We start from the raw sequence: 72089 nt of genomic DNA, 5'->3' as shown, positions 1-72089 counted from the left end.
ATATCTGTGTAGTCGAGACCTGAAATTTGTGCGTTTAAAACTTTTTTACACAGACATGCTGGTTCAAGTGGAGTGCAAGGGAATCCTGAAATGGGTAAGTGTACCCATGAAGGATGACAGCTATGATTACCTCCAATTCATCCAAGAAGGTAAGTAAAGGGGCAGCCCACTGATTTTTCACGTCACATCTATTATTGCATGCTAATCTGAGTATTTTACCGACTATAAACCGCAAATTGTATAAACCTCATTACAGTTTTTTATGTTATCATCCGGTTTATATCGTCATATCGCAGAGCCCTATAAGTAGCACATTACTAACTACCAGGTGCCTAATAGTCCAGTCACATACAAATGCATTTCCATATACAGGCTGCACCGGGCCGCAGACATTTTACTAAATCACTGTATTAACTGTGGCTAATAGTCCGGAAATTACAGTAAAGGTTTTGGCTCTCAGTTTCAGCTAAGTTTAACTTGCCAAATGGAACTGATGTGGACCTGAAGGACTCCTCAGGAGTCGATGTGGCTGATGATATTTTTGATGAGCTAGTGAGATCTGCTGCAGTGTCTTTCAAGGTGTTAACTGGGGGCTCTGGTAAGACACAGAAACACCCCTCTCATTGCACTTACATGTAGGGCATTTAACCAAAGCTTTTATTCAAAGTTATTTACAATTAGTTTGTCAGTAGGAAGAGAAACAACAATATATCACTATTGGTATACTGCATAAGTTGAGAGCAAATCTTCCAGATCGGCCACTTTGGTGATGTGGCTTTACTTAAGTTAAATATTATGCAACTGAATCTCTCCCCTTCTTGTCCCCTTAGCTGAGATGGAGGTGTCTGAGGCCTCCTTTTGCTCAGATGAGGGGTCATTCTCATCTATTGAGTCTGTGAGTTCAGGATCCACTGTAATTACAGAGTGCTCCAAAGCACGGAGAAGGCAACTGGTAGAAGGACCACCTGACAGTAAGGTGGCAAAAGATGTGAGTTGTTCAGGTTGTTGGTAGAATGTCAAACCAATTTCAAAATGCATTGTAGGTTTACATCTGACCTCTATTGCAGATGGTTTATGTAGCGCTTCATCAAAAACCAGGGGGTGAAGACATATTTAAAGAGTACAACAAAACCAAAGGCAAGATGTTAACAAGAAACTTGTTAACATCTTGGTGGCGGATATGATCGAGAGTCATGGGTAAGTGACCAATAAATTGTAGTCTACTTCAGTAACTGAAATACTTGTTAAAATATCCATCCTCTGTTCTTAACCTTTTACACTGACCATGTTAAACGTATTTTAAGTACATTTCACTAATCTAATCTTTGTCATGTTAGGAGGGTCCCAACAGTCAATGTCCGCATTACCTATGCCCTGGGAATAGTCACCCTTTTCCCCTATTTGAAGGATAAGGCTTCACCAACTGGTTATGTGAGTATTACATAGCAGGAACCCCTCATTTACTCTAATGTATTCATGTATAGAGACAATACTTATTTTAAGGTCTTGCTACAGCTTTGATGGATATTAATATTCACAATGTGTCTTGTCTCCTTCTTTTCTGACAGGAACATTACTATGATCCTCACAGTGGCCAGGGTTACCTGGCCTACAGATTGAAGACGGTTCAGCGCAAAAGTTAGTGTCTACAAGAGGAGCTCCAAGTCTGTTTATCAAGATGGCCCTAAGACCTTGCTCGAGACATCAACATCTGAGCAGCTGTCAGGTGATGAATGCAGAGAAGCGATGTCCGTAATAAAGCATTCAGCGGACCGCCCAGTTGTCAAGGAGAAAATGAAGGCGACATTCAAGCACCGTCAGAAAATGCTACATGATCCAGACCAGTCTTCACTCATCCTAGATGACTTCCCCCGATTCTTGGATACACCAGGCTTGGTAGGAAAAATAGAGACTAGATTGTTATACTTATTATTAGATCATGTTTTGACATGTTTTTTTGTGTGTTAGATTGACCAAGACTTCACAATGCTCTTTGGAGAAGACATCTCAGGCAAGTTTATCGCAAAGTGGCCAATCTTCTACAAACCGAGGATTCTCACTGTCTGCAAAGGCCTTCACACTGGTACTCCTGTGGATGACCTTCTGTCTGAGGAATCAAATGATTATGGTAAGTGTACACAAATGTTTGTGTTCACCAGTATTCAATGCGCCTATGAGCTATGACTGTGTATACTCATAGGATGTGGGCGTTTGTCATTCTAATTCACTAGGATGGGACAGTGACTTGGCAGCTATACTCGTCCACATCCTGCCTCCAACTGCAAAAGGAAAAAGACATGGGAAAATCAGTGCCACTGAAGCTGTTGACCATGTGGTCAAGTTCATGAAGGTATATAGTATAGACATAGATGATGAATGTTGCTTCGCCTCTTACATCACTTGATAGACCTATGATTTGTCATTTTTTTGGTCAGCTGTGTGTATCTCACCCCCTCAAAGCTATTGAAAGAAAACGCCTCTTAGTGAGGGATGGGTCGAAAATGGGATGTTTCATCTTATTTTATTCATCATTGCATTTTCTAAATGTGTTTTACGGTTGTAATCTGGTCTTCAACATGCAATGTGTATCTCATTTAGAGGTGTTTAACACCTGACCAGCTAAAGGAAGGTGGAAAATATTTTTCTCTTCGGTGTGAACAAAACACAGTTTCTAATTTCCCTCCCATTCTCTTAGGTGGGGACAAGCATGGTGACCTTCCTTGAAAAGGTTGGATCAGCACAGCCCTTCCTCCTCTGCGTTGGAGAAAAGAAGAATAGTATCCAGACATTTACGTCATCCTTGACCAGAAGGCCATTCCCTGCATGGCGCAGACAACTGTAGCTGCCTTCGATGAACTGTTTAAGGCGCACTTTGTGTTTGCTGTATCCTATGATGAGGCCTTTACATTTACATTTAGTCTTTTTTTTTTTTTATAGTGTTGGTGCAGTGTTGATTTTTAACAATTTTGAGTCAACTAAAATTGTGTGTTAGCTTTTTAACACTTTTAAAAGTGTTACTTTAACACGGTACAGTGTGGATGCATATATACTCTTTTCTGGTGTTAAAATGAACACTGTGGGTGTTAATTTAACAGTAGCGATTTTGCTGTGTACAATTTCCCCAGAAATTGTACCCTCTCTAGTTCTTATTCTTATATATATTTTATTTTATATTTAAATTGTTTTATTCTTAGATTGTTTAGTTATTAGGAATAGTTAAACTTCTGTACATTTACTTAATTTAAGATTCGTATATGTTTAGTGTTTGCACCTCCCTGCCACAGTAAATTCCATGTTTGTATAACATACATGGCGAATAAACCGAATTCTGATTCTGAACCAGTAAAGGAATACACCACCGTTTTATGGAAATTGGAAGAAAAAAATGATAACTTACCGTTAAGAAGTTGGGTTGTCTTCGTTCTCCCAGACGAATACTTTTTGGTAATTGCGGTAATTAATTAAGTCCTGGAACATCGAAGCCAAAGTGGCTGAATACTCGTCACAAAATGAAAACGAGATGTTGTTTTTGGCAACTAACATTGCCATTTTCAGTTCAGCCTGGAGCACTTGGTCTTGTTCGATCTGTCCCTTGGTGATAAAACTCGATATTGCCTGAGTGCCCTTTTGTGCCTCGGCAGCACGGACATGTTTCTGAGACTTTACGTGTTGACTGACGTCATTCTTACCGCCGTGCCCTATGTTGAAATCAACACGACAAGCTTTGCAAAAAGCATGACTATTATCCAGGTGACTGTTGGATATGGATTCAAACTCTTTTGTCCAACAAGACTTAAAGTACACAAATATTTAACATTCTTCGGTGGTACACCTGCTTCTGCCATTTTTTTGTCACCTTGAAATATCAACTTTGCGCGGCAATAGTGAAGGATTTAATTTTCCAATATGTAATGATGGTATTCAATGACACAAGTCTGTGTTCTAGAAAGAGTGGTCTGGATTCGCAGAGGTCCGATAATATCAGCTTTAATGCAGCAGTTGGAAATCAACAAATACTGAGCTCTGGGGTTGTCTACGTTTTTCCTACCCACAACAGAGTTTGGGTTGGTTCACGAAGTCCAACTGGCTATCTGTCCCTGCCCCAGCATATATTATACAGTGCAGTAAAACAATAAAACACAAGAAGAGGGTTGAGCTTGTGCTCCTGTGCAGCAGGGAGCTGTTCTTGCCTTCAGCCTTTTTTCCACACTCTGTGGTCGAAACTCGTCTGGATTGTTCCTCTTTCTCCGCCCGCACCCCTGACTCCCCCCGCCCTGTGTGAGACACACTGTTTAAGCCTGAGCACACCTCCAAGTTCACAAGACAGAACCCCAATAAGCACAATGCATAACTTTAATAAGCACAATATATTCTTTAATAGCCTGCGCAGAAAGATCAACTGCGCAATAGAATGTAGGTTGTCAGATTGACAAATTGGTTGAAAAATGGTATAGTGTGTTTATTGTGTACACACTATATGCGTTGGAATGCGTTGATCCATCAAGTTTGACGGATCCCCATTCAAAGTTAATGATAAGTGGCTCAGACACCTCGCAAATCCTCTCAGACGTATTTTTCAGTTACAATAATGGGGTTTTTACATTGTACAGTGTGTTCTCGGTAACTTTCTAAAAATCGAAGCCAAAAAAAGTAAAACAAACAACTTTTTGGTACAAACACAACCATCTATTCTACAGAGTTTGGTCTGCCATCTTTTTTTTGGGAACTTCGCGCTCTTGAGACGTGACTATAAACGTGCTCTGATTGGCTAGAGCCTGTGCTGTCGTATTTGTATGAAAGGCAATTTGATTGGCTGATGCTTGCGTTGCCTCTCATGATTGCGTTGCCTCTCATGATTGCGTTTCATACATAATCTGGCAAATTTAGAACATTGGACACACATTTTGATTTGATTATGAAATAAAATACATTTGTACTTTGTAAAATACGGGAGATTACCGGGAGAAATGACCAAACGGGAGGACGGCGGGAGATGGATCAGAAAACGTGAGAAACACGGGAAAAACGGGAGAGTTGGCAGCTCTGGGCAGGATACTGGCCACCACAAACTGGAGAGGTAGACTGGACAGAAAACGTAAACTTAAAAACATTCTTCACAAACACAATACCATAGACCTGTAGGCATAGACAGTCATATCATAGATTGTAATACTTGTAATACTACATTTCACCACTGTGACAAGTGAGCAAGGGTATTGATGAAGTACAGTTGGTTTTCTTCAGAATGTTTAATGTGTGGATATACCGAGACAAACATCTGGTTCTTGTTGCATCTCCATGTCACCTTCCTGGAGCTGTTCAGAGGCAGATTCCTGGCAATGCATGAGAGATTCAGTACACAAACTGTATCAAATAAAATGATGTTGATATCTAGCTGTTTCAAGTTTAGGTGGAGGGTTAAGGGTTGAATTAAATACTTACATGTCTACAAGTTTCAATGTGGATGACAAGCAATGGAAGGGGCATAGCTATCCCTCAACTCTTGCAGCATGACTTGGGCATTTTGCTGAACTGTGCAGCATGAGGAGGAAGAGGTGCAGTATCTAATTTCTCCTGAAGAGGGACAATATACAGTAGTTGTTTCCCATTGCTTGAGCTCAACTTGAGCGACTGTGTAACCTTCAGCGCCTTGGGCCACCACAGAAAGGGTCCTTTGTCCAGTACCACCTTTAACAGAAAATACATGATATATCATTTAGAAAAGTAAAAGATACATGACAGCTTTTTAAGAGGAAGATATTAAATTACTTAACACTTTTCTGCCAGTGTGTATTTTGAAGACTTTGGCTTTGTCCCAACACCCAGACTTATGAACATGCACTCAAGACCTCATGGTACAGAGTGTGGACGACTGTCCCATTTATGAAAATGCCCAAACGCAGGTGAGTTAAATGCATCCTTCGTATTTAACACCTTTATTCTTTCCCCCTGCACAAACATATGGTTTGTTGTATATTAATAAACCCTGAATACAGCAATACTCCATACCTGTCGCTTTATATAGCAGCCAACCACCTGTTAGTTCCCTCATTGTGGGGTATTTGTCATTGAGGACTGGTAATCTAGATCCATAAAATTATTAAATTAGTATTCTTTGTAATGCACCCTCTGCCTCATTTTCACAGTTTTGGACATACCCAAACTATTCTATTAAGAGGTGATTGTGCTCCTAAATTAGAATTATTACTTTTGCAGACATCTCTCACATAAGGTGTTGATATAGTAGGAACCCCTTGGACCATGTACATTTAACAAAATATATATTTTGGCACCATTGTGCCAAAAACATTTTGAGACATCCCAACATGCACTAACTCATTTCAGGGAAGTTACTGCGGACACCCCCACCTCTTCAACGTTTGAGCTGAAATACAGACATTTAATACCTCTTCGTGATCAGCATTCTCAATAATGCTGATCGAACGCCTTCCAAGTCCTGCCTGCAGAAGATTTGTCTCAGTTTTCAGAGTTTTAATAGCGCTCTCGGGCAACAGACAAATGGTTAACTGACACTGTTTGCCAGCAGGAGTAATGAGACTGGGGCTTGGAAAAGGCCTCTTTCCTCTACTCTTCCTCCCTTGGTAGAATGCTGGAAATTACCTAAAAAATCAATTAAAACGGGCTGTATAAAATAATAAAATTATCCAAACATACAAAAATCATCCTAAAAAGGTCAAAAACGATTTAAAGGTAGAAATTCAGTTGAATTACAGTGATAACTTATTAGGGATGGTAAGATTGCATCGGTGCATCGGCGCATCGGCATAAAAGCTCACGATGCGATTGCCCGGATCTAAAAAGTGTGCATCGAAATGTGTATCGGATTGTCCTCAGTGATGGAGATGCACATCCCTATAGCTTATGTATTGGTGAGGGTCTGTAGCATTAGGGTGTGCAAACCCTTCAACATTACTAACATTGGATTGTTCTAACCCTGGACACACTGTACGTATCACTATCATACCTTTGCATATCTCTCTGTACAGAATTTGGGTCTGGTATTGAGGACGCCTGCTGTTGGGCTGGTATCTGGAGGCGCACTGGTAGCTGGAGCATAAAGAGTACTTATTTTCCACTGCAACAGTAACTTATACACAATATTGGATTTAACTATATACCTAACAAAACCAGCAGTACACCCAGGCCAGCTGACAGTCTTGCCTGGGCCCGGGACGAGAATCTTAGATGGCCCCCCCCGCGCCCAGATCTCTCCTTTTCCCTTGCTCTTCCTTTCCTCTGCTCCAGTTCCTTCACGTTATGTGCCACTCATTACGTCTATTTTACCGATTTTATTTGACCGAATTCTGCATTAGCAAAACACAAAAAAGTGGCTTTGTCTCAAGATGTTAACTCTTCTCTTACTTCCGGCACTTTTCCCTCTGCCTTCAAACAGGCCAGAGTTAGCCCTATACTCAAAAAACCCTCCCTTAACCCAACCGTCCTCCAGAACTACAGACCGGTATCACTACTACCCTTCTTTTCTAAAACAATTGAACGTGCTGTATCTAACCAACTGTCAAACTTTCTCTCTCAGAACAACCTGCTTGACCCCAACCAATCTGGCTTCAAGACTGGCCACTCCACAGAAACTGCCCTCCTGTCAGTCACCACTGCCCTCCAGTCTGCCAGAGCGGCTTCGAGGTCATCCGTCATCATTCTGCTGGACCTTTCTGCAGCATTTGATACGGTTAACCATCAAATCCTGCTGGCCAGAATTTCTGAGATGGGCATTACTGGCACTGCACTTCAGTGGATCTCATCCTACCTGTCGGGAAGATCCTACCAGGTCTCCTGGGGAGGCAAAGTGTCAGGCCCCCGCCAGCTCTCCACTGGTGTCCCACAGGGCTCTGTCCTTGGACCCCTCCTCTTCTCCCAATCATCACCTCCCATGGCTTCTCCTACCACTGCTATGCTGACGACACGCAGCTGTACCTGTCCCCCCGACTGATCCGGGGATCTCAGCTAGGATCGAGGCCTACCTCACAGACATCTCCGCCTGGATGACCGAGCACCACCTCCAGCGGCCCGTCTGGTCTTCAATCTACCCAGACGCTCCCATGTTACCCTGCTCCTCATCTCCCTCCACTGGCTTCCCATCACGGCCCTTATCAGATTCAAGACTCTGGTACTGACCTTCCGAGCGGTGAACGGGACTACACCCGACTACATCAAGTCTCTCCTCCAGCCTTACACTCCCCCTCTGCCACCTACGGTCTTCTTCTGACAACCGTCTGGTGGTCCCACCGCTCAAGAGCGCCCGGTCCCAACACAAACTCTTCTCCTGTCTGGCCCCCCAATGGTGGAATCAACTCCCCACCTCCATCAGGGACACTGACTGTCTCCCCACCTTCAAGAAAAGGTTCAAGACGCACTTGTTCCGGGAGTACAACGGCACTTAGGAATGCTTGGCTGGACCTGATGTTTGTTTCCTCCAGGATCACAATGACTCGTATAGAGAGACTTGTTGCTCTTGTTGGTTAGTTGTAACAGATTTTAAATTCTTGTACTCGCTGTGAAATATTTTTACTGTTGATTGTTTTTCTACAGGTACACTCTTGCACTTTTTGAGTTTCATGTTGTTTAATTGTAACTTGTTTAACTGCATGCTATTATGGTTCTTCCCTTTGGCACTTATTTGGTTTTTCACAATGTATGCTTCATGTTTTGGCTGCTCACAATGTTTGGGGCTATCTCGTTGTTATGATCAGTGACCTCTTGTGTATAGCTCTCTCTTGGAAGTTGCTTTGGATAAAAGCGTCTGCTAAATGCATAAATGTAAATGTAAGATCTCTACAGACCGTGCAGCTAATTTAATGCTCAACACTTGAATGGGGGCTTATTACTTGAAAGAGGAATTATTTACTGTGGCGTCTCCGTTACTTTATCAGGGCTTGGAAATACTGTGACTTGCTAAAGTAGGCAAATGGTTAGTAGAACATAACATTTCATAATAATTTCATTAAATAGGGAGTCAGATGGCTGAGCGGTGAGGGAGTCGGGCTAGTAATCAGAAGGTTGCCAGTTCGATTCCCGGCCCTGCAAAATGACGTTGTGTCCTTGGGCAAGGCACTTCACCATACTTGCCTCGGGGGAATGTCCCTGTAAGTCGCTCTGGATAAGAGCGTCTGCTAAATGACTAAATGTAAATCAAGCAGCGCTGCAAGACCCAGTGAAATGTTATACACAGCTAGCAAACTAACGTTAGCAAGGATCGCTAACGACATTGGCTAATTCAACTTCGGTAGGCTATCCTCAGTATTTGCAAGCTAGCTAAACTTATACTATATCTAAAATAATTTTGTAGACATAACAATGGATTTTGCCACTAAATATTGGTGTTAACTTTTTAATTTTGTCTACAATTTCCCTTTCTACCCGACAGAGGCTGATTTACCAAGGAAGTCTTTAAAAGGTGTATACTTTACAGTTGAATATTAGCTGATATTTAACTACGTACATTTAACCGATACAAATGCTGCTAATAGGACCTATTTTAAGTGCCTGCAATAAAGTGATTTGACCAGTGCGGCGCTGTAGCACTAGACTAATGCAGCCCTCCCGTATGCTATTCAATAGAAGAAAACAGCGGTATAAATGTCAGGGTGCAAACGGGCCAGAAAAGGTATTGTGTGGGAAAGTTTCACCAAAGATCCAACTAAAAATACTGTGATATGTAATGTGTGCAAGGCGGAACTTGTTTTTCATGGTAGCACAATGTGCATGCATGAACATATAAAACGAAAGCATCCCGGTACGAGAGGAGATGGAAACGGTGAGAGGTGAGTGTGCTCAACAAGATGGCCAGTTAGCGACACCAGTTGATAATAACGCATTACGCAGTATTTCACGGATACTAACACCTTAGCATCATGTCCACAGACAGCAGTTCAGTGTATACGACCATTGTAATGAGACACATTTAGATAGTTATAATAATTGTTTGTAGATTAATATTTTAGCCTTGTATGTGTCCTGAAGCACATGCCCCTTTTTCTGTTTCAGTTCTAAGAACAGCAGTGTTCTTAGAACCACATGTTACAAGTTTAATGGAACAAAAATATGAAAAAGCCTGTCAAAAGGTACACCTAATGTGAATTCATGTTTTTTAAGAACAATCTAGATTTTAAACTAAACACTTAGTAAAGATGTCTAAACAGCAATTTAACCACTCAGATTAAGAATATTAATATAACATTTGACCCCAAAAATCTGATGTATTTTAAAGTTTAAAGAAACCATTCAGGATGCAAGAAGCTTCATTACATTGACAGCTGATATTTGGATCAGCCTTGGTACAGAGGCATACCTTGGTGTCACATGCCACTTTATCACTGAAGACTGGAAAATGAAGACTCTCACACTTGCAACAATGCCTCTTGAAGAACAACATACTAGTGCAAACATAGCAACATGGCTGGAAGAGGTTCTTGCAAAATTCAGCATTTCAGTAAACAAAATTAAAGCAGTAGTCCATGACAATGGATCCAATGTTGTGGCTGCAATGAAATTGCTGGCAGACAAACATAACTGGGTCTCTGTCCGCTGTGCTGGACACACACTTCAGCTTATTGTGAACAGTTCCCTTAAAGAGACCAGCATCTGCAAAGCTTTGGGTGCTGCAAGGACCTTGGTTGAACATTTTAAGAGAAGTGAACTGGCCCATACAAAGCTGAAGGAAAAGCAGTAGCAGATGAACACACCAGATCATAAGCTGATCCAAGATGTCAGCACCCGATGGAACAGCACCTATTTTATGGTGGAGAGACTACTGGAGCAGCGCTGGCCAATCACTGCCACACTTTCTGATCCTGAGGTGACACCAAGGAGCAAACAGTACTTTGACTTGAAGCCTGATCAGTGGTCACTGCTTGATGAGCTGACCCAGGGCCTGCAGCCTTTTCAATGTGCCACTGAGTTCCTTGGTGGTCAAGAGTATGCAACACTTTCATGCCTTCCTCAAGGTCTACAGAGGGCTGTGGAACAATCCCTTAGCTTTGAAACAACACCTGGAAAAGCTTTTTTAGCCAAAGCTTCTAAAGATCTAACAGAGATTTGGGGGAAAATCAGCACTTTCTGCAAGGACAACGACAACACAGTTCTTCTGTCAGCAGCTCTAGACCCAAGATTTAGAAAGCTCAAGTTTATGCCTGATGAACAAAGGATAGAGACTCAAAGCACTGTCGAAGTCCTTGCTATCAAAGCAGCAAAAGAGTCCTGGAAACCTACAGGAGGTCAGAGTGTCTCTGTTCCAAGGAGAGAACAACAGTCAATGCTAGAAAACCTCCTCCAGTCTGACTCAGACAGCCTCAGTGAAGAGGAGATCTCCCACAATGACAAAAAGATTGAGGTGGTGAGAAAAGAAGTACAGATGTACTTCTCAGAACCAAAAAAGAAGATCCCCCTAGGTTGGTGGAAGGAAAATGAGGGGCGTTTCCCTAACCTTTCAAAGCTTGCAAGATCTTTTCTTTGCATTCCTGCCACATCCACTCCTGTCATGCCCTCTGCCCCCTAGTGGCGGTTTGTTGTGTTGTTTGTGTTTCCCGGTTGTGGGTGTGGCCATGGTCTCCAGTTCCAATTACCCACTCACTCTGCCTCAGTCTCCACACCTGTCTCCCATCAACTCATCAGCCCTGCAGTTTATCAACCCTGGTTTTCACGTCATTCATCACCCGATAATAGTTTTGTATACCCTCGGTAGTATACTCCCGGTTACAAAGAGAGATTGTAAGACCTAGTATTTTTTGTGTGAAACCAATCAGTGCTGACTTTGTTTTTTGCCTGTGCCTCCAGAACCAGAATGGGGGGATTTATTCGCCATGAAAGTTTGCACAGACAAGGAATTTGCTTTGGCAGGAAGGTGCATACAATAAACATATAGGGACCTAAATATGTGGACTATCTATACTAAGGGTACATAAACTAGCAGTACTAAGTGGAATTAGAATTAAATAAAATATACAATAAAATAAAATATAAGTTGCCGTAATTTACAATATAAAAATACAAATATTATTACAAATGCCAATACAAATGTACAAGATGCAATTTTGTAATGCAGTGCAAAAAGCAGTGTGTTTTAAGCAGGAAGTCATTAGAGTCAGTGTGGTCCCTTGGCCTTGTTGAAGAGGCCAACAGCGGAAGGGAAGAAACTGTTTTTGTGGCGTGAGGTATTGGTCCTGATGGACCGCAGCCTTCTGCCGGAGGGGAGTGACTGAAACAGGGAGTGTCCAGGGTGGGAGGAGTCGGCCACAATCTTCCTCGCTCGCCTCAGGGTCCTCGAGGTGTGCAGGTCCTCGAGGGTAGGCAGATTGCAGCCAATCACCTTCTCAGCAGTGCGGATGATACGCTGCAGCCTGCTCTTTTTCTTGGCAGTGGCAGCAGCATACCAGACGGTGATGGTGGAGGTGAGGATGGACTCAAAGATGGCTGAGTAGAAGTGCACCATCATTGTCTTTGGCAGGTTGAACTTCTTCAGCTGCCGAAGGAAGTACATCCTCTGTTGTGCTTTCTTGATGAGGGAGCTGATGTTCAGTTCCCACTTGAGGTCCTGGGAGAGGATAGTTCCCAGGAAGCGGAAGGACTCCACAGTGATTGCCTGGGGAGTCACACAGGGTGATGGGGGTGAGTGGGGCTGTGTTCTTCCTGAAGTCCACAACCATCTCCACTGTCTTAAGAGCATTGAGCTCTAAGTTGTTCTGGCTGCAGGTGGAGTCGGGCACGTTCAGCTGGGAGAGCTTGTCCTTAAGCAGGGCGGGGATGATGGTATTGAAGGCAGAGCTGAAGTCCACAAACAGGATCCTGGCATAGGATGCTGGGGAGTCCAGGTGCTGTAGAGTGAAGTGGAGGGCCATGTTAACTGCATCGTCCACAGACCTGTTGGCTCTGTAGGCAAACTGCAGGGGGTCCAGTAGAGGGTCTGTGATGGATTTAAGGTGTGCCAGCACCAGGCGCTCGAAAGACTTCATTACCATAGAGGTCAGGGCGACGGGTCTGTAGGCATTATGTCTTGTTGGCCTTGGCTTTTTGGGCACAGGGATGATGGTGGAGGACTTGAGACAGGCTGGCACATGGCATGTCTCAAGGGAGGTGTTAAAGATGTAGGTAAACACCGGAGACAGCTGGTCAGCGCAGTGCTTGAGGGTGGCTGGAGAGACAGAGTCCGGCCCAGCTGCTTTGCGGGGATTCTGCCTCTTGAAAATTCTGTGAACTTCATCCTCCTGAATGGAGAGAGTCGTCACTGTAGAGGGGGGGAGGTGGGAGGCCTCCTGGGTGGGAAGGGGTAGTTCAGGACTGTCCAATTGTCTTTCAAATCTGCAGTAGAACTCATTCATGTCGTTGGCCAGGCGGGAGTCGTTAGTGGAGTGGGGGGCTCTGGGCTTGTAGTTGGTAATCTGCCTGAGCCCTCTCCAGACAGAAGCAGAGTCGTTTGCAGAGAATTGGTGTTTTAGTCTCTCCGAGTACAGTCGTTTAGCCTCCCTCACCGCCTTGATAAACCTGTTCTTCGACTCCTTGAAACTGTCTTTGTCCCCACTCCTAAACGCGGCCTCTTTCGCTGACCTCAACCTTCTGAGTTTAGCTGTAAACCAGGGTTTGTCGTTGTTGTAGCTCACCCTGGTCCATGTTGGTATACAGCAGTCCTCACAGAAGCTGATGTAAGAGCGCACCTAACGACCGAGGCAGCCTTCATCGGCGCCATCTTGAATCTTGATCAAGGATCACCAACCTTGCCTCCCAGCCAAACCCTGCCCAGCGTACCCTGCCGTCCTGTCTGTTTTCCGTCACCATCATTCCCCTCTGCACTTACCCCAACATTAAACCCCTCTGGACGATCCCTCAGTTTTTTCTCGTCTGTGTTGTGCACTTGGGTCCACCACCACTACCCCGTAACAACTCCAGCAGAATGGATCTACTCTGCTGCAGGAAACATTTGCTCACAAAAAAGAGCAAGATTGTCACGTGAGCATGTTGATATGCTGACTTTCCTTCATTTTAATTAGCTTATTTGAACAAAAAGCCAGTCCAGAAATAATACTGTTACTCGTTGTTTTTCATTGAACAGAACCCTGTTGTCTTACAAGAGATTTGTTTACATTCCTTTACCCAGCAACCACCCCAGGAAACTTGTGGATTACGGACAAAAAAAAGGTAGGTTTGTCGGCGAAACTTCCGGTGGCGGCAAATCACATCGCTGCTGTTGCTAGCAAAGCACTTATATTGCTTCTATACTTTTTTTTGCTAATTAATATTATGTCTTTAAAAAACTCGGGAACAACGTGTGCCGTTCGCGGGTGTACTTACAACCGGACAAAACTCAACACTTGGTTGAAATCGGAGTGTTTTGACCACAAGCCAAAAAAGAAAATTGAGTGTTCGTGCCCGAAATGGTACAGCTTCCATCCACTGCCTAATGACGACGACTAGGCTAAAATAAATTGGCTGAAACACCTTAAACTTAAAACATCCTCCGAAATATTGTTATGTCTGTTCGTTTCATTTTGTGGACAAAGCGCCAACTGAGGAAAACCCTTACCCAACGCTTTATCTGGGTTATGAGAAGCCTCCTGAGAAGAAACATCGAAGAGTCGTCAGGATGACCGTTGATAGTCAAGTCGCAACTGTCAAGTTCGCTTAATAATGCGCGTGAGACAGACTGTGTACTAAGCTTGGCATGTTTATTCCGTTGCTCACTTCGTAACTGACCCCCGCACCCCGCATTCACTCCCTCATCCTATTGGTCCCCAGTCTACCAACATAGGGCTCCCTATTGGTTAAACCTACATGTCAATCAACTATTATGAGTAACATTGAACAACACCACATCTTCCCTTTTAAGATAACAAAGAGTACACTGTTGTTTATCGAACCATTCAAATCCTTATTAACTTCAACTAAGCTTTCACATAACCATGAGACCATAACACAACAATAACTCAACATATTTTTCAGAGATTTCTTTCATTTAGTTCACAAATTAAGCCTAGTGGGCTCAATGATGGCTCTCCCAGACCTAGTTCTGAGATTGGGAGTCTCTGCAGGTAAGACTGGAGGTGTCGAGGCAGGTGACATGGGAGCCTGTTCTGACATGTGCTGCTGTGGTGGTGTCCTCTCTTGTGTAGGCTCCTGTAGAGGTATCAGATGCAGGCGGTTGCGTCTCACCACCCCCTGAGGTAAATCCACCAAATAAGATCTCGGAGTAGAGTGGTTCTGAATCACAGTTCCAGACGTCTTAGCGTCGGTGACCCATACAGGTTCTCCTGGTGATAAGACACTGTGCGTTTTGGCACGGTGACGCCTGTTGTAGTGTGCAGCATCTGACATCCTCTTCTCCTTTGCCTTCTGAGCCAGTGCGTGGCTGTCAGGCAGTGTAGGGTCCAGATGAGAGGGAACAGTTGGCACCGTGGTGCGTAAACGTCGGCCCATGAGAAGCTGAGCCGGGCTGTATCCATTCTGAAGAGGAGTGGCTCTATATGCGAGTAGAGCCAGGTAGGGGTCATCTGCCTTCTTTAAAAGGTGTTTCACCGTCTGGACCGCCCGTTCCGCTTCACCGTTACTTTGCGGGAACCTCGGGCTGCTGGTGACATGTCTGAATCCGTATGCAGCTGCATACGGATTCATACGGATTTGCATGCCTGCAAACAAGGCAAAGGCCTGTCCAGAAAAGGTCCGTTATCTGACATCATCACCTCCGGGATGCCATGGCGAGCGAAGATCGACTTTAGATGAGTGATGATGTCGGTGGACCTGGTGTGAGATAAGAGTGCAATCTCAATATATGTTGAGAAGTAGTCAACGACAAGTAAGTCCATCTTACCTAACAGTTGAAAGAGGTCCGCCCCCAACATTTGCCACGGTCGATCAGGGTGCTCTGAGGGCATGAGCGGCTCATTGTGATTGTGTCTCTCTTGTATGCATGTTCTGCATCAAATCAAATTTATTTGTATAGCCCTTTTTACACGCAAGCATGTCACAGAGGGCTTCACATATGCCCATAGAACTGCCCCTCAACCAACCTAAACCCTCAAGGAAGACAAGGAAAAACTCCCAAAAAACTCTCAACAGGAGAAAAAAATTGAAGAAACCTTGGGAGGAGCAATTCAGAGAGGGATCCCCTCCTCCAGAGACGGTTGGTGAGAGAGAGGAGCAGAACACAGGCACATGGGTTTTTAAAACACCAAAATCCATTGTTCAACTTTATAGATGTAGGACAGGACCGGGAGACTCGCGACCAGGTCCAGCGTTGGCTGACCGACGACCAGGCAGGTGCTGACAACTCAAACCCCCCACACCACAAGGGATGTGTGTGGGGGGGGACAGAGCATTTGAGTACCATGTAGTTTATCTGCTGACCAAGTCCCGGCCACCATACAGACTGGCGTGCACGTGCTTTACATTTCACGACACCTTGGTGTCCTGCATGCAGCCTGGCTAGCACATCGTTCCGCAGTGTTGCAGGTATTACCAGCCGTGAGTCTTTTAGGAGCAACCCGTCTTCCACTGTGAGTGTGGCTCGCTCTAGCCAGTAGTTTTTCAGCACTGATTCCTGTTTGACATGCGCTGGCCATCCTTCATTGCACAGCATTATGACCCGTGAGCAGACACTGTCAGCTTTAAGCTGCTCTTTCAGATGTTCTATGTATGAGGGACTGGCAGGCAGATTTTCCATGATACAGTCCACATATATGTTTGTGCTCTCCATCAGTTTGTTTTCATCTGGGGACATGCTCGCTGTCACAGGCGATCGTGACAGCGTGTCAGCTGTCCAGAGTGACTTCCCTGGCACATGTATGATTGTGTATGAGTAGCGCATGAGCCTCATTCTGAAGCGCTGAATTCTTGGCGGCAGAAGATCGAGTGCTTGGGCTCCCAGTAGGCTCAGAAGAGGTTTATGGTCGGTCTCCAGGATGAAATGCTTTCCCAGGAGGAAATCCCGGAACCGTTCACAGGCCCATGTGAGACCCAGAGCCTCCTTTTCCGTGTCCCACACCCAGCAGTTCTTTTTCGAGAGGAGATCACGGAGTGCTTTGTCCTTTTCAGCCAGCTGAGGAATGAATTTTCCCAGCTGGTTAACCATGCCGAGAAAGCTCCTCATCTCCGTCACATTTGTGGGCTCCGTCATCTCTGTGATCAAATGTCAATCAACTATTATGAGTAACATTGAACAACACCACAGCAACAACAACAGGTAGGCTTGATGGCTAAATTTGGTATTGCCGCAAGATTTTTTTAAGCAACATTACGTTAGCATACAGTATACTCACTGTGTTAAAGACATCCTTGATTTTCTGCGCTTAACCTTTTAAGGAGTGAGTTCTAAATATTACCGACGCTTCTACCAGAGTGAGTTATTTTTCCAAAACGGAAGCTAGCTAGTTTTAGTTAGCTTCCGTTACCTAGCAACCTAGCATAATACTCGTAGCAATGCTACTACCTGCTAGTGTTACTTGTTAGCCTCCTAATTGTAAATTTTGAAGCCATACTATAGCGTTTGTCATATAGTTTTTGTCTATCAGAAAATAGTCGGTTGGAATGTTCAGAATCACACGTGTGACGGTACTCTGTGGGGCCCGCTTTCGAACGATCACATATGTGTGACGCTACTCCTTAACGGGTTAAACATGTCTTAAGTTATACTTACACAAGGGACACAGGGATTAAAAACATTGACCAGATCTATGCTGTACACCAATTCATGCTGTACACCAATGCAATGCCCTCGTCCAATTATTTCCATCTATATTTACATTTTACATTTAGTCATTTAGCAGACGCTCTTATCCAGAGCGACTTACAGTAAGTACAGGGACATTCCCCCAAGGCAAGTAGGGTGAAGTGCCTTGCCCAAGGACACAACGTCAGTTGGCATGACCGGGAATCGAACTGGCGACCTTCGGATTACTAGCCCGACTCCCTCACCGCTCAGCCACCTGACTCCAGGTGAAAGCTATATGTCTCCATCTTATTATTACCTGCAGACCAAGCTGATGTGATGGTGTTCGAGCAACCTCAGACCTTCAAGGATGCCCAAACACAGTGGATGGATCCATCTGTGGAGGACCATACCTACTCTAAAGGATTCATCAGTAACATGTCCATCACACCTGCCCCAGAGATCTCACTGTCCATTGCAGAGGTTACACTGAAAGGTGATAAAGACTGTCTGCTTTACACAGGGATTCCTCTACTAGTGTTCAACACTTGTCTCCTGTCTACAAGGATTTGCGCCCCAGTCATCAACAATGCCAGTTCAAGACCAAGTTTTGTTGACACTCATGAAGCTCAGACAGAATTTTGTTCTGGCTGACTTAGCAAGGTGCTTTAAAATATCAGTCGGGGTCGTTTCCCGAAAGCGTCGTAAGCCTAAGTTGATCGTAGAATCCATCGTAGGACGAATCTTAGTTTTACGGGCCGTTCCTAAAGACATCGTAGCTAAAGTGTCTCTTGAAAATTTGTAACTCTTGAAAGTGCATAGATTAGCCTACTCCTTACGAGCATGTTTGGGAAACGCACGTAAGAAATATCGATGGTTTCGTTTTTTGCTTGATCGTTGCTACGATCCATCGTTATCGGGAAATGCAGCCCAGGTCAGTAAAACAGTTAAGAATTGGATAGATGTCCTTGCTGAGCACACCAAGGACCTCATTCCATGGCTGCCCCGTGACACAATCAAATCAACGATGCCACAGGTTTTTCAAAAACATTTCCCTGATGTAACTTGTACCATTGACTGCACAGAGTGTTCTGCAAAAAGCCAAAAACTTAGACTCGCGCTCAGAGTCTTACAGCCATTACTATGCAAGTAACACTGTTAAGTACCTTGTTGCCATTGCTCCATCAGGGATGGTGATGTTTATTTCAGAGGCTTTTAGTGGAAAGTGTAGTGACAGGTATATTACACAGAACTCAAACAGAAATCAAGAAGGTTTCTTGATTGTTTACGTCCTGGTGATTTGGTGATGGGGGACCGTGGGTTCACAATAAGATCTTGTTGAGGAGAGGAGGGTAAGGCTAGTCATACCTGCGTTTACACGCAAACAAAGCCAACTAACTAATGAACAAGTGACTCAGATGAGACGGATAGCAAATGTACGTCTCAAAGTGTACAAGATCCTGTCCCAAACCGTGCCAATAAGCTTAGTTCCTAAAATTGATGATACTTCAGATTTGTGCAGCTCTCATAAATCTGAGAGCTCATCTCCAGAAAGTAATGTCTTACATAATCTTACACAACATCTTGTATATATATTTATTCCTGTTTTTGAATTGTAAAATATACTACAAATGTATTTGAACCATTGTTTGCATCTCACAGAGTGAGACTTACATTGCCAACTGATGTGGGTTAATTACAAAACAGTTCGAGGTACTGTTGTGGAAAAAACATCACACTGCTGTAATTATGAAGATGGAGAAATGATTATGGATTATATGATTGAAAATGAACCTCTTAATCACCTTTATATGCTATATTACTGAAAACCAGATGCAAAGCTGTTGACTGATTAGTATTACCACTAAAACGTAGGAGATATAAAGGCCAAAATGTGGAAGTCTGGATTACATTTACATTACCTTTAGTCATTTAGCAGACGCTCTTATCCAGAGCGACTTACAGTGAGTACAGGGACATTCCCCCGAGGCAAGTAGGGTGAAGTGCCTTGCCCAAGGACACGACGTCATTTGGCACGGCCGGGAATCGAACTGGCAACCTTCTGATTACTAGCCCGACTCCCTCACCGCTCAGCCATCTGACTAAATAAATAGTGTTTGAGTGCGAGAGAAAGGTATGTGTGTAGGCTTCTCCCATGAAAAACTACAAGGCCCAGATATAAAGAACTACAAGGCCCAGATATCATGGGACAGATTTATGACCTTAAACTCAGTAGCCCTGTGCAGCTGTGTTTCAGGTCTCACGAAGGCCCTGGAAGGGGGAGAACATAGGAAAAGTACTGGCAATTCAAATTCTGTGACAATTGACCAACCGGGTGTGAATTACATAAATGCATCTGTGACCAACTATAATGCACCAATGACAAAATATCACAAAATAATGGAGAGTAAATATATAAGCGAATGTCCGGCGAAAAATTCCAGTCAGACTCCGGGGTCTACTCACATTTGTTGGAATCAATCCTTTGTGTTAGATTCGAATGAACACTTTGCATCATACTTTGCTGCCGTTTCCGTGCTGTTTTACATTTTGATATTGGTTAGATTATTATTTCCCCGACAGTACTTGGGGCAGAGATGTAGTTTCTTTCCTCCAAAATCATCAGCCAACCTGGGAAGCATATGTATAAAATAAAAAATGTCCAGTTGCTCTACTTGTTTGTCAGTGTAATCTTTGTCGAATGGAATGTCCAATTCTAAATGTTCCTTTGGTGTCCAGACAACCAGTTTGCAGCTCTGTAGACCTAGGCACATCATAGCCACTTGTGTCTAAAAGAATAGAACATACTGTACATTTAATTGGCACCAAATTATGAATATTAGCTCACATTATCTCTTGTAATAATGCAGCTAGTATATCTTGCCCTTGAAAACTATCCAGCTCTTCCATTTCGACAAATGAGGTATGAGCAAGATTTTTATGTCACCGTTTGGCCGGGTGAGAAGTTCTTCAAGAGACATCTGACTCTTGAAGGGGCACTTGATCTCGAGAAGTTTTGTCCCATCAAGGATCCCATCTGGACTGGCTGCCAACCAGGGGTGGTCAGGATGCACCACAAGGCCTCTGTTGTGCACAGCATGCCCTCTGCTCTCAAGGAGTGTGATGACCCTCACTTCATTTTCAGAGCCATATTTTGTGGCTGCGTTCCCGGTGAAGGTGGGGTACACGTGCTCATTAAGGAATTCTTGGGGGTCTGTGGTGTGTTGTTTGGGGACTTGTTTCACTGTGCTTGCAGTTAGACGCAGTCTCCTAGCATCATGCCACACCTGTGACCTACTCTGGGTCTTTGTTTCTATTTCCAATGTAGATATTTGATTGGGGGATAAAGCAATGTAGGATTGGTAAAACACTGAACACTTCCAACATGTCAGACGTGTACTATGATCAGTGTGATTCTCAATTCTGAATTTTGGTTTGGCTCAGTGTTGTTCTCTACATCCGCTCTGTAAGCAAGCTGGATAAGACCATTAGTTTGGAGCTGATAGAGAGGGGCCATTACTGAGGAGTTGATGTGTGTTTTGAAATCCTCATGGTTTCTGAAGAGTCGGGGGAAATGGTGTGGAATTGATTTGTTCTCGCCTTGATGGGTGGGGATAGGTGTCCTGGGGTCTGTGGCGCCTAAAATTAATATGCTTTGCCTTTACCAGACCTACATTCTTCTTTCCATTCCCTTTGCACATCAGTACATGCTGTCCCTGTCTCACCTTGCCTGACTGCATTCTCAACCTACAAGAAGGAATGGTTTCACATTTTGTAATCACATGCTAAACCAACTTCTATGCTTTAAGTAGACTTTCCGGCGTTTACAAACCTGACACACATTTTCAAGACCATGTTACTCTCGTTAGCACTATCATTACTAACCTTCCACAGTAATGCTGCTGCATGACTACAAGAGCGTCCTAGCCCTGCAATACACGAACAGCCTGCTGTCTGCATCACTCCTGTCTTTGATACAAATACCCAGGCCTTATGATGGGTTGTTTTAAGACTCTTACTTGGCTCTATTTCAGCTTTCAAGTAGACTAGGTCTTCTGTGATCTCTTTTAGCCACACTCGCCCGACTTTCTCGCTGTGTAAATACTGGTAAGCTTCAGAGCTTTTTAGGTTCATCATTGCCTCACCATCGCAAGACACAGACTCAACAAAGTACGAAAAAATGCTGCTGTATGTTATTCTAGGCCATTTTTTAACTTTGTCTTCCCATCCAGTTACTGCGGAGGGCAAAGGTATATTTATATTGCCGTTTTTTAACTCGGTGAGGTTGTGTTCCCACATTGTAGAATGAATGAATGAAAAAAAAGTATATTATCCGAAATATTTTTGACCAATACTTTTTTTACGGATGCAAATCTTTTTCTGCAGATGCAAAACTTTTTCTGCGGATGCAAAATATTATTGACCCTAATTTGACTCCATATTGCCACTTCGCACATTGAATTGCCATTTGAAAAATGCATTCCCATTTGAATAGAGTCGAAAAAACCTTGGCCGGGTTTCCCAGATTCGTTAAGAAGCTCTTAACGCTAAGAGCTTCTTAACAGCGTTCTAAGAACGCTCTAGAACGCTCTTAGAACGCTCCTAAGAAGCGCTTAGCGTTAAGAGCTTCTTAACGAATCTGGGAAACCCGGCCCTTGTCAATATTAAATGCTATGTAATAAGCGGTCATTCAAAATTGTATTCAAAATAATACAAACTGAATTGCGTATTGCATTGTCACTTTGCACATTGAATTGCCATTTGAAAAATGCATTTCCATTTGAATAGAGTCCAATAAACTTCCAAACATAACGTCCAGGTTTACCTTTTCCAACATAAACTCGAGTAGGCGTAAGTGAAACTGGCCACGAACACGTCCTTAAAATCATTTCCGGTTTTGTAAATTCACCTTCAGAATAAGAGCATAGCCTGAGACGTGCCAAGAAGTGTGAATTTTTGTGGCACAATTTAGTCCATGTTCGGATTTAACAAGCTATCAGGGTAAGTGAGTACAGTTAAGTACAACTTAGTTAAAATAAGTACAGTACTAATGATAAAAAGGTACTCATCAGTAAAAACAAAGTAGGTAGGCTACTGTAAAACCCTATTTTGGATTCAAATGACCAGAACAAGCCGGGTGCCAAAAAGCGAATGCAATACCATCAAACTCCATTTGGGCCTTTCTGGCCTCAAACTGAAGAGCTAGGTGAGGCTTGTTTTACACATAGCCTCCATTAATCTGGAGTAAAAAGACATCCATCCACAACTGAAGAACTAAGTGTGACAAAAAGTCTTGAACCTCTTCTCAAAAGTTAAATCAAGGCTGCAATTTCATTTTAATCTTAATCTTAATATGTATATGTTGGCAGTATTGAACTGCAGTATTGACCTGACCATTTTACCTTCTTGGGAAGACTAGTTTGAACAACCTCACACACTCACAGTTGACCATGTTAGCTAGCCTATATTTCATTTAAATGGTCAGCTTTTTCTTTGGTTTCATATGATTCAATAAGGGCACTATCGAGTATTTGGGGGGGACGTGCCATTTGATATTCAAACAATAAAAGTTGTTTGAATCGCTACCTTTATTTAGAAAAAATAAATTAAGCAATCAACCGGAAATGAGATTCCTTATTCAGGCTCGCTTCATCCAGCTCGCTTGACGTCTCATGAAAAAGGAAAATGAAAGCGGAGATGGAATTCACCGATTACAAACATTGGAAATAAGTTAACATACACACCGACACCACAAATGTAACAGCATCGCAGCTATTTACTGACGACTCGCCATGAATTAGAAGCTGTAGACTACGCTATGATCTCATTCTCCATGCTTTCAATTGCATGCCATGTTGAACTAGCCACCTCCCTGTCGCAAGCAACGCCGGGGTCTATTCAACTAGGCTTCATCTCATCACCGTACTGCAGTACGTTGCAGTGACCGAGAGGAGAACCACGTTTCGGCTGCAGAATTTGAGTGCCATCGCGGAGCGGATAGCATCTGTTAACACAATAAATCGCTTTCTATTTACTATGGAATGTATACTATGATTGCCATGGTTATGGTTACTGACATTGATAGGCTAGCTAAACTAGCTGACTCAGTTTCAGTGCTTGTCTAGTGTATCGCAACTGCATTCCACTAAGGTAAGGAGAAAAGTTTTGAACTCTTAAGTAAGCACAGTTGGTTAGATTTAGTTCAAAGTATATAATCAATTTTGTATATTGTGGTTATTGGTTTGTAGTCTATAATACGGTTCTGATCAGTTTGTTCAACCTTTAAGGAAAGGTTACAAATTCTGTTTTATCTAGCCTATGACTAGAGTTGTGGGGTGAACATTTTAATCATGGATGAGAAATTAAAGTTATGATAACTTAGAATAACCTCACAGTAATATCTAGTAGGCAACCCCCCCTTCTCTTAAGGGGACAAGTGAACCCAAAACATGCCTGGAAATTTCCTTCCACAACCTAACAGGACCCCTCAGGGTCAAGCATCTAGGCCTAGGTGAGGAATGTCTCATCTGACCATATCATGTTTTTTCCCCCATAGGCTATCCCTGTAACATTGCCTATGGGTTTTAGACCAATCTCAATATGAGAGAGGAAGAGTTGCTCTTCTGTTTTTCCTTACCATACTGCAAAAGCATTACGGTCATAAACCGGTTTCACTGATGTCACTATAGTCACTGTTCCTATTGAAACGCTAGCCAGTTGAGCAATGAGAAAGGTTCTGCCCTCCATCTGTGCTCCTTTCCCCCCCTTTAATTTGAAACCAGTGTGTCATCCATCTGATAAACGACAGCATACCCTAGTCTTAAAAATGAAAAAAATAAAGAAAAAGATTTGTCACTTATGTTCCACGCTAAACTCCTCAAAAAAAGTTCTGAAACGTTATTTCGGTCGATTATTCCTCCCCTTCACTAATACCAATTGGTATTGTATTTTATATAGTTGGAAAGCCTGATTAGTCACCTTTACAACAAGGTACAACTTTTAAGGATTGTGCATTCGTGGAATGAGCAACACAGCTAACCGTGTGGGTAGCGGCCCAAAGAAATGTGCCAAAATCCCCTGCAATATTCTTCTGTTGGTATTCACTCTCGTTTTGAGCTTCAAGTGGGATCAGCTTGGGCGTGCTGTACGTGCCAGAGTGACCAACGCAAACATGTTGGCTGACTTGTGACAAATCCTGGTTGAGTAATGGGATGCCATCCCACAGCAGTGTGTTACCAGGATGGTGACCAGCATGAGGAGGAGGTGCCAAGCTGTTGTGGCTGCGTATGGATCTTCCACACGCTACTGAGGTCCCTGACAGTGTAAAATGAATAAAGTGTAAAAATGGCCAATATGTGTTTTTTTATTTTATTACTGTGGGAGAGTGCAATCATCCAATCCACCAAGCAACTCAAAACGAGAGTGAATACCAACAGAAGAATATTGCTGGGGATTTTTGCAAATTTTTTGGGCCGCTACCCACACGGTTAGCTGTGTTGCTCATTCCACGAATGCATGATCCTTAAAAGTTGTACCTCGTTGTAAAGGTGACTAATCAGGCTTTCCAACTATATAAAATACAATACCAATTGGTATTAGTGAAGGCGAGGAATAATCGACCGAAATAACGTTTCAGAACTTTTTTGGAGGAGTTTATATTGCAAAACGGTCACAAGACCCAAGGTCAGTCCAAAACAACCAATTACATCTGCCTTTTTGTTCACTCACACAGTTTCCAGTTAGGCGCAAAATATTTTAAGTATAACGTTTGTAGTACAACATTTATTTTCCCCTTCTTTCTCCTATCTTTCAGGAACCAAGAGAATGGATCGAGCAGGCAGTATTCAACTGGACATCCCTGATTTCAGCAATTCGGTTTTATCCCATCTCAACCAGTTGCGTATGCAGGGACGCCTATGTGATATTGTGGTTAACGTGCAAGGCCAGAACTTCCGAGCTCACAAAGTTGTTCTGGCTGCGAGTTCACCTTACTTCAGAGACCACATGTCACTCAGTCAGATGAGCACTGTCTCCCTGTCAGTCATCCGCAACCCTACTGTGTTCGAACAGTTACTCTCCTTCTGCTACACTGGGAGGCTGTGCCTACAGCTTGCAGACATTATCAGCTACCTGACAGCTGCCAGCTTTCTCCAGATGCAGCACATCATTGACCACTGTACACAGATCCTGGAAGGCATACACCTGAAGATCAGCCTCTCAGATGTAGAAGAAGAGCTTGGTGTTGAAGCGGTGGCACAGTGCCACAAGGGTTCAAGTAAGACCCTGTTGTCTGTGAAAGGAGGAGGACTCGATGGGGGTATGTCAAGGGACTCCATCTCCCTGAGACCAAACCACACCAACCCTAGGGTCCTTGGCCAGCGCAGTGGTAGCTCTGAAGTCGGAATCGATATATCTGAGGTTGGGAGCCCAGCAGGGGAGTCCATGAGCCCCCAGATGGTAGAGCATAGTGGGCTGGGTCCTGAGGGGCTGGCAGTTGAGGCAGTAACCAGCAGGCTGGGAAAGGAGCCTATACTACGCATTAACCGGGCAGGACAGTGGTACGTGGAAACAGGGATAGAGTCAGAGAGGGGGGGCAGTGGAGAGGAGGGGGAGGGAATGCATGTCCGGGTGGGAGTGGTGGATGGGCGAAGGATAAAGACAGAGAGGATGGAGGAGTGGATGGGGTCTGAACCACAGGAAGAAGGCAGTGGGGCAGAGGAGGGACCAGCTCTAATTGATACTTCAAGATGCAGTTCTATGGTACAAGAGGGGTTTGTCTCCAGAGCCATAGCTGCCAAGAGCTCTCTGCCTTCAAGTAGCTTCAGTGAGACGGAAAGGTTGGTGACAATATTAAAGCAGCAGGCACTACATGCACAATCCAGACTGAGGCTGAATCCCAATACACTGTCTTACCCCTACCCCTTACCCCTAGCCCTTAGTTTACCCCTAGCCCTTATGTCTCAAAACTGAGGGGTAAGGGCTAAATAGACCTATGAAATGTCTCCAAAGCAAGTAGTGTTATGCACTGATATCAAACTAAATTAGTTTGAAATTTGCTGCTAATGGAGTTTAAAACTGTAGACATGCAGAGTCCATTCAAGACTAATCAGAGAAATGCGGGACCGTTGTGCAAATCAGCAATGTAACGTTAGCGCAGCAAACTAGCGATTTAAAAAAAACGATTCAATCAAGAACATGGTTGCAAATACATATGTACAGGACTGTGTAGAGCACAAAACAAGACTGTCATAATTTTTTAATCAATTATTTATGCCGTAAATATAACATTTATGGGACTCACTGGATGATCGGTCCACCATTGTTGCAAGTAGTGCAGTATTCACATACCCCTAGGTTTCAAGTAAGCTCCCGAGCTTACTTGGTTTTAAGGGGTGTATACCCCTTCGTCTTAGCCCTACCCCTAGCTCAAAAAGAGTATTGGGACACCACTTACTCTCACGGGAACGCGCAAAACTAAGGGCTAGAGGTAAGGGGTAGGGGTAAGACAGAGTATTGGGATTCGGCCTGAGTCTGACTTACTTCTTTGTTTGAAAAAGTTAAAGTAACCCAGGTTTGGCATAATAAATGTACTGTCTTGAATGATGATTGAACAGATATGCAGTATTTGTGTTTAAGATGGGTACAATTTAATGTAATCTGATCTACCCTTGTTGGACAAGAGGAATTTCTATGCTTTGCTCACTTCTGCCGTTTTTGTCAAACCAGCATATAATGTGTGGATAAAACAATGACTACGTAAACTTACATGCACAAAATATTCTGTTATTTTTTGCCCTTATTCCAAAAACAGACAATATTCCTCCTCATTTGTTAACATGGCTAATAAAAAAGAATGTTCATGTTTACATGCAGCCTTGCATACTCCGATTAACTACTTGGTTTGTGTACAACGCACAGAGTTTGCAGTGTGTTGCAAACTACTGTAAACCCCACAGTTGAGACGCATTGTCCGAACACACTGTATACCGTATTTTTCGGAATAAAACCGCGGCTTGTACCCCGATTTTACAGTTTTGTTGTGGTTGTACGGCTTATATTTTGAAACGGCTTATATTTCGAAGCGGCGTATAGCCCGGTTTTAGAACAAAAAGAGTGGCTTCCCCAGATCTTTACAGACCGTGCAGCTAATTTAATGCTCTACACTGGAACAAGGGCTTATTCAGAGGTATTGAAGAGGAATTATTTACTGTTTCGTCTCAGTTACAATATCAGGGCTTCGAAATACAGTGACTTGCTAAAGTAGGCAAATGGCTAGTAGAACATAACATTTCATAATAATTTCAGTAAATCGAACAGCCGCAAGACCCAGTGAAATGTTATATACAGCTAGCAAACCAACGTTAGCTAGCATCGCTAACGACATTGGCTAATTCAACTTCGGTAGGCTATCCTCAGGATTTGCAAGAAACTTATACTAGGCTACATCTAAAATAATTTTGATAACAATGGATTTTGCCACACATGGACATACTATCCACAACCGAAGTGTTACGGCATGCTGTAAAATCGCCTATAGCCTACTCGTGCATTGCTTGGTATCATTCTTCCCTTATCAAGTGCGGCATATATTTCAGTGCGGGTTAAAATACGATTTACAAACACAAAGCTCCCATTCTGGTGGGGTGCGGGTTATAGAAAATGCGGCTTGTTTTCCGAAAAATACGGTACATGTCCAAAAAATGCTCATAAAACCCGAATAATATTGGCATATCCCAAATGTCTTAGTCAGAAAATGCTACATTCGGAAAATTACTTAGCTAATTCATAATATCCTAACTGAATATGCTGTTTACATGACCGTATCAAATTCAAAATATTGTCATATGCGGAATAATACTGGAATATTAGTGTGCATGTAAACATACTCAATGTAGTAGTTTAAGGATATCGTTCCCTACCAGGTTTAGCCCTACTGGTAGTGTGGTGGTCATGGCAGACAGACAGAGAGCCAAGAGTGAGTCTCCCAGCCGAGTGGACGACCAGCACCACTCCACCTTACAGGTAGCCACCATCTTCTTTTTGAAATACTTTCAGATGTTTGGAATTTACTTTAATGTGAAGGTAATGATTTGGTACACTATTGATCTATTTATCTACTGCCTGTGTGGCTGAGTCAGTAGGCCTATGTCACAGCCAGGGGCGGAGCTAGACTTTCAGTGCAGTGGGGGCGGAGCTTCATCATGGGGCCCTCTGCTACCAAGTCATTTTAAAATTAAAACCTTAAAAAAAACGGTAAAATATCTGATGAATGCATATGTTATAATGTGTCACTCGTTCAGCCAAGTAAGCCTATATGTCAAATAAGACACAAAGAAAAGCCACATTTGTTGACAAGTTTGTATTGACGAACAAAGAAAACAGTTTGCGAGTCAAATAAAATATTTTCAACACCACGGACAGCAACAGCTGATTGACAGCGATGGTGCTGAACAGGCCAAGTGCGCTCAATCAGTGCCACAGTATTTCTTACAATTTTGTTGTCTGCTTAACGATCCTCCAGAACAAATAAATCTAGCAAAACTATACACATATCCCTTATTAAATCTTCATCCTCCTCCTTCATGGTGGAAAATTTGCCAACCACTTTGTCCTTGTCAATAGGTATGTCCCGCTCCACACACAGGAAGGTGAGATTTGACAGTCTGGCATCATCCATGCACGAACGCAAGTAGGCTATGTCTTAATGAGACGTAGACGGCTGAAACTTCGTTCGGCACTGAATGTAGCGTTTTGTTGCCTGGCAATTGTTATTGTTGTGCTGGTTTACCATAGCCATGAGTTAAGTGACTGTTACGTAACTTACGTTTGATAAAAAGAGCTGGATTAACGTAATGTGGTAGCGCGAGATCAGAAGCCGTAGTTAGCTTCTTTCAGCTAATTATCTGCATTGTGTCACTAAGCGAGGCCCCTTTCTCGTAACGTGACGCAAGATCGGCGGCGTTTGTGGGCCCCCTGACTGGCACGAGGCCCTGGGGCGGCCGCACCCACGCTATCTCCGCTACTGGTCACAGCGCTTACATAACCTTTTCATCATTTCATCACCTAAATTCCAAATGTCATGTAGCTATCATTTTCCAAAAGATTTTTGGCCACATTATGCGCTATGTTGTGCTGATGACTGATTTTAAATATTATTATATAATGGCAAACCAGAGACCTTATTAGAAAACCATTTATTTTCTTTCTTCACAGAATATCAGCAAGTAACTCTGGGACAATATGTAATACTTTGTTGGCTGAATGACAGTAAGTCATCAAGTGTCTGAAGTAGCGAATCTGCATCATACACCTATGATTGGTGTTTGCTGTAGGTATGGATCACATAAGTTCTTGTTTCTGCTGACATTTCCGATTGAACTCTAAGGAAATCAGCAAGAAGGAAAGCGATCCCTACCAACCACAAATCTTGGTAGCAGTAATGAGCTATAAAGTATTAGTATTCCATAGCTAAGTAATCTATGTGAATTCAGAGTTCACTGAATTCACATAGAGACAGTGTTTGTATCTTCTTGGAGGAGGAGCAGCTAATGAGATACCATGAGTTGGGTGCTGCTGATGGACAGACATAAGTAAAGCATTCAATACATCTTTGTTTGGCCAAGGTAGGGATGTTAATGATTAATCGGTTAATTAACGTCAAGATTTTAACAGATAAAAACAGTATTAACCGACAATGTTTGCTGTCTGCTTTGTTGGTCTAAAAATGGCAGTAATTGCAGTGTTTCCCACGGAATTAGATTCTATTTGTGGTGGTAAGCAGGGGCGGAGCCAGACGTTGTAAACATTAGGGGCTTAGCCAAAACTAGGTGATTGAATGCAACTAAGTGATTGAATGCAAGAGACTGCAAGGGCTCAAAATGCTATAAATTGGAATGGGACTTTGCTGCATTATCGGCAAAATAGTGATGTTGTTAGATCAAATCTGATGAAAGCATATTTGGAATTGATTATCAAAGGACAACCTACAGACAGTCCAGTGAGCTTTGTGTTTAAACTTACATGTTAACTTTTATTTGTAACTGTTTACGTCAGGGTTGGTTGCTCCTTCCATGCATGCTTGTTTGTTTACCGTTCTTCTTGTTTAATGAGGCGGGTTTTTCCTGGATTTTTTTCTTGCTTCCGGGCTTCCCCTGGTAATAGTAAGTAGGACTTTATTTATATAGCCCATTTCATACAACAATTGTAGCTCAAGGTGCTTTACATAAAATCAATAAAAACAATAATACAAGTGATAAAAGTAATAATTAAAATAGAAAATTATATATTAAACAATAATATAACAAATAAAAGTAGTAAAACCCTTCTGAGATCAAATTATTTAAATGCTTCGGTAAAAAGGTAGGTTTTAAGCTGTCTTTTAAAAATGTCTAGCGTATTTGCTTCCCTAATATTTATGGGTAATTTGTTCCATAGTTTTGGGGCGTAATTGACAAAGGCCGAATCACCAATCTTCTTATGACTGCTTCTGGTGACCTCTAATAGGCCTGCATTTGATGATTGCAGTGTTCTAGCTGGTGTGTAGTTTATAAAGGAGTTAGCAATGTAGCTAGGTCCTTGTAGAGCTTTGTATGTGAGGAAAAGGACCTTAAAGTCAATTCTGAAGGTAACAGGGAGCCAGTGTAAAGTAGCTAGGACAGGACTAATGTGTTCTCTCCTTTTAGTTTTGGTTAATAATCTAGCTGCAGAATTTTGAATGAGCTGTAGTCTTTCAGTGGTTTTCTTGGGAAGACCAGTGAAAAGTGCGTTACAGTAGTCCAGCCGGCTGGATATAAAAGCATGAATGAACTTCTTTGCATCATTTTGGTTTATGAATGGTCGTACCTTTGCTATATTCCTCAGGTGAAAGAAAGCTGTTTTGGTCACTTTATTAATGTGAGAGTTGAAATTCAAATCTGAGTCCAGGATTACACCGAGACTCGTCACCTCTGGTTTAAGACAGGGGGTTAAGCCTCCTAGATTCTTAGTACTCTTTTGGATTTGGGGCCACATAGTAGGACTTCGGTTTTGTCTTCATTCAATTTAAGAAAGTTATCATTCATCCATTTGTTTATTGCCAACAGGCAGTTGGTAATGGAATTGATGGCCGTTGCATCGTTGGGTTCAGTGGATATATATAGTTGTGTGTCATCCGCATAGCTATGGAAATCTATGTTATGTTCTCTGATTATGTCGCCGAGTGGTAACATATAAAGAGAAAAAAGTAATGGACCTAAGCAGCTTCCTTGAGCAACCCCGTAGCAGTTCTCATGTTTCTTGGACCTATGGTCACCTAAACTAACATAAAACTTCCTTCCTGTGATATATGATTTCATCCAGTTCAATACACTATCCGTGAACCCAATAAGCCTAATAATACTCGTGTTTCACGTCACAACACTGTAATTTGTGGATAATTCCCTTAGCTAAAGTCTGCAAACATGCGGACTAACAAAACGGGTGCATAAACGGCTCCAAATGTCTGCAAAAGAGCCTTCGCGCACTTGACGATTTGACTGTGGGACAGCCCCAAGCCCTCACAGACTTAGTGAGAACGCGCCTCAAAGTCCGTGAGGCTGTGAGGGTGGATGCTGGGATTGGGCCTTACCGTTCATTAACTCCGGATTGATTCTCCGGCTGAGGGAAAAAGCTGTTCGTCCTGCGCATTGATTCAGAGCGTGCACGGAGAGAGGGGGCTATTCACAGAGGGGTCTGAGAGAGAGAGGGATAATGTGAGCAGGGCAAGAAGGGGCTGAGCAAATCAATGCGCTTTTTTGTATTTTTTTGCAGGGGTTCGGCCTACCAGCTGCTAAGTTTTTATTGAAGTCAATGCAGATTCAGAATCAGAAAGCGTTTTAATCGCCATGACATTTTGCACAGACAAGGAATACTAACTAAAACTAAGGGGACAGGTATGTTGAATAAAATAAATATAAAGTATAAAATAGCTATAATGTACAATATAAAAAAATACAAATAGGGTGCTTAGTGCAAAATGACATGGGTGCAATAATGGCAATGGTTTAAAGTCTGTGGTTTAAGTCTGTGTGAACCCGTGTCCTTGTTGAAGAGGCCAGTGGCAGATGGAAAGAAACTGTTCTTGTGGCGTGAAGTTTTGGGCCGCAGCCTTCTGCCGGAGGGGAGAGGCTGAAACAGAGTGTCCAGGGTGGGAGGAGTCGGCCACAATCTTCCTCGCTGATATAAGCTTCCCACCTGTAATCAGACTCGTCCCCACCAGAGATGAGCCCAATGAGGGTAGTGTGGAGTTTGACAGACGGATGACTGGAGGTGCAGCTGTTGGTGTACAGGGAGAAGAGCAGAGGAGAAAGGACGCAGCCCTGAGGAGATCCAGTGATGATGGACCGGGAGTCAGAGACTTGTGTTCCCAGCTTAACGCACTGCTTCCTGTCAGACAGGAAGTCTGTGATCCACCTGCAGGTGGAATCGGGCACATTCAGCTGGGAGAGCTTGTCCTGAAGCAGGGCGGGGATGATGGTGTTGAAGGCAGAGCTGAAGTCCACAAACAGGATCCTGGCGTAGGATGCTTGGGAGTCCAGGTGCTGTAGGGTGAAGTGGAGGGCCATGTTAACTGCGTCGTCCACAGACCTGTTGGCTCTGTAGGCAAACTGCAGGGGTCCAGTAGAGGGTCTGTGATAGATTTGAGGTCGCTCGAAAGACTTCATAACTACAGAGGTCAGGGTGACGGGTCTGTAGTCATTATGTCCTGTTGGCCTTGGCTTTTTGGGCACAGGGATGATGGTGGAAGACTTGAGACAGGCTGGCACATGGCATGTCTCCAGGGAGGTGTTGAAGATGGTGGTGAACACCGGAGACAGCTGGTCAGTGCAGTGCTTGAGGGTGTCAGAGGAGACAGCGTCTGGCCCAGCTGCTTTGCATGGGTTCTGCCTCCTGAAAAGTCTGTTAACTTCACCCTCCTGAATGGAGAGTCTCATTGTGTTGATAGGGGGGGGGGAGGGAAGGGATAGTTCAGGACAGTCAAATTGTCAAATCTACAGTAGAACTCGTTCACGTCGTCGGCCAGGCGAGAGTCGTTAGTAGAGTGGGGGGCTCTGGGCTCTGTCTCTCTGAGTACAGTCGTTTAGCCTCTCTCACCGCCTTGCTAAACCTGTACTTTGACTCCTTGAATCTGTCTCTGTCCCCACTCCTAAACGCGGCCTCTTTGTCCAGTCTCAGCCTTCTGAGTTTAGCTGTAAACCAGGGTTTGTCGTTGTTGAAGCTCACCCTGGTGCGTGTTGGTATGCAGCAGTCCTTACAGAAGCTGATTTTAGATGTTTTTTGGCAAACTCTAATCTGGTCTTCCTGTTTTTGAGACTCACCAATGGTTTACATCTTGTGGTGAACCCTCTGTATTTACTCTGGTGAAGTCTTCTCTTAATTGTTGACTTTGACACAGATACGCCTACCTCCTGGAGAGTGTTCTTGATCTGGCCAACTGTTGTGAAGGGGTTTTTCTTCACCAGGGAAAGAATTCTTCTGTCATCCACCACAGTTGTTTTCTGTGGTCTTCCGGGTCTTTTGGTGTTGCTGAGCTCACCAGTGCGTTCTTTCTTTTTAAGAATGTACCAAACAGTTGATTTGGCCACATCTAATGTTTTTGCTATCTCTCTGATAGGTTTGTTTTGATTTTTCAGGCTTGCTTCACTGATGGTGACAGCTCTTTGGACTTCATATTGAGAGTTGACAGCAACAGATTCCAAACACAAATACCATACTTGAAATGAACTCTAGACCTTTTATCTGCTCCTTGTCAATGAAATAACGAACTCCCTTTATGAGGGAATAACATACACCTGGCCATGGAACAGCTGAGCAGCCAATTGTTCAATTACTTTTGGTCCCTTAAAAAGGGGGGGGCCACATATCAAATGTGTTGTAATTCCTACACCGTTCACCTGATTTGGATGTAAATACCCTGAAATTAAAGCTGAAAGTCTGCACTTAAAGCACATCTTGATTGTTTCATTTCAAATCCATTGTGGTGGTATACAGAGCCAAAATGATGAAAATTGTGTCAATGTCCAAATACTTATGGACCTAACTGTATCAGTCATGTCAGTACAGTCCAAGCACGCCCGCAGATCCTCCTTAGCCTCGCTGGTCCACAGTTTCGATGTCCTCACAGCACTTACAGCGCTTTAGCTTCTGCCTATATGCAGGAATCAGGTGGAACATGGCGTGGTCCACCTGGTGGACCATGGAGTGTCCCAGTGCTGCTTGGGGACCGTATGGTAGGCTTTACTGATTGTAGAGTAGCAGTGATCCAAAGTGTTCCCTTCTCTGGTTGGGCATTTAATGAATTGTCTATATTTGGGGAGTTCTTGGGTGAGATTGCCTTTGTTAAAGTCGCCTTGTACAATAACCAAGGAATCCGGATTAGCATGCTCCACACTCCTTTTCTTTTAATAACAGTCTGTATACATTGCATCTGGAAAGTATTCACAGCGCTTCACTTTTTCCTAAATTGATTAAATAAAACAAATTATGGATTAAACAAATGGATTAAATGGGAAAAAAGAAAATCCTCATAATTATACACACAATTACCCATAATGATAACATGAAAACCTTTTTTTTAAGGAATTAATTAATTAATTAAAAAACGATCATGTACCAACGTATTCACAACCTTTGCCACCGCACTCAAAATTGAGCTCAGGTGCATCCTATTTCCACTGATCATCATTGAGATGTTTCTACAACTTGATTGGAGTCCACCTGTGGTAAATTCAGTTGATTGGACATGATTTGGAAAGGCACACACCTGTCTATATAAGGTCCCACAGTTGACAGTGCATGAGCACACACCAAGCTATGAAGTCCAAGGAATTATCTGTAGACCTCCGAGACAGGCACAGATCGAGGCACAGATCTGGGGAAGGGTACAGAAAAATGTCTTCAGCATGGAAGGTCCCAATCTGCAAATGGCAGAACTGAGCAATTGGGGGAGAAGGGCCTTGGTCAGGGAGGTGACCAAGAACTCGATGGTCACTCTGACAGAGCTCCAGCCTTGCTCTATGAAGAGAAGAACCTATCAGAAAGACAACCATCTCTGCAGCACTCCACCAATCAGGCCTGTATGGTAGAGTGGCCAGACGGAAGCCACTCCTCAGTAAAAGGCACATGACAGCCCACCTGGAGTTTGCCAAAAGGCACCCGAAGGACTCTCAGACCATGAGAAACTAAATGATCTGGTCTGATGAAACAAAGATTGAACTCTTGGCCTGAATGCCAAGCGTCATGTCTGGAGGAAACTAGGCACCGCTCATCACCTGGCCAATACCATCCTACAGTGACGCATTGGTGGTGGCAGCATCATGCTGTGGGGATGTTTTTCAGCGGCAGGAACTGGGAGACTAGTCAAGATTGAGGGAAAGATGAATGCAGCAATGTAGAGACATCCTTCATGAAAACCTGCTCCAGAGTGCACTGGACCTCAGACTGGGGCGAAGGTTTATCTTCCAACAGGACAATGACCCTAAGCACACAGCCAAGATAACAATGGAAGTGGCTTCAGGAAAACTCTGTGAATGTCCTTGAGTGGTCCAGCTAGAGCCTGGACTTGAACCCTATCTCTGAAGAGATCAGAAAATGGCTGTGCACCAACGCCCCCATCCAACCTGATGGAGCGTGAGAGGTCCTGGAAAGAAGAATTGAGGCTCAAAAAGACTTGAGGCTGTAATTGCTGCCAAAGGAGCTTCAACAAAGTATTGAGCAAAGGCTATGAATAGTTATGTATGTTATATTTTATTTCTTAATTTTTGCTCATCTATAAAAAATATTAATTAATACTTTTTTCACTTTGTTGTTATGGTGTCATGTGATGGCTTCATCGAGCCGTGACCTTCAGCTCTCACTGGAGTGGTTCGCAACCGAATGCGAAGCGGCTGGGATGGGAATAAGCACCTCTAAATCTGAGGCCATGGTTATTGACCGGAAAAGGGTGGAGTGCAATCTCCGGGTCGGGGAGGAGATTTTGACCCAAGCGGAGGAGTTCAAGTATCTCGGGGTCTTGCTCACGAGTGAGGGAAGAATGGAGCGCGAGATCGACAGGCGGATCGGTGCGGCGTCCGCAGTGATGCGGGCTCTGCATCGGTCCGTCGTGGTGAAGAAGGAGCTGAGTCAAAAGGCGAAGCTCTCTATTTACCAGTCGATCTACGTTCTTACCCTCACCTATGGTCACGAACTGTGGGTAGTGACCGAAAGAACGAGATTGCGGATACAAGCGGACAAAATGAGTTTTCTCCGCAGGGTGTCCGGGCTCTCCCTTAGAGATAGGGTGAGAAGCTCGGTCATCCGGGAGGGGCTCAGAGTAGAACCGCTGCTCCTCCGCGTCGAGAGGAGCCAGTTGAGTTGGCTCGGGCATCTGATCAGGATGCCTCCTGGACGCCTCCCTGGTGAGGTGTTCTGGGCACCTCCCACTGGGAAGAGGCCCCGGGGAAGACCCAGGACACGCTGGAGGGACTGTCTCTCGGCTGGCCTGGGAATGCCTCGGGGTCCCCCAGGAAGAGCTGGTGGAAGTGGCCGGGGAGAGGGAAGTCTGGGCCTCCCTGCTTAGGTTGCTGCCCCCGTGACCCGACCCCCGGACAAGCGGCAGATGACGACGACGAGAACATTATTCTGAAATTGTTCCACAATTTGTAGATGCAGTTTTTTGGAGATTGGTAAACCTCTGCCCATCTTTACACATCTGAGAGACTCACCCGATCTAAGATACTTTTTTTTTATCATGTTAATGACATGTTTTCAATTAACCTAGTTAGTTGCAAAATGTTCCTCCAGCTTTTTTTTCCCGTAACACTTACTGTTTCCAGACTATTATTGCCCCTGTCCCAAAATTTAGAGAGGTGTTTATGAGTTTTGAAAATCATTGCATTTTGTTTTTATTGTACACAGTGTCCAAACCTTTTTGGAATTGGGGTTTTAAATCTGGACCGTCCACATTTCATCCTGTCCTTGTTACAGCCAGCTGGCCTTTGTATTTGAAGACCTGTACACCTTTGTATGAAATCTTACGTTTTTTGACCATTTCAAGCATTGTAGAGCTTTCGTTCCTCAAAACAATGATTGACAAGTTTCGAGAGACAGTTTATTTTTGTTAGCAATTTTTTTACCTAAAATTGACCTTAAGACAAAACATCTATTGCATACTGTGGTAACTCTGACACAGACAATGTTAAGTTTAATTTAACACTTGAAATGTCAAGACTGTTTTACCTACTAGAAGTGCGGTTATGGGTGAAATGACCCTGGGTATTCAGGGGTCATTTAGAGACAGGGATGTTGTTATTGACACATAATGGTCACTAGATGGTACTAGTAGGAAAGGCATGGTCGGAAAATGAATGTGCCTTTGGCAAAACATGTAATGTTCTTCATTTATTCTCCGGTTGATGGTATTCTTATTCTTATTTATCTTCTCCTTGTGCCCCAACATCTCAAAAGGTCCCTGATCAGAAATGTTCTAATTTGGCACATTTATACTACAGGCCACTTGAGATCGAATCTCCATTCAGACAGTTGTTGCCAAGCATAAATTAATTTTGCTCTCTTGTTGTCCAACTCTTGACCTTCTACAATGTAAATTTTTATAATAGTTTGCCATTTTGAGGAGGAACATGCATCGCTGCTTGCAGCTATATTTCAGAAATGCTATTGTCAGTTATTTTATTGAGTTGGCATAATGTTAGGCAGGAATTAGAATAGGGGGACTTTGATTGTGAAGGAGGTAGTAATGACACAGTGTCCGGCCGACTCGAGGAGTCACAGAGCCCGGTAGTTTGTCCGTGTCTCTAATTATTTTAAATTACACTATTGTGAATCCAATGATCCTAACAGCCCCCGCCAATACTGTCATCTCCTTTTATTAGGCCTACCTTATCATATTCATAAATGGTTTAGACTACCATTTGCTAAATAGTTGCAAATTATCAAAGTCATATAATATGATTCCATTCGCTCATGTGTGAATATGCAAAATGCATTTATTTGTTATGTTTATCCGCTTTACAAAACATATTAGCGTTTTACAATTACAATTGTTGTTCCTGCTATGTCATGACAAGAATTGCGCTTACCAGTCAACACACAAACACCAATGTGAAGCTAAAGCACTTCATATAATTCACTTACATTTTTGTCATAATTTTGCACATAATTATAGACTATAAACTATAGCATATTTTGCTAGACATATCTTATTTAGGTTATAAAACCTTTGTCTGAATGACAGACTTGTGCAAGGAAACCTTTGCAACATCTGCTGATATTGCAGGTGATTTACAGCCTTGAAAGGCAGGGGAAAGAATTGCTGAATGCGCAATTAAACCAAAACATCAATCAAATCAAAACTTGATTTGATTAAAAAATACTTTTTTTCTAACTTAAAGCTGGGTTAGGCAAGTTTTGCGAAGCTAGCTGTTTTAGTTTCTGTTTGACATGATTCAAACCAAAATATCCCACCCCCTCCCTTCAAAGCGACTCCCACAAAACTACAGTAACACACACTCTGTGCATTGGGCAGAGTGCGCGCAGGTAGGTAGGTAGACATATAGGTAGCCCGTCCTGCTGTAATACATTTTCTAGTACCAAATTAGCTATTTAGTATGATTATTCAAGGATAAGAGTGATGGCTGCTGGAAATGGGCCCGTCTTTCCTAGAAAGATCTGTATATGATTCATGATGACTGTAAAAATAATTGACAGAATAACAGCTCTGAAAAGTGAAGCCAAAACATCTCGATCGCTCCCTGGTGGCCAGCTGCAGTATAGGTCATAAATCTTGCCCCCTCCATGTTATCTGATGGGACATGAGCCTGTTTTTTCAAAGATGGTTTCTGTCATTTTAGGTAGTTCTTATCACGCTGATCTCTGTTCAAGTGCACATTTTTCTGATAATTTTTCTTCATATATCTGATCTTGATTTGTTATTTGACTATGTAAAAAGGGGCTGGTAGGTGCTCTCGATTGGGTCGGGTGATGGGTGGGATCTCGATACCGCGGCTCCACCATCCGATCACTACTGCGCAGACTCTGGCTACAAAGGACCAGCATCACCAGCGCAAGATTGCAACACCCATATCCAGGATATTTTGGCTTCATTTTTGTACAGTGGGAAGAAGCGGAGATGCGTTGTTCATTCAGTCTATGTTCCAAACCTTTGCCCCGCAATGTACAGAAAACATTGCACAAATAGGTTGCACATTAAAACATTTTGGGACTATAAACTCTTACAATGAACTATTTTCTCACAATTATCTAATAGAAGTCTGGGTGGCATTTATATTACAAAATTGCCTGTGCCTGTGATGCAGTCAGTGATTCAAGATGTTGGTTCATAGATTTGGTAGCCTGACATTGCCATACTCATAATTCTAGTCAGAATGTGAGTCTGATACTGCTCCATTGGGCTGTGATCAGGGCATGACATTGGCACCTGCCAAATGCGGGCAGAATTCGGCTGTGGCGGGTAAAGCAGTCAGTCTTACTAGCCACTTTGGCGGGTGGAATTCTATATATCTCTCTCTCTATATTTTTTATTGTAGTCTTCTCAAAACACATCTAAAAATATAGCTGCAAGCAGCAATGTGGTGGCCAAGCAGGTCAGATAAACCAGAAGAAACTTCCGACAACTAGTGACTGCGGCGTACCTGGCTTCCTTTGCAGTGGCTTATAGTCTCGCTAAACAGAGAAATGACAAGCTTGTCAGCTTTGGCTGGATTTGAACCTCTGACGTTGACGTAGCCAGGACACCAATTTATCCTAGTGAGCTATTCTCAGTGCTGGAAATCAGATTTCAGTGACTGCGTAAAAATATAAGGAATTTTTCCTGTGGCAAGCGGTTGTCAGATTTGTCCCAAGTTTAAACAGCTGTAATTCAGTTATATTTTGACATGTCAAGGTGATTGTGGTCTGAAGATAATCTGTCCCAAATTTGGTGAATATTTGATATATTTTGTAGGAGGAGTATGACAAAAACGTTTTATTAATTCATTCAAAATGGCGGCATCAATTCGGCTGGTATCACAAGTTAACATGTGTCAGACATGGGATCGCCCCCCTAGAGGTTAGAGGACACATATCTACAAAGCACAATAAATAGTAGGGATCTGCGGGCGTGCTTGGACTGCACTGACTGGGACATGTTCACGACTGCTACCAATAGTCTGGATGAGCTCACAGAGGCTGTGACATCATACATCAGCTTCTGTGAGGACTGCTGTATACCAACACGCACCAGGGTAAGCTACAACAACGGCAAACCCTGGTTTACAGCTAAACTCAGAAGGTTGAGGTCAGAGAAAGAGGCCTCGTTTAGGAGTGGGGACAAAGACAGTTTCAAGGAGTTGAAGAACAGGTTTAGCAAGGCGGTGAGGGAGGCTTAACGACTGTACTCAGAGAGACTAAAACACCAATTCTCTGCAAACGACTCTGCTTCTGTCTGGAGAGGCAGTAATCTGCCTGAGCCCCCCACTCCACTAACGACTCCCGCCTGGCCAACGACCTGAATGAGTTCTACTGCAGATTTGAAAGACAATTGGACAGTCCTGAACTACCCCTTCCCACCCAGGAGGCCTCCCACCTCCCCCCCTCTACAGTACCGACTCTCTCCATTCAGGAGGGTGAAGTTAACAGACTTTTCAAGAGGCAGAATCCCCGCAAAGCAGCTGGGCCGGACTCTGTCTCTCCAGCCACCCTCAAGCACTGCGCTGACCAGCTGTCTCCGGTGTTTACCTACATCTGTAACACCTCCCTTGAGACATGCCATGTGCCAGCCTGTCTCAAGTCCTCCACCATCATCCCTGTGCCCAAAAAGCCAAGGCCAACAGGACATAATGACTACAGACCCGTCGCCCTGACCTCTGTGGTAATGAAGTCTTTCGAGCGCCTGGTGCTGGCACACCTTAAATCCATCACTGACCCTCTACTGGACCCCCTGCAGTTTGCCTACAGAGCCAACAGGTCTGTGGACGATGCAGTTAACATGGCCCTCCACTTCACTCTACAGCACCTGGACTCCCCAGCATCCTATGCCAGGATCCTGTTTGTGGACTTCAGCTCTGCCTTCAATACTATCATCCCCGCCCTGCTTCAGGACAAGCTCTCCCAGCTGAACGTGCCTGATTCCACCTGCAGGTGGATCACAGACTTCCTGTCTGACAGGAAGCAGTGCGTTAAGCTGGGAACACAAGTCTCTGACTCCCGGTCCATCAGCACCGGATCACCTCAGGGCTGCGTCCTTTCTCCTCTGCTCTTCTCCCTGTACACCAACAGTTGCACCTCCAGTCATCCGTCCGTCAAACTCCTGAAGTTTGTGGACGACACCACCCTTATTGGGCTCATCTCTGGTGGAGACGAGTCTGATTATATGTGGGAAGCGGCCAACCTGGTGACCTGGTGCAGCCAGAACAACTTAGAGCTCAATGCTCTTAAGACAGTGGAGATGGTTGTGGACTTCAGGAAGAACACAGCCCCACTCACCCCCATCACCCTGTGTGACTCCCCAGTCAACACTGTGGAGTCTTTCCGCTTCCTGGGCACTATCCTCTCCCAGGACCTCAAGTGGGAACTGAACATCAGCTCCCTCATCAAGAAAGCACAACAGAGGATGTACTTCCTTCGGCAGCTGAAGAAGTTCAACCTGCCAAAGACAATGATGGTGCACTTCTACTCAGCCATTATTGAGTCCATCCTCACCTCCTCCATCACTGTCTGGTACGCTGCTGCCACTGCCAAGGACAAGTGCAGGCTGCAGCGTATCATCCGCACTGCTGAGAAGGTGATTGGCTGCAATCTGCCTACCCTCGAGGACCTGCACACCTCGAGGACCCTAAGGTGAGCGAGGAAGATTGTGGCCGACTCCTCCCACCCTGGCCACTCCCTGTTTCAGTCACTCCCCTCCGGCAGAAGGCTGCGGTCCATCAGGACCAATACCTCACGCCACAAAAACAGTTTCTTCCCTTCCGCTGTTGGCCTCTTCAACAAGGCCAAGGGACCACACTGACTCTAATGACTTCCTACTTAAAACACATTGCTTTTTGCACTGCATTACAAAATTGTATCTTGTACATTTGTATTTTTTGTAATATTTGTATTTTTTTATTTTTATATTGTGGCTTCACTAAACAGATAAACCAGTATCATGACATGACTGTGGCTGGGTTCGAACCTATGACCTTGCACTTCAGAGGAACCCGTTTTATCCCAGTGAGCTATTCTCACTGCAGGGAAATGCTGTGTTCAGTTACTGTTTAAAAAAAAGTAAGCAGTTTCTCCTGTGGGAAGCGTCAGATTTGAACCAAGTATAAAAAGCTGTAATTCAGTCCTTTTTTGACATGTCAAGGTGATTGTGGTCTGAAAATGATTTGATTACATGTCCATGAAAATAGGAGCAATGAAAATTCCAAATGGCCTACGCCCAAAATGGCGGACACGAGACAGTGTGATATATTTCGACTTAGTATGCCACGTAGAATCAGAAGAGACCAATCTTGTGATTTTTGACAAATCTCTTCAGAAGTTATGATGCAAGAAATCCGATGCTAGATGTAGCATCACTATATCTGCAAAGCACAATGACTCTTTATGAGTATATATCCCCTGAGAATGAAACATTATCGTGACCATTATGATTATACAGCTCAACAGCTACTGTCGCATACCTGGCTTCACTAAACAGATAAACCAGTATCATGACATGCTTGAGACTTTGGCTGGATTCGAACCTACGACCTTGCACTTCAAAGGTGCCGGTATTATCCCAGTGAGCCATTTTCAGCGCGGTCAGATTTGGCCCAAGTTTAAACAGCTGTAATTCAGTCCTATTTTGACATGTCAAGGTGATTGTGGTCTGAAGATAATCTGTGCCAAATCTGGTGAATATTGGATACATTGAGTAGGAGTAGGGAAAAAAACTTTTATTCATTCATTCAAAATGGCGGCCTCATCAATTCGTCTAGTATCATGCATTAACATGCGTCACACATGGGATCTCCTAAGATATCACGAGACATAGGAATCACTGAAATACAACAAACAAATCAACAGTTATTGGTCAAAACACAATTTTGCCTATTGCAGCGCCCCCTAGAGCTCAAATGATCCTACCTTTTTCGGACACCTTAATAACAGGGTCATGAATCAATACACCAAGTTTGGAGTCAATGCATCAAAGATTCCCTAAGATATTACCTCACTTCCCTTTTTCCGGATCAGTTGCTGAATTTGATTGGCTGTAACTAACAAACGGTTGCGAAAATCAAATCTCCAGGGGATAACTTTTGTGAGGCTTGGTCTGAAGATCATCTGTGGCAATTTTGAAGAAGATTCGTCAAGAATTGTAGGAGGAGTTGCGAAAAAACGCTTTTCGTTAACATTCAAAATGGCGGAGAATCTATATGACTGGGTATGACGTCATAGAGTGCGTTGAACTTGTCTTGATCCAGGGAATCCAATGATACCTCATTTTGGAAAATGCGGCATATGGTTCAAAGGTAACGTGTGTAAACACACCTTCAACTTTGACCCATTGGTGGCGCTAGAGGTTTGGAATGGGAGACATAAAACTTGGTGAAAGTGATGAGGGGACAGGTCCCAAAGAGTGTGCCAAATTTCACAACTTCTGACCATGTGGTTCTAGGGGCTGCCATAGACTCCCATTGCAGATGTATAATAATAATAAATATAGCTGCAAGCAGCGATGCGGGTTCCTCCGCAAAATGGGGACTTTTTGAGATATTGGGGCGCAAGGAGAAGAAAAATAATATGAATAAGAATAAGAATACCAACAATAACAATAGGTTCCCTCCTACCGGAGGAACCTAAATATAGCTGCAAGCAGCGATGCGGGTTCCTCCGCAAAATGGCAAAATATTATAAACATGTAATGTAGAATTAATCTATGGCATTGCATACCATATCATTGTTGTTGAAATGTTTTCAATGCATATATAATTATAATATTTTGAAGACTGATCAAATTATTTCAAAGATTATAAATGTGACCATTCATTAAATTTAAGGTGGAATGAAACCATCGCGCTAGTGGTTGTTTTGATTTCATTCTGCGAGTTTAGAAATACAACAAGTGAGAAAATGACTGTGGTAATTGTTAAACAATGTCAATGCTGTTGCTGTATTTGGCTGTTCATTGAGATTGGTGAACAAAAAGTTGTCCACAATCAAGATATGTAAATTTCCTATAAAAAACAAGACATGGGGATGACCTGGTTTAGCCTGGCTGCCAGCCCAACTTCTCCCCGCCCACAAAAGAATTTGGTCGGGAAGTTGGGTCTGGAGGGTCTCGTATTGGGAACAACTACATAAAACCAGGATCTGGACGGACCAATGAAATTGCCAGGGCGGGCTTTATACGATGATGGACAGATGATCAACAGTAACGTAATCAACAACGTCACGAAAGAGCCCTTGGGTTGAATTCGTTTTCAACAAACAACATATTACGTTGCTCTGATTGGTTGTAGGTCTATCCAATTGAGCGAAGAGGCATTTGTTTTACGAGTTCGGTTGAAACAGGCCCCGTAGTCACAGCCCAACGGAGAGTTTTCAGACTCATATTCTGACTAGAATTATGAGTATGACAACGTCAGGCTAGACCTGGTTGCTGCTGTAAAGAATATATTACTCATAGTGCTTAGATTAGGTTGTTTGGGGTGCCATAACTCAACATAAGTCATGGAAGAGAATTTCAAATCATGCCTAGCATCAGTGGCCGTGTGTCCTAGCTTAGGTCACTGAAATAATTTGCGCAACAGGCAAGGGGTCCACCTCAATAATCAATATACTTCATTAGAGCTAACTCAGTTGTGAATCTAACACTACCATGTGTAGCTAGCTACTGTGGTGAACCTGGCTTGTGTTGCAGTGGTTTACACAGTCTCGCTAAACAGATGTGTTGTGATGGGCTCAAATAAACACGCATTGCTATGTTTTACAACCGGAGGATTTATCGGGAGACTAGAAACCGTTTGGTCAGAATAAAAAATTTAAAACTATGCCTCTGACTGGTATTGAACCTTGATTACCAGCACAACATCTCAGCCAATTGAGCCATTCCCAGGCATGGAATACACAAAGTTCAATAACTGGATAATTTAAAAAGCTGTTTCTCCAATGGCGAGCATTGTCAGATTTGGTCCAAGTTCAAACAGCTGTAATTCAGTCATATTTTGACATATCAAGGTGAAACTTTGCATGGTACTTCAGAGGCATGTCACCTTAAAGCTTATTAGGTTTGAACCATCCTTCAAAAATACATTTGATTTAGTGACACAAACATAGTGTCTTATCAAGTACTTATCAACACGATCAGCATTTTTTAACCCAGGCCACATTCTCAACCCAAGCGCTCTTTGGTGACTTGGTTGATTACGTTACTGTTCATCATCTGTCCATCATCGTATAAAGCCCGCCCTGACAATTTGATTGGTGCAGGCATGGTTCCGCCCAGCCCAGATGGCTGAGCGGTTAGGGAGTCGGGCTATTAATCAGAAGGTTGTTGGTTCGATTCCTGGCTGTGCAAAATGACATTGTGTCCTTGGGCAAGGCACTTCACCCTACTTGCCTCGGGGAGAATGTCCCTGTACTTACTGTAAGTCGCTCTGGATAAGAGCTTCTGCTAAATGACTAAATGTAATGTAAATGTACCTCCCCTTTATAATACTATTATAATAGTTGGTTATAATAAGTGATTTGCTGAATAAAAAACTGATTGACAATTGGTTCATGTGCCGTATTAGTGAGAAGGGGGCACATTCAACCGCAGCGTTTTTGCATCAAGTGCTTATGTTATTTTTTGGGTCAAATAATTGTTCACGAACAGCTCATACAAACATTGTCGCACGTGGCACTGCACTCCTTAGGTCCTGAGGAATACACATGCCCATACAGTGCCCAGTTGTTGAGACAATCAAACCAAGACACACAGAGATTCCTGGAATTATAGTTATTGTTTTACTTTGTCAAACACAAAAACTAACTTTTGTGTTGCAAAATAGAACTAGTGCGAATGCAGATGTCTGAAAGAGATATTGATATAGCTTCTAGCTTAATGTCCATATGCAAATAATCAATGAAAACAAAATTCCAGTAAAAAAATGTTTTTATTCAGTTAAGACAAACTTTATATGACTAGTAGGGGTGCAACAATTCAACAAACCCACGGTTTGGTTTGTATTGCGGTTTATGGGTCACGGTTTCAGTTTCGATTCGGTTTGGTTAGCACATTAGGGGGAAGAAAAAAACATTACCATTTCAGTGTTCTCTCTGTATTTTCTCTGCATGAATAACATTGTCTTACATCCAGAGATTTGATAACATGAAATCAACATTATTTCTAAAGCAAATGATACTCAGGCTATTTAAAGCAAACATAAAAATTATTCAATCTTTGTTTTTCCTTTTGCTAACCTTTAGCCTTCAAATGCCATCTCCATTCTCCACACATTCTTATCTTGCCTAGCTTCGTATGATTTGCCTCTCTCCAGTTCCTTCCAGTACGTGACTCGTCATTGATATACTGACAGTTCATTGGACAGGTACTCTCCGGGAAAGGGGAAGGACAAAGGGTGTTAGGTTGTGTTTTCTCATAGATTGATCGGTTTTGCACCCCTAATAACTAGGGCTATATAAAACATTGTGTCAAAAGTTTAAGCTGAAGCCTAGCAGCATTTGTGGGTTCACTGTATTTTTGTTTGTTTAGATGCTTAGTTTTCTGCTTCCCCTAATGTAGTTGACATGTAATTGCTTCCTTAGAGATGACAGTGCAAAAGTCTTCACCTTAACATATATCTGTTGTTTCTTTGCCTCTTTGCCAGGGGGAGGACCAAGCAGTATTTGACATGGGCGGATATGAGGAATACTTGCGCGAGCAGGTCGGGGACCGCTGGTTCCGCTACAACCCACGGCTCACCTGCATTTACTGTTGTAAGTCGTTCAACCAAAAGGGCAGTCTGGACCGCCACATGCGCCTACACATGGGCATTACTCCATTTGTCTGTCGCATTTGCGGGAAGAAGTACACACGCAAGGATCAACTTGAGTACCATATCCGCAAGCACACAGGCAACAAGCCTTTTCATTGCCACGTCTGTGGCAAGAGCTTCCCCTTTCAGGCTATCCTCAACCAGCACTTCCGCAAGAACCATCCTGGCTGTGCCCCTCAGGAGGTAGCCCACAGTGCCTCCCCAGAGACCACCACAGTCTCTGTCACCTCCAGAGGGGTTCACAATGAGGAGGGTTCACCCAGCCAAGGGCAGCCTGAGGAAGGCAGCAGTGAAGGTACCTCCTTTGGAGAAGGGATCCAAGCATCGGTTTCCACTACAGGGCCTGATTGACAGAGAGAAAAAATAGACAACAGGGTTAGAGGGATACAGAGGGTAAGATTTTGAATTATTCAAACCGAAGACAACTGTAAAGGTTTTTATTAAAGCAGCTTGGACAGAAAAGGTTGAAAATGTAAGTGATAGGTTACAAATCTGTATGGAATTACATTTTTAGAATCCTTTCAATTATACAACATACAGAAGTTTTGAGCAATGCAACAGTAGTTTGCATTGTAATAATATAGAAAACTTTGCATTACATAGTGCATAAATTATATTTACGCTTTAAACCGCATCTACCTTCACAAAACAGATAAAGCTAACATAAGAAATGCCACATACTCCAACAACCTCATATACCACTGAACACAGTGATATTTATTGTCTATTTTGCCTTGTCTATTTTTCTGTGTTACAGTTTTATACTTTTTACTATCGATATTCATAAGATAATGTGGTTTACTTGTCGGAATTTTGACAAATTCAATTAACTTTGCCAAAATACTTGAGTATGAATAACTGAGTTTCTAAAAATAAATTGTTTTTGCCTTGAGACAATCTTGAGCGATTTAGGAATGTGATCGATTATCTGGCTTTCTTTCACATACTTGCCAATATTTATTGTGCCACATAGGCTTAAATGCAACAGAAAAAAGCATTCACTTTGAAAAAAGACAACAAAAAACTTCTAATTCTTCTTAACCTCTTTCACCCTGACATATTTAAAATAAAATAAACATATCTCCACAACAAGTTATCTGTTAAAGATTGTGACTTTAGGATCACAATGTGGGTATTTCTAAGCTTGAGAAACAGATGGCATGGTTGATTATCCTTTGTTTTTTTGTTTGTTAGTTTTTTACCCCAAAGAAGGTATATTCTAAATGTGCTAGATGATAAAAGTCGGAGAAAGTTCTGAATTTCTTTAAATGTTGTCCATCAAGACATTTCTTGGGAGATACAAATGGTTGTTTATTCAGGCTTTGAAAAATATTTGTACATAACTTTCAGGTAAAAGAGGTTAAGTAAAGACTATAGCAGTGAAAAGTTAATATATTGGAAAGAAATGTAATGACTTGTCCCTGTGTAAAATTCAAATGAAGCCATATGCCTTTCAATGCATATTGAAATTCCAGAACGCATGAAAACTTGATTATCTTCAACCTCAGATAAGCTACAATACATCTGTTACCTCGTCACTACGCAATACAGCTCTCCTCCAAACAGATTGGATGATGCACTCAAATTGTTTCTCCAATTTGTATGTGCTGGTTAACTGTTAACTAGTTTTATAAGTGACATTTTTGCTAGTTGGGTCTTCAAAATATTTCTAACTTGTGTATATAAAGGGGGGGGGGGAACTTGACAAACCTGAGGAGAAGGGACAAATAAGGCCTTCTGGAAATTAATCCACAAACCAAGGAGGCTTCCTTGAAACCAAAGGAATTGAGTGGACAAGATTAACTAACTATGTCTATCACTTGCAAAGGGGAGAACAAAAACATATTTTGAAGAAGTATGTAAAGCGATACAGACATAGTTAAATAGAACCTAATTTACTTTTTTGGATATTGTTTTTTTTTCTCCAAGGGCAGTAGCACATTAGATTGGCTGTTGCTATTCTTATTTTTAAAAAGAGCTGTGAATCATTTGTGGGTGACTGAGTGAAACAGGTATTTTGTAACCAAATGGTGAAAAACAGCTACTGATATGTTCACTGTATGATTTTGTTTATTTATTATCATTTTTATACTGTTACTAGACAGATCGTTACAGTATCCCTCAGTCTGTTCTCTTCAGGCAAAACAGGTGCACATGACACCTGGTTATATCAGGTATATTTTGTTTACTCTTAAGTTAACACTCCTTTGTATTAAGACAACAAAAGTACTCAAATGAAATACCACATCATCAAGCTTGATTAATCATCAACATCTTGTAAACATGCCTGTATTAACATTTCTTTATGATGTACCGTATTTTTCGGAAAACAACCCGCACCCCACCAGAATGGGAGCTTTGTGTTTGTAAATCTGATTATAACCCACACTGGAATATATGCCACACTTGATACGGGAACAATGATACCAAGCAATGCACGAGTAGGCTATAGGCGATTTTACAGCATGCCGTAACACACTTCGGTTGTGGATAGTATGTCAAAATTATTTTAGATATAGTATAAGTTTAGCTATCTTGCAAATCCTGAGGATAACCTACCGAAGTTGAATTAGCCAATTTCGTTAGCGATGCTAGCTAACATTGGTTTGCTAGCTGTATATAACATTTCACTGGGTCTTGCAGCTGTTTGATTTACTGAAATTATTATGAAATGTTATGTTCTACTAGCCGTTTGCCTACTTTAGCAAGTCACTGTATTTCCAAGCCCTGATACTGTAACTGAGACGACACAGTAAATAATTCCTCTTTCAATAAGCCCCCGTTCCAGTGTAGAGCATTCAATTAGCTGCATGGTCTGTAGAGATTTTGGGACAAAGGCACTTTTTTGTTCTAAAACCGGGATATACGCCGCTTCGAAATATAAGCCGTACAACCACAAAACTGTAAAATCGGGGGACAAGCCTTGGTTTTATTTCCGAAAAATACAGTAAATAGAAATGCCATAGCTTTTCTCATCTTAAACTAATTTGTGGCAAGCTTGATAAACATATCAGCATGGTGACATTCTTTACAATCTTAGTCTTAGAATTTAAGGCGATATTGACACATTCATTCCACATGCATTCCTCCTTGCTTTTTAGCTAGGTTCAGCCATGTGCATCGAATATATAATAAATATTTTGGTCAACATTAGTGCATTTGTTTTTAAGGGCCTTTTTTTATTTTCTCAGAACACTGCAATTACTTACAGGTATGGATTTACTGAGCCCCCCAAATGGCAATGCATTTTTATTTGGCGTTTACAATGCCAAATATGACTGAGCTTATACTAGAATGTACATGCAAATCATGCCAAAAATGACTTTGATGATGATTTAAAATGAGGAACATCTCACTTTTCTTGGGCTTTTATATATTTGTCTGTTCTGAGAATCGTGTCTCATCAGATATTCATAACTTATTTTCCATGTCACGTCTGAAATAATTGTTAATATGCAATGACACTAATGCATATTTAATAATATTGTTGTAAGCCACAAAATACCTACTCAAACAACCTAGATACAGCACTTTGAAAAAGTATTGAGCCCTCACTGTTTTACACAAATAATTCCCACTACCTTGGAATTTATGAATGCCACACTTTAGTATACTCGCAATTATTTTTTTACTTAAACAATTCCTCTTGATCAGTGGAACCATATCTCTCAGCTATCGCAGGTAATACGTCTGTTTCGCAATGTGAATGCATATTTTTCACAATGTGATGGATCAAGATTTGTCCATTCCTGCCAGGTTCCCGTGCCAGATTATGGAATGGTCGTGGAGTCCGTTTTAATGTTTTGCAACAGATGTTCAAAGGGGTTAAGGTATGGACTGTAACTGGGCTGCTCATGGACATATATTTTCTTCATTTAAGCAACTCCAGTGTTGCTCTGGCTGTGTGAGACAAACTTTGTTACCATTAATCCAAGATTGCCAAATCCAGATTTCAGATTGCTTTTGAAAATAATCCAGAGAGCATGATTCCATGAATACCATACTTTAGTATGAATGGTATTACCTGGCTGATGGGCAGTGTTAGATTTATGCTACACGTACATTTCAAGCCAAAGTTATACTTTAGTCTCATCAGACCACAATACTTTTAACCACATTTTTGAAATATCTTCCAGAAGACATTTTATGGACAATCTTTTTCAGCCAAGCCTTTCTTGCCATAAAGGCACTTTTTGTGCAGAGCCTTGTAGATTGTTGAGCCATGAACGTCATTTTGAATCACAGCAAGGCTGTAGTTTTGTTTTGTTTTTCCACATACTGAATGATAGACTACACTGAGCTCTAATATATGTTCGGTGTCTTTAAGATGGTGTTGTTGATCTATGTTTCTCTATAATTTATCACTCTTTTGTAGACGTTTTGTTTAGTGGAAAATGTCTGTCGTACCTCACAAAAAGTATGTATCCTCTTTATTAATGAAACAATACATGGTCAAATATTGCACTTAATGAGCGAAGCCTAGTTCAGGCATGGCACTTGGGCAGTGCGCCTCATTACGCTCATTAACTACACCTGTGTTAGCCTGCTTCAAGCCCATTGGCCCACGTCCAATAAGGCGGTATTATAATGCAGCACGGACATTCCTACACTCACTCCCAGTTGTTGTATTATTATGCTGCTGCCACCCTCCAGCATCTCTCCCATGTTGTCTGTGTGTTACTATCAAGGAGGACTATTTCTCTATTTACTTCCTGCCTCATATTCTATGTATGTTGCTCGCTAATGCTAAAGGCAGGAAGTGCTTCCCCTAGATACATCCAATCCACTAATGTCAAACCTATTTCCATGTCTATGTTTAACAATAAATGGTCAAATGAATGTCTTGACTGAACTACTTAACAGTCTGGAAAAAACTTTTATATTCTTAAAATGTAGAGACAATAAAATTTGACAATAATTTTGGGGGCTGAATACCTTTTCAAGCAATAAAGCCAAACATGTTATCTGTGACTATATTTCCATTAACAGGGATATGTTAAACACTGTTATAGACCATAACATTTCAAGACATTTTTATTCTTAAACTATTATTCCTTCCCAGAAGAAACCTCCATAGACCTCTAGAGATGTGGGGTAAATTTGTAACCTTAGACATTAGATGCAGCTGCATGCTGTGTTTGCAAGCATGAACTACAACAATAACTTGCATAAGAAAATGGTAGGCAGGGGCATCGATAGACCCTTTTTACTGGGGCACGTGCCCCAGTATAAATCTGCTGTGCCCCAGTAAAATCTAAAGTTTGAGTTTCAACAATTTACTTTTAGTCAGTGCATTAATTAGATTGATAATCCCGGAAAAAATAAACGCAGTATCCCAATCAACGCTTGTAAAAGTGAAACCGAAAACACAAACCGATGCACACAGAATTCCATGTCAGCGCGCTCTTCTGAGCTTGCCAAATAGCCACTGCAGCACACACACAGAAGTCCAGGTGTCGGACTCGGCACACAAGTCAGAATTGAGGTAGGCTAAGAAAACATTAAAAAAAACTAAAGATAGTTTCTAAATGATAGGCCTACCGATCATCTTATTTTGACTAAAACATAAAAACAATATTACATGAGGCTCAAAAAAAAAGTTATTTGCGCTCAAATGAATGCACTGGCATTAACTATTGAAGTCTCTGCCAAAGCTGATATCAAACTTGCGTCCCTGAACTGTTGTAAAGTGGGTTAAGCAAGGGGAGTTTCTATAGCCTAGTAGTTCATTGTGCGCAGCAAGCTTGAAAAAAAAAAAAAAAAAGGGATATGAATAGGGGCCTGTGCCCAAGTAGAGTTTTATGTCTAACAACGCCTCTGATGGTGGGTTGTGTTTCTTGAGAGGTATTGCTTAACACCGAGCAGGGGTCATTTGCATTTACTGATAACCCATATGGATGTGCACGGGCAGAGGCACTGTTGTAATATAAATGCCAACCAGATTTCTATTAGATAATTGTGAGAAAACAGAAAAGTTCATAGTCACAATTCTTTTTATGTGCAACCTATTGTTAAATCAAAATCTAATTTTTCTCATCTTGGTAGCAACCAATACATCTAAAGGTTTGTCCGAAATATGAAATCAATCTGACATCTGTGGACGTCGCAGGACTGTAATAAACACGACAAATCATTAAGACCGTTCCGAGACTAATGATTGGCCAGGCTACCTATATGTCTACCTATCTGCGTGCACTCTCTGCCCCTGCACTCAATGCGCGTTACTGTAGTTTTGTGGGAATGGCTTTGAAGGGAGGGGGTGGGATATTTTGGTTGGAATCATGTCAAACAGAAGCTAAAATAGCTAGCTTGCAAAACTTGCCTAACCCAGCTTTAAGTCATCTCAAAGTATTGTCAGAACATAACTGATGCACAGTAACGTGAACAGTATCATCACTGTGAGAAAAAAGTAATTCTTAATCAAATCAAGACAGGCCCTTATCCAGCAGCCATCACTCCAACATCTCATCCTTGAGTAACCATGCTAAATTGCTATTTTGGTACTAGAAAATCACTTACCATTATATCAAACCACATTGAAAGCTATTTGGTTTCAGAGATAAAATTTTTTCGCACTCGATGGAATTCCAGGATCTTGCTTTCTTGACTTTTTCTTTATGAGTTTTATCACCCTGTATTTTACCATTTTCCAAATCACACCAGGGAAAGCTAATTTAAGACTATTTTGCTTGTATTTTGGTTTAATTGCGTATTCAGCAATTATTTTCCCTTCCTTTAAAGGCTGCAAATCGCCTGCAATATCAGCAGATGTCACAAGGGTTCCCTTGCACAAGTCTGTCATTCAGACAAAGGTTAGCCTATATAGCCCAAATAAGATATGTCTATCAAACTATGTATAGTTTATATACAGTGTTGTGAAAAAGTATTTGCCCCCTTCCAGATTTTTTTGTTGTTGCATATTTGTCACACACAATGTTTCAGATCATCAAACACAAATAACCAGAGTAAATACAAAATGCAGCTTTTAAATTATGATTTCATTTATTAAGGGAAAAAAGCTATCCAAACCAACCGGGCCCTATGTAAAACAGTACTTACCCCTCCTTGTTAAATGTATTTTTCACCTACCTTTATTTAACCAGGTAGGCTAGATGAGAACAAGTTCTCATTTGCAACTGTGACCTGGCTAAGATAAAGCAAAGCAATTCGACACATACAACAACACACAGTTACACATGGAATAAACAAACATACAATCAATAATACAGTATAAAAATCAATATACAGCATGTGCAGATGAGAGGTAAGGCAATAAATAGGCCATGGTGGCAAAATTAATTACAATATAGCAATTAAACACTTGAATGGTAGAATGTGCAGAAGATGAATGTGCAAGTAGAGGTACTGGGGTGCAAAGGTTCAAGATACATTTATAAATACAGTATGGGGATGAGGCAGATTGGGTGGGCTATTTGCAAGTGAGCTATGTACAGGACCAGTGATCTGTGAGCTGCTCTATCATGGAAGAACTGTGATTAACCACATTTTTGGGAAAGATTGGTTCAATTCCACAAGCCACACCCAGGCCTGATTACTCTCAGACCTGTTGAATCAAGGAATCATTTAAATAGAACCTGTCTGACATAGTGAAGTAGGCTAAAATATCCCTAAAAGCAACACATCAACAGACAAGTAATTGACATGTATCAGTCTGGAAAGGGTTACAAAACCATTTCTAAGGCTTTGGGACTCCAGCGAACTACGGTGAGAGACATTAACCACAAATGCAGAAGACTTGGAACAGTGGTGAACCTTCCCAGAAGTGGCAAAAGCCACTGCTGACCAAAAAGAACACAAAGGCTTGTGTCACATTTACCCAAAAACATTAAGACTTTTGGGCAAGTATTCTGTGGACTGACGGGACAAAAGTTGAACTTTTTGGAAGGTGTGTGTCCTGTTACATCTGGCGTAAAAAACTACCACAGTATTTCATTAAAACAACATCCAACTACCAACAGTCAAACATGGTGGTGGTAGTGTGATGGTCTTGGGCTGCTTTGCAGCTTCAGGACTTGGACAACTTGCCATGATTGATGGGACCATGAATACTGCTCTCTACCAGAAAATCATGAAGGAGAATGTCCGGCCATCTGTTCTTGACCTCAAGCTAAAGCGCACTTGGGTTATGCAGCAGGGCAATGATGCGAAACATACCAACAAGTCCACCTCTGAATGGCTCAAAAAGAATAATAATAATATGGTTTTGGAGTGGCCTGGTCAAAGTCCGTACTTAAATCCGATTGAGATGCTGTGGCATGAACAGGCCGTTTATGCTCAAAAACCCTTCAATGTGGCTGAATTAAAGCAATTCTGCAAAGAAAAGTGGGCCAAAATTCCTCCACAGAAAAAATGTAAGTTGTAATGCATCAGCTTCACATGGGTGTTTGTGTGTTGACTGGTAAGCGCAGTTCTTATGTCATGACATAGAGGGAACAATTATTGTAATCGTAAAATCCAAATATGTTTTTTAAACATAATTGATAAATGCATTTTGCAGATTGACACATTAGCGAATCATATTATATGACTGATCGTTTTAAACTATTTTGCAAATGGTATGCTGAACCATTCATGAATATAATAAGGTAGGCCTAATAAAAGGAGATGACGGCATGGGCGGCAAGTGATAGTGTAACCGATCGTTATTGAAGGCTTATAATTTATAATAATTAGAGACACAGACAGACCACAGGGCTCCATGACTCCTCTATTCGGCCGGCCACACTTTATTGTCTCCACTCTCTTTACACCCTGACTTCCTCCTTCACAATCATAGTCCCCCTTTTCTCCTTCCTGCCTAACATAATAACAGCCCACTCAATATAATATTTTACAAAAGCATTTCTGAAATATCGAGAGGTATAAATGAGTAAATGAGCATTTTACAACCTCTTACATCTGGCTGCAATGAATGGCCATATTTTGTACAAAGAGTGTGTGAACGTAACAATAAGGTAGGCTACATGAAATATATTCAAGTAGGCCTATCAGAATGGAATGCTTGGAATGTTAGGTAACTGGATTTGAGTAAGCAAGATAACGTTGAAAGGAACTGTTGAGACCAATCCATTGATTCACTAGACAATCAATCATTAGAAAGGGGGATGGGACATCGCTTTCAAATAGCCTGAAAGATGCCTTCCTGGTTTACCAGCAAAAAAAAAAAGAAGAAATCCTGTGCTCAATGCAATACCTGAGATTAGCCTTATGCTATTTGGTTCCTAGATATTATAGGCTATTCTAAACTATCTGTCAGGCTAGTCGTAATAGATAGGCCGCCTAAAAACATGTTTGACATCCTTTAGCCAATAAATTACATTTTGCTGAATGATTGAAGGGTTAAACAACAAACTCGCTAATGAAATAATCACTGACTAATAACATGGAAATAAACTACGGATTGACAAAGGCATGTTCATTTTAGACTGTGCCTTTGCTCTGTGCAACAAGCGCTATCTAGCGATCATTAGATGTCAGTAACAATGCCCCTGTTTGTAGACTCAAGGCCGAATTATACTACTCCGACTCCGTTACGGACAGACAGACAGACGGAGTCGGACGGATTCGTTGAATTTATAGTACTCCAAAGGCTGTGGGTGCTGAAAACAATTCACCGCCAGAACAGTAGGTGGCGCTGCACTGCGATGCTAGCTAGGTTATCGAAAGGTCTGAGTAAATTTATAAATTAGCCGTTTCATCAATAAAATAAGCACATTTTCAGCAACTACACTGCCCATTTCTCGTCACATTTGAATTCAGATGCTGATTTACATGTACTGTTTAGCTGAAATATGAATTGTAAAAACTTACAGCAATGGCGGTCAAAGGATTCTGTTCATCTTGTTGATCACGGCAACCCCGCCCCTGACGCAAGCAGTTTTTAATACGGACCAATCACAGCCAAGGGGTATCCGTAAAATGACGGACGGACAGATAGTCTGGAAAATCAGGAGGTGCACGTAGAGCATTCCGAGGGGCTCGGAGAGGGCGTTCCACGTCGGAGAGGGCGTTCCCTGTGTCCGTGAAAACGGAGTAGTATAAATCGGCCTTCAGGGGTCTTTCAACCCTTCAGCCTAACGGCGCTATAAGTAGGGAAAAATGGCTTGGCGCTTCTAGTGTTAAGGAGTTCCCCTCTTTGGTTGCCCAGACCCAACTTTCCTCTAAATGACATCCCCAGCAGCAATCCCAGTTACTTAAACATGATTTTATGGATCTATTAAAGTTTTTAAAGATCAGTGGGAAAGATAATTTGATGTCTGGTCCCATCTTGGATGTTTGGATAGGACTCTGTATGCCATGCCAAAGATTGTAATTTAGACAATCAAATTGCTGTAGAAAATCTAATTTTAAATGTTGGACCCTGGCAAAGCACTTTTTAAATATATTGCACACATTTTATTCAGCACATTACTGGACCAACCCACAACAAAGGCCATACCTTAGATTTGGTCATCTCAAAAGGTTTAAATCTCATTTATGTCATCGATTCTAGATCTAACTGTGTCAGATCACTGTTGTATCTCTGTCAATGTATTAAATGTAAAGGCTTTCTGTATAACTTAATAAATAATAAATAACTGATTGTCACTTAAACTGATTCTGATGCCTAAATCTTGTCAGTAGTATGTGGAAAGGATGAAATACAGTTGATTTGTGACCTGTTTTAGGCTGGAATCTGACCACTGTCATGTATTGTGAACTACTATAATGCACATTATGTTGATAGTGTAACACAGAGTAAAACCTCCAACACAATGTCATTCTGATCACTTCATTAAACCACGGCATACTGCTGAACACTCACCAAAAGAACCCCTAACGGAGAAGTCACGTGGGCCAGGACCAAGATGGCAGCTTAGTGGAAAGGCTCTGAACAACCGTGCACTATTTAAAAAAAGCCCTAATATATACTGCTAACTCTCAATTGGAATTTCACCGTTGACATGTCAAAACCTTCTGCAACCAAACAGTGTAATATTTTTACGCGAGGACGCAAGACCGGTACTAAAACAACTTCAACTCCACCAAGTGACGCAGAATCTAACCACATGGCTAGCATAGCTGAAGTCCTGAGCGAGCTAAAATCACTGTGCGGATATCGGAACAAAGCTGGATAATATTGACAACCGTCTAACTGACATGGTGAATTTGATGGCGGCACTGGAATGCAAGGTGACAGACGTAAGACAAGATGTCTCCTCCAATGCAACGCGTATTGAGGAAGCCGAATGCCGCATACAAGATACAGAAAAAACACTTGAGAAAACAGAATCGGCCTCCAAACGAATCGCTTACCTTGAATCCAAAACCGAAAACCTTGAAAACCGGGGCAGGAAAAAGAAACCTTCGGCTCTTTGGTGTATGAGAGGACGCGGAAGGCCAGTAGACACTCCTCGACTTTATCAATGCCATGTTGATACGATAGCTGGGGTGGAACCCTGATAGATCGTTCACCTTGGAGCGGGTACATTGCACCATGGCGTCGGGGAAGCCCAACCAAAGCAGAGCGGTCCTCATTCTATTCTTAAAGTTTCAGGAGGAGTTTGTCTATCATGAATCAAGACGACGAGACATCACACACGATGGGGCCAAGTTATCATTTGCGCAGGATCTTCCGGCAGAGACTGTTCAGATCCGACGGGGATTTAATCCGGTTACAAAGCTATTTGTTGACATCAACGCCTTCCGAGGATTCCAACATTATCCTTGCAAGCTCAGAATTTTACACAACGGCAAGATCCATCTTTTCTCAACGCTGCAGGAAGCTGAAAAGTTCTACAAAAGCATCCAACAATCAACGTAGTTCAGACGGCTGACTACCGAGGTGTGTGGTATGCAGTGCTTGAAGTGGAGAAAAAAACATATTTTATCAGGGGGGTGGCTTAATGTTGCGGGGCGGCAGGGACAGACTGGGAGAAAAAATAGGCCCTGGACTTTTATCCAGACCGGCCCACCAGAACCGGCCCCCGTATACGCCACCACAGCTGCCTGCTAATGCATGCATAGTCTGTGTTTGATGTGATGCTAGATCGGGAGTTCGATACTTAATGCCAACTTTTTTGGACTTTATTTGAGCGCAAAATCGTTTTTTGAGCTTTGTGTAAAATAAAAATTGCCGTTTTTTTATTGGTAAAACCTTGTCTAGTGAAGGTGATGTCTATTTTTCTCTTTATTTTTCAGCCCCACCCTTACGTTTCTTATCCTGGTTTTCCATCGTTATTCTTCTCCCGGTGCTCCCGATGGCCAGTCCGCTACTGCGGGGCTATTCCGCAGTGGTGGATTTTAAAGTCATATCATTTTAAATTCTCGTGCTGTCAGGGGGTGCTGCAGCACCCTCAGCACCCCTAGTTCCCACAGCCATGCATAAATGTATGAATTTATTTAAACAAGTTTGAAGCTCATGATTCGTAGCCTATACCCAATGTTTCTGTTTGGACTTGGACCTCTGTTGACGTGTCTGGCTCTGGCACACGCGTTCTTTTAGTGCCTTTCTGAAGCCAGGCTAACATAATGACTTACAAACGAAAGTCGTTTTGTTTCTAGGTTTGAAAGCAGCAGTGAAAAATCAGTTTTACTCAGGCATCAGCTGATGCTGTCTAGATAACTTAACGCAAGAAAAGGTGCCGGTACGCTTAAGAGTCAAATGTAGAGGTGCCGGTACTGTGTACCGGTGAGTACCGGCCCACTTCGAGCACTGGCGGTATGAGAAAGTCCAATAATCCAAAGTAAGGTTTTGTTGTTTTGAGTTAAGTGATATACAGAAGCTTTGTATAGATATATTGCTCTTTTTATTTTTTCGTCTTTAATCTCAGAATCTTTAAATTCGCATATTGAAATACCATTTTGTTCAGTGCGTAGACTTTTTTTTGCATGTTTCGCAGTTGATGTTTATTAGACCAGCGGATATTGTTTTACCATGGTCGATCATAATGTCTTAAATTTAAAAAAGGGCAAATTATTATACCAGGTTGAAAGTGTGTCGTTGTCGGGGGCTGATTGTTTAGTTGAGGCCTTGAGTTGTGCCACGCTGACTAGTTGCTCTTCAAAAATATTGTGGATCAGCGTCCCTCAATTTCTACTTAAAAAGGAGGGGTAGGCACGGGACTGTTCGAAACACTGTGTTTTGTGTATGGGTGTGTGGTTTGTGTGTATGTGTGTGGACTTGCATCACTTTTTTGTAACCATATATTTAGTTTTCAATTTCATAACTCTACACTATGTTGAGATAAACATTTTTGGAAAAAACAAGACAGGAAAGTACTTTGGCTATTAGAATTACAAGTTGGAATGTCAGAGGAAGCCAAGCTGAAACAAGTATTAAATAGGATAACTTATCTAAAATCTAACATAGGCTTTTTACAGGAATCACATCTGGTTGCATCGGACATAAATTATTTGAGTAAAAGATGGCCAGGTCAAGTATTTCATAATACTCATGCCAGGGGTGTAGTTATCCTTATACACAAATCAATACCATTTCAAATCACGAATACTACTCAGGATACATCAGGAAGATTTATCATTGTACAAGGTAACATTTTGGGTCAAACACTAAATCTTATAAATATTTATGGCCCTAATGAGGATAACCCAAAAATTTTTAACTACTTTTTTTGACCATGTCTACCTTGGAGGGACTTTATATTATCGGGCGAGATTTTAACTGCGTCCCCGACCCAGTCTTGGATAAATCAACCCAAATCGATACAACTCACGTACAAACCAAAAAAACACTGATTACCTTTCTAAAGGACCTCAAATTAATTGACGTTTGGAGAACGCTGAACCCAGACAAAAGGGAATACTCATGTTACTCAACCTCATATAAAACTCATTCACGTATTGATACATTTTTTATTTCTATGGAACTACTGTCAAGTATTAAGTGTTAAAATGCTGGTACAATAGTATAGTTATTAGTAGGGAGCCCATAAAGGGACATGGGAAGAAAAGAAAAACTTTCTGGTCAGCACAAGAAAGTTTCTGGTGCACACCAGAAAGTATCTTCTAAGACACTGTTACTTGTAGGCGAGGTGGAGGCTCGAAAACCATATTATTTGGAGGCTAGTGGATCACGAATAAAAACTGTGCGAGTTGCAGCATATTGCTGCTGCCATCAACTGTGCCAGTGATACCCCGAGTCGAGATACAATTTGAAAACAAAAGCGTTTTGTTATGAACAGTATTAAAGTTTGGACTGATAACGAGGACGTACAGTGTAGCGATTGCGCCGGAGCTTATAACTGTATTTCCAGTTTTTGACATGATGATATATACACATTATTAAAGAAATATATTTAGTTATACACTGTGTTCTTCAGTTATCTAAAGGTAGGATATATGATGTTATCCTGTATTCCATGCAGTCAGGGCATCCCCTCCTCCTGCACCTATAGTGGACAATGTGATGTTGAGACAGCCACGTTTATAAATGAGACCCCTGGTCAAGACGGGTGTATCCCTTGCGCCAAAACAGACAACACAACTTCAAAATTCGTTTTTAATGTCCTTATAAGTCATTTCCACGCATGAAAATCTAATGCAGATCTAATGCACGCTTCTGTGCATGCGTTATCCACCAGATACTTAAGCGTGGTAACAAGAACGTTTCTCGTGCGCACTAGAAAGTATCTCGTGCGCACGAGATACTTTCTCGTTACCACGCTTAAGTATCTGGTGGATACCGCATGCACAGAAGCGTGCAAGTTTCTCGTGCGCACCACTTTTTTTTTTTTTTCATGTCCCTTTAGGGGCTCCGTAAATTTGTGATCATGCGGCAGTATCTATGGAGATTCACTGAGGTAAGTTTGAGCATCATTCAAGATGGAGGCTACAGGTTTACTTATTACAAGATCCAGCATTTGTTGAGTTTGTGGGAAGTTGCATTGATAAATATTTTGACCTAAACACAGACGAAACTACGGCTAGCATTAGATGGGAAGCATTTAAAGAATAGAATAGAATATCTTTATTTGTCATTGCACAAGTACAACGAAATTGAGGTAGCAGCTTTCAGACTCAGTGCAGTTGAAAAGTATAAAAACCAAAAAATATATAGACTGAACTATACAGATTTACACTATAAATACTCAGCTTAAGTAAAAACAAGTGAAAACACAAGACATATCACACAACAGAGAGACAAATACAGGTCAGTTTTGTGCATTGTTAAGTGCGCGTGGCAGCCTCCACCTCGCCTACTTATTTTGTCGAAGGTAACCTGACCGTTAGCAGAATCGTTAAAGAATTTGGCTGCCGATTCCAAGGAACATTTTGTCATTTAGCAGACGCTCTTATCCAGAGCGACTTACAGTAAGTACAGGGACATTCCCCCCGAAGCAAGTAGGGTGAAGTGCCTTGCCCAAGGACACGTCATTTTGCACGGCTGGGAATCGAACTGGCAGCCTTCAGATTACTAGCCCGACTCCCTCACCGCTCAGCCATCTGTCTCCTGGTTAATCGGTTAACTGGGAACCTGTTCTAAACAAGAACCGGTTCTCGATACCCATCCCTAAACAATACAGTTACTGGCCACCATCCAACCCGACCAAAAGGGCAAAACAACACGAGATCCCAGATGAGGAGCTGTGGATCAGCAGAAGAGTAGCTGTAGCACCCCCCCCCCCCCCCCCCCCGGCATCCCCGTTGAAATCGACATTAGCTTTGTACAAAAATGTATTCATTGTTTACTGTTTAACTGTAGCTATTAGATTTTACTTAACTGTTACTATTTGATACTTAAGATGATTTTGAGAGAGCACTCAGATGGAGCAAGACAGCTGAGGACAAGTCTGCCGTGGAAACAGAGGAGGACCAACCTAAAAAAAGAAATATCAAAAGACCAAACAAATTTGGAGACAGCAGTGAAGGTAAGAACTTACCAAAAACATATTTGGTGTGGTACTCATTTGTCTGCTGCTGAAACAAAACAGAAAAAAATGATTTCGAGTGAGATCATGGAAAACAAAGACTGTGTGTTATGTGACCTATTTAGATGAGGGTTCATCATGGGAAGTTGAGCCAACCAAAAAGACAAAACGTCGAGGTAGGACTCTTTAAAAAAGAAGACAGATATAGGTAAAGTCCTCAATTTTTCATTCGCCTGTCTTTGTTTATTATTTGTTGTCTATAAAAAAAGTTATTATTTACTAGCCATTATGATAGTCCATCAGTTTAATGGAAAACTGCATATCTTTAAACTTTGCATTGTGACAAACTTTTAAATATACACTACCGTTCAAAAGTTTGGGGTCACTTATAAATGTCCCTATTTTTCAAAGAAAAGTACTGTTTTTTTAAATGAAGATAACGTTAAATTAATCAGAAATACACTATACATTGTTAATGTGGTAAATGACTATTCTAGGTGGAAACGTCTGGTTTTTTATTAAATATCTACATAGGTGTATAGAGGCCCATTTCCAGCAACTATTACTGTATGTGTTCGAATGGTACATTGTGTTTGCTAATTGCCTTAGAAGACTAATGGATGATTAGAAGGATTAGAATTAGACTGCCGAAGGTCTGCAATGTTGTAATTGCTGCAAATGGAGCATTATTTGACGAAAGCAAAGTTTGAAGAACAAAATGTATATTTCAAATAAAAATAATTATTTCTAATAATAATAATTAACCTTGTAAATGTCTTGACTATATTTTCTATTCATTTAGAAAGTTATTTCATAAATAAAAGTGTGAGTTTTCATGGAAAACACAAAATTGTCTGGGTGACCCCAAACTTTTGAACGGTAGTGTATATCTGATTCCAGCTAAACTTCCAACCCCTCCCCGGCCAAAGAAAGCAAAAAGTACGGCAAAAAACAACCAAGTCTCTCAAGATACACAGTACTTGACAGAAATATTTCACAGTAATCAATTACAAATCTACAACATAGAAAATACTGTTGATTCGATAATTCTACACATTCTCAAATGTCTTTCCCATCTATGCCCACATTCTCAGATCCATTCCCAAACCCTTCACCTCCCACCCTGGCAACAGATGGAACTGATGGTAAAATAATCTAAATTAATAATGTAACTACCATTGCAAAATCGTTTTTCATCTATTTTATATATGTATTTTGCTTGCAGAATCCCAGCACTCCATGACTGTGACCCAGCATTTTGTCGAAGGTAACCTGACCATTTTACATTTAATAGATTTTTGAACATGTCCTAAGAAAATGCTGTTATGTTGCCCTATCTTCTTTGGCTCTCGATGAAGGCGGTCGCATTTTTCTCTCCTCCCCTCCCTGACCTTCCCTGCTTGGCTGTGTCTTGTCTTGTCTCAAGATACTCTCTCATCATCACTCTCCGAAACTAGAAGCATGGAATTAATTAGCTGGTCTCTCAATGCAATTGACACCATCTTCTCGAAGAGAAGCTCGGGTTCGGGGGAACCCAACTGTCCGGACGGGACGTTCGCAGCTGGCTACACGATGGACGCGTGGGAGAATTGGTGTGTCGTGTGTCTAGCGGCGCTTTCTGTGGAGGACGTTGAAGACATCTTCATATTCGGAACCATGATTGCAGGCTTTCTGCTGTTCGGAATAGGCGCTGGCTTTGTATATTGGAAAATCAAGGAAACGGCTGCAGCCGTTAGGCTGCCCGACATGATTGATGCGGTGGGCAGAGTTGTTGGATTTCAGACTGTGAACTTACAACGCAGCATTGATTACAACAGGGATAAGTTTGCAGCTCTGCAAAGGAAGATGGAGGACATGGAGACCTTCCTGAAGGGTGGACGTGAAAATTGATGTGCGGCTACTTGTCAAAACAACTACCCCAATCTTATCCACTTTCGGACCCGTAACCAGCACAGGCCTTGGCCAAGGCCGTCGCTGGAAAACAACTCCCCTGGAGAGCGCTGAAGCGAGACTTAAGGCCGAAATATGCTTCTGCGTCTCCGTTAACGGATGGATGGGGGGCGCACGGATACGGACGGATAGACTTCGTTTATGGTTCTCCGTAGGCTGTGGGTGCTGAAAACAATTCACCGCCAGAAGAGTAGTGTAATGGAAGAATTCTAGTGGCACTGTGTAGATCTGAATAGTCAAGAGATGGCGGTTTCAATAAATGTATTTTGCTTGTACAAATTAAGAATTAACAAAGTACTTTGTGATCAGTCATAACGAAGGAGGTGCTAGCCACAGGTCGTTCGCAAGAGTGATGAAGAACAACCCTAAAACCCTGCCTTATATAAACTTTAGATCAAATGGTTCTTCTGATGGTCAATCCATCAATGTAGCGAACTCTGTGATTGGTCAGCACTGCTCAGTGACAGTTTGACTCCATACCAAGTGTCCCACAGTTCTTTGATGTGGCATCTCTCCCCAAATCAGTAGATACTAAAGCCACAGGAGTTCACCAGTCAAATGGTTAACTGTCCTTTGTGTGGGCAACTTCAAACAAGTATTTAATTAACACCACCCATGCAACAGGAAGGGTCAGAGCAGCTTGATCAGTTCATCTATCTCAAACTGCTCCCTCAGATCACAATAACAATACAATTGAATCCACATTGTCTCCAGACCAGCTGTCTCATCCTCCCCAGGTGACAAGAACTCTCCCAGGTCACCCAGACTTCCTGTCCCTAGACTTCACGTCTCCTAGTTAGGTGTTATAAAACTACAAATGGCATCTCTACCAAATGAGTTGAATCAACTTTCACTGTATCAAGCTTCTTAACCAACTTTTAAACACATTCCTCATATATAAAACACACACATTATAACTGTATTCCAAAATTTCCACCACTTTATTAGAAACTGCAAGTGGCAGCTCGGATCTAAGATGGATTCGAGAGACCGCAGATAGAGTGCGGCTAGTTTGGTTAAACGTTTTAGATCAACACTTGTATTATTGTTTTTGTTGATTTTATGTAAAGCACTTTGAGCTGCAATTCTTGTATGAAAAGTGCTATATAAATAAAGTCTTACTTACTTACTTACTTACAAGTAGGTGGCGCAACGTTTTTTTGTAAGTCGTCGTGGAGTGTTTATTTACCTAGGTTATCGAGAAGTCGGAGCGAATTTATAAATTAGCCGTTTCATCAGTAAAATACGCACATTTTCAGCAACTACACTGCCCATTTCTCTTCACATTTTAATTCAGATGCTGATTTACATGTACTGTTTAGCTGAAATATGAATTGTGAAAACTTACAGCAATGGTGGTCAAAGGATTCTGTTTGTCCTGTTTATCACGGCAACCCCGCCCCTGATGCAAACGGTTCTTAATACTGACCAATCACAGCCATGGGGGTCTCCGTAGCTCTCCGTCGCTCTCCGAAATTACGACGGATAGTTAGAAAATTCTAACTAACTAACGACATCTGTGGTTTGGTCTCTGCCCGGGTCATGACCAAGGATGTCTCCTGGCCAACACAATCTGCATAGGGAGAATCTAGACTGATTGTGGCCTAGGTCGAGGGCGCCAACCCAGACCTACTCACACATTAATGTAAGGCAGAGTTTATGGATACACGTACAGCATGTGTCTCTGTAAGGTCAAGAGGTCATACAGCGAGGCCCCCTCTGAGCAGAATATAGCATGCAGTCCAGACTGAGGGGAGACAGTGAGGAAAATCATGTACAAATAAGGCTTATGTGATTAACGACCACTTCACCTGCTGAACGTTCTCGGGTGTCAATACATTGACCACTGAAGACCCGTTAAGGAAGCAATTCTGTGTCATTCTATAAATGTAATGTCCAACTCATGTATTTAAGCACAACTGAGAGACAGAGTTCTCACTCATGCCATCAGCTCGTCTTGAACTGATTGTTTGATCCGGGCTGCTCGACTAATAAACCAAAGTCAACTCCTTTCCTTTGTCGTGACTCCTTCCGGCCTGCCTTCTCCAGAATTTACATCTTATCAATTAACTTTCACCTACTACAGATATCACCACCCCCCCCACCCCCATCCAACGCCTTCGCCTGCTTATTTCCCCAGGGTGGCTGGCGGGACTGTGTCCAGCGCCTACCATGGCTGCAGGTCCAGATGCTGCTTGTCTACCCCCCCCACTCCCTGTTGCAAGTCACGTGTTTTTGTAAATGTTGTTGTGCTTATGTGCTGAGGTTTTTGTCTGTTCCCACACTGTACTCCTCTAGGAGCATTGTCAGGGGGTTGCCTTTTTCTATCCTCCTATCTCCTCATGTTATGCTGTAACTTTCTAGTTGGCGCCGAAAATGGCTGCCTAGGTAGGCTCTCCTGCCAAAGTAAATTCCTTGTCTGTGCAAACTTTCATGGCGAATAAACACTGATTCTGATTCTATAGCAGACCAATAATGTCATGATAACACAGACTTTCATATAATCACGATATTGCTATGTTGACAATTTAGACAAGAGACCCTCTTGGCCAGCGACAGCTTGGGAGACAAGAAAACTGCAAGGTATGCCTTTTTATACATCATATTTAAACTTAACCTACCATATAGCCGAAAGTAGCCTAATAATCGCTAGCATTTTTGCAGACACTGTGACCGCGGTGGTGATGGAAGGTGATTCTTAATTACAGATACACTAGAAGTTCTCCTTCAAAAGGTGGAGACAATAGAAGCAAGCCAGAGGGAGATACTCCTTCTGTTGTGCAGAAGCCAGGGAAGACAAAGTGAGGAGCCTGCACTCGACTTTGTTGCGGCACAATGCCTAAAAGAACTTCAGGATCTTGAGGAGTGCCTCAAGATGACTGAGTTCAGAGAGAGAGTGGTAGGTCGGTAGTATAATGCTTAATTCAAGTTGAACTGTCTGTAATTTATAACCTATCTAATTTGGTATATTAACTGCAGTACATAACTGCTGTATGTACTGTTGAAATGATAAATTGCCAGTTGAATGTGGTTACCCTCAAGGCCTGGTTATTTTCAACAGATTCCCCCTCTCAGCCTCACTGGTGGGGCCACTCCTGGCGAGTGCGTCAGTGATGCGGTCCGTGGCAACAAATGCTGTTTGGAGTTGCTACAGCTTCAAGGGGAAAAGGGAGAAGTTGCCTTTCATTGGCACAACTGTGTGCACAACAATTAAACGTTGAGTCTGAGCACTTCTTTCTGTGAAAGAATCACATAAAATGTTGATGATCTCACTTAACACTGAATTTATGTTTGTGTTGTCTGTCCAATTGCAGAAGCAGTTATGAAACGGAAGGCAGGGCTGGGAGAGAAGGAGGTTGAGATGGTGATAGGGGAGACTCTGAAACATGCTCCAGCACAGACCATTAAGGTAACAAATAGCAATGGGCAGTTATATTGTATCCTATGTTCTTTAAAATGTCAGATTCAAAGCTAGACAGGTAAAATGGGGTGGGCTTGACACTCACCTTTTCTGTTTGTGAATTGTTTCGTTGATAGGCGCAACTGGTCTCTTCAGTTGGAGGAGTATAGCTGCTGGAACCACGGCCTTCTTTTAGACTTGTTTTCTTTTTTTTTCTTGCATATAACGTGGTACAGTAAGTCCCTGTCTCATTTACAATTACAACATAGGATAATGTTGTGTGTTGGTATGGCTATGGGAGCTCAAAATAATTAATGACTCTCTGTAATACCACAGTTAGTTGTAATTCCAACTAACTTCTAGGACGACTGCTACAGCAATTCATAATTTATGTCTATCTGTGCACCATGCAAGAAATCGGCTTTGCTTAAAAACGGCTAGGGGCTATCTGCTGGAATAGTTTTGGGCAAATGAGGACTGCTAGCAGCTAATGCAAGTCCGCCCTAGAATAGGCTGCGGTTCTCAATTACCTGTATGGTGACCAGACGTCCTCTTTTACCCGGACATGTCCTCTTTTTGAGACCTAAAAAATGCGTCCGGCAGGGATTCCAAAATTGTCCGGGATTTTGCCTTGTCGGATATTTGTGTTTCTCTGGGTCTTTCACAAACAATTAGGCCCTTACAAGTTTTGGAAAGGGTATCTCCCTTACGTTCCACCTTCTTGTGACTGTAGAGAGAACTGTCAATTTCATCAGATAGTGCGGCATGCAATACAAGACGCGATGAAGTGTCCTCTTTTTCACAAACTCAAATCTGGTCACCCTAATTACCTGATGATGACCAACTGACAACTATGAAGACATTACGTCACGACGTTGCAACAACCATCTGACAACGTAACCAAATTACGTTGTCGTTATGAATCTACTACTTTCATTTTTCTGGTTGCCACGACAAAAGTTTGGTCATCATATTATGTCCTAGTTACGTAAGGGCAACGTAAGTGTGTTAGCTGGGGTTGCGGCACTGTGGGAAGTGAAAGACGCCAGTTGGTATTCAGCATTCTCACTATTATTTTTCAACTTCTTAGTTCTTCCGCCGTTTTTTGGCCTTTAACTAGTTCTGCATACTTTCACCGATTCCTACAATTCTTGTATCAAAACGTTCAGCTCCTTCAGGAGATGTTGGCTATGACTTTTGGTATTTCTCACTTTTATACTTTTTAAGACATTAAGGTTTTTGTGCAAATTATTCTCCCAATAAAAGTAATGGTAAATACTTCCAAATCATTAAAAAGCTTCCTCCTCTTTCAAACGTAACTACTTCAGCATACTTTCAGCTAGACACACCATTCAAGCTTTAAAATGTTCACAAGACATTCAGTTATTCCCAAATGATTCATCTTTTTCAAATATTCAGCCAATTTTGACTTATGACAGTTTGAAATACATTAAAATGTTTGCTCCTTCTTGATTTTTATGAATGAGCAGCAAGCAGAGTGGCACACTGCTGGCTGCTCTTTTTCTGATATTCAACTAAATTGTCAAACAAATTCCTCTAACATTCATATAGTTTAACTTACAGAAACAAGTTATACCTTAAAATGTAGGAAAAATTGTCCTCTTTCAGCCAATGTAACTACTAAAGAGCTCACCTTGACAGTTGTTCAGCTATGAGCCTTGAAGCGAGAGCAGCCTTTCAAATTCTCTCACTAACTTCAATGGAGAGGTGGGTAAAATCCGTCAGAGAAAGCAAGAAGGAAGACGATTTCGAAACTGCCGGTAGAGACATATTTCTGACCGCACAGACATATAAAGGACATCTCTAGTTTGTCTTGGGTGTCGGAAAATATCCTCATTTTATTGATTGGACGTGTAGTTTTGCGTCTAGGTCAACTTGTTTGAGGTGTGGATGCTAGGTAAATGTTCGTTTTTCTCTCTGCCTAGCTCGTTAGCTGTCAAAGCTGCGCCATCACCGTGGCAACCAAACAGACACGCAACATGAAAGCAGAGTTGGGTACACGTTTTCGAAACTGCCAAGAGTTGTATTTCTGACCGCACAGACATATAAAGGATATCTCTGGTTTCGGCAGTCTTGGGTCACGGAAAATATCATTATTTTTTGTATTGGACGTACAGTTTTGCGTCTAGGTTAACTTGTTTGGGGTATGGATTCTAGCTACATTTCTGTTATTCTCTCTTATAATCAAGCTAGCGCGATGGCTCTCCATAACTAAAAACGGGTCGATTTTTTTCCACAATCGACCAAATTGGCCAAACAAGGTATGTAGCTACATTGAGCTTAAAGTGTACATAATCTAGCCTCCATTCTAGTGACGCTACGACTGTCATCATATGGCGAAACCAGGTCACATAGCTAGCTACGTTTTTCCAGACATAATATTCGTTACCTAGCTACAAACAAATGCTTCGTAACTGAACAGTATTTACTTTGTATTGGCGATATTGACAACAGAGGTTAAGGAACTTGTCTTTAATTAAAAGATGGTCTCCGTTTTCAATTTTAAGCAGTAGATGTATCTTATGTAGGAAATGTTCCATTGCATCCTCTCTCTAGTTTAGCTTCGGCTACAGATGGACGACAATCACGATGCATGCATTATTCACGCCTACGGTGTTAATACAGGCTGTAAAAATACCACTTTGACACACTTGCAAGATGATCCGCTGGTTATATGTAGCATGATCTTATTTACTACCCACAATAGTTCAACTTTTTTTGCTGCAGCATTTTAATCAGTTAGCTCCAGGTCATATCTAAAATACATTTCAGACCTTTTGAAACCTGAGCAAATGACTTTCTACTAAATTTTCAAATTCTTCTGAATTATTTCTCTTTTTGCATTGTTCTTCTCTTTTCTGTAGTTTTATGCCTTCGTCCAGCTCCTGCCCCTTTCAAAAATACCTTTCGGGCGCTTTGAAGCTTCAGCTTATAACTTTCTACAAAATGTTCACTATTTTCAGCTTTTTTAGCATGGTCAGCTATCCCCATTCAAGTTTTCAGCATTCTCACTGCTGTTTTGCAGGAACAGCCTTTTCTAGTATTGTACATTACATTTCATAATTGTGTTTCACATCACAAAGTAAAATGAGTAAATAGTTATCACCCTGGCCTCTTTGCTTGTGGCATTCCTGCAGCTGCCT

General features: G+C 42.1%; 1 protein-coding gene and 1 long non-coding RNA gene across 2 annotated transcripts; one reads left to right on the top strand and one right to left on the bottom strand.

The window, feature by feature from the left end:
• Positions 1–5273: 5273 nt before the first annotated feature.
• Positions 5274–6077, bottom strand: LOC136937058 (uncharacterized). The gene is made up of 3 exons (XR_010875208.1): positions 6010–6077; positions 5443–5872; positions 5274–5333 (listed from the first exon to the last, which is right to left on the bottom strand). It is a non-coding gene; the product is annotated as an uncharacterized lncRNA (long non-coding RNA).
• Positions 6078–23354: 17277 nt separating this feature from the next.
• Positions 23355–49352, top strand: zbtb37 (zinc finger and BTB domain containing 37). Its single transcript, XM_067230680.1, has 4 exons — positions 23355–23818; positions 25482–26505; positions 28591–28690; positions 47518–49352. Exons 2-4 carry the CDS (start codon positions 25493–25495, stop codon positions 48034–48036), a joined length of 1632 nt encoding a protein of 543 aa, XP_067086781.1. The 5' UTR covers positions 23355–23818; positions 25482–25492; the 3' UTR covers positions 48037–49352.
• The last annotated feature ends 22737 nt before the right edge of the window (positions 49353–72089 follow it).

Source organism: Osmerus mordax, chromosome 27, assembly GCF_038355195.1.
Source record: "Osmerus mordax isolate fOsmMor3 chromosome 27, fOsmMor3.pri, whole genome shotgun sequence".
In the NCBI taxonomy this organism is placed as follows: Eukaryota; Metazoa; Chordata; class Actinopteri; order Osmeriformes; family Osmeridae; genus Osmerus; species Osmerus mordax.
The sequence above is the reverse complement of the archived record's forward strand: the minus strand, read 5'-3'. Positions and strand labels throughout refer to the sequence as shown.

What these genes read in the sequence shown, in the direction of transcription:
- zbtb37 (XM_067230680.1), top strand. Translation starts at nt 25,493, where the DNA reads ATGGATCGAGCAGGCAGTATTCAACTGGACATCCCTGATTTCAGCAAT. An exon ending in AGCTTCAGTGAGACGGAAAG is followed by an intron (nt 26,506 to 28,590) that starts GTTGGTGACAAT and finishes GTTCCCTACCAG; the next exon opens with GTTTAGCCCTACTGGTAGTG. An exon ending in AGCACCACTCCACCTTACAG is followed by an intron (nt 28,691 to 47,517) that starts GTAGCCACCATC and finishes CCTCTTTGCCAG; the next exon opens with GGGGAGGACCAAGCAGTATT.